At 59.1% G+C, this 68,015-nt stretch overlaps 1 protein-coding gene across 12 annotated transcripts; it reads left to right on the forward strand.

Annotated features, from left to right (window-relative positions):
* The first annotated feature begins 7,309 nt into the window (after positions 1–7,309).
* On the forward strand, positions 7,310–45,128 carry LOC135578760 (uncharacterized). 12 transcript variants are annotated; one of them, XM_065054797.1, is made up of 23 exons: positions 7,310–7,456; positions 10,466–13,602; positions 13,787–14,029; positions 14,734–15,355; positions 15,492–15,586; positions 15,715–15,806; positions 15,940–16,078; positions 16,243–16,434; positions 16,672–16,803; positions 17,006–17,083; positions 17,368–17,532; positions 17,686–17,807; positions 18,123–18,188; positions 18,299–18,437; positions 18,588–18,726; positions 19,011–20,762; positions 21,554–22,855; positions 26,422–34,312; positions 34,618–34,729; positions 35,844–36,131; positions 36,278–36,410; positions 36,552–40,912; positions 41,542–45,128. In XM_065054797.1, the coding sequence occupies exons 2-16, from the start codon at positions 13,228–13,230 to the stop codon at positions 19,133–19,135; spliced, it is 2,724 nt and encodes a 907-aa protein (XP_064910869.1). In that variant the 5' UTR covers positions 7,310–7,456; positions 10,466–13,227; the 3' UTR covers positions 19,136–20,762; positions 21,554–22,855; positions 26,422–34,312; positions 34,618–34,729; positions 35,844–36,131; positions 36,278–36,410; positions 36,552–40,912; positions 41,542–45,128. The 12 variants fall into 12 exon arrangements, with proteins under 12 accessions (XP_064910869.1, XP_064910870.1, XP_064910872.1 ...); XM_065054798.1 differs by having other exon boundaries at positions 7,383–7,399; XM_065054795.1 differs by lacking the exon at positions 7,310–7,456 and having other exon boundaries at positions 9,045–13,602; positions 26,422–30,569; positions 34,136–34,312.
* The last annotated feature ends 22,887 nt before the right edge of the window (positions 45,129–68,015 follow it).

Raw genomic sequence — 68,015 nt, forward strand, 5'->3', positions numbered from 1 at the left:
CCAATGACTTAGCATATGCAGGGGGTGCACTTTGTACAAATCTGCGCCACAGAGATCGTGTACAATTGATTCTATCTGGGTCTGTCCCCTCTTGGTTGTCTGATCCAAAATAGATGATCTCTCGCACAGCTAATTCTCTCAGGAACTGAATACCTCTCTCCATAGTATTCCATTTCCCTAACTTGGATATACAATCTTCCTTGTAGGGAAATCTTACTTTCATAGCTGCCAGGAGTCGGGTCCAGAGACTAGTGGCATTAGACTCTCTTGAAATTGCCCTATCAATGGTGGAATCTCTTGACAGAGATCCCAGCTGCCTGGCTTCACCACCTTCCAATTCAATTGTTTCTGCCCCATTGTCCCAGCATCGGAGCAGCCAGGTTAAAATATTCTCGCCTTCACGACGACTAAAGTCTTTTCTCATATCTCTCAGCTCACCTGGAGAAAAGGACCGAGTGGTGGTCACTTCATCTCCTCCCTGTCCTGATGATGCACCTTGGGTTGATGTTGGCCCTGTGCCATCATCTGCTGCACGGGTAGTCTTTCTAGTGACTTTCTTACAACCAGCAACTGATGCTGATATGGGTTTACCATCATTTGATTTATTTCCAGAGTCTGAATGACTGTCACAGTGGTTACAGCAGCAACAGTGCCCAGTGTGTGAAGAAGGGGGGGCTGCCTTGCTAGCCTTTGAGGCTGGAGAAGTTATGTTATCTGCAGCGACCTTGGCAGAGGAGCTCTGTGGAGGAGCTGTAGCTTCAGCCTGCGAAGCCGCCGTTGGGGGGCAGTGGCTGCAGCGGCAGCCTTTGCTGTTTTGCTCTTTCTCGAGCGGCTCGGAGTGCTTTTTGCTAAAGCTTCCGAAGACGCACCGCAAATCTCAGGACAACAAAGAGACGCAAACCTCCTGTTGAACGCCATTTCTCTTAACAGAAGCACAAACTGACACACATTCAGCAAACCAGATAACACCATCACAGTTCTATCAAAACTCCAAGGATATTCAAAGTTCTCTAAAACATTTGTGAACTATCCTAGCGAAAAAACGAAAGTAGTGTTAGTCAGCCTTTCTAAAGATTCGCCTGACCAATTAGCAAACACAGAGCCGTACTGCTCTTTAATCTCTCCTGGAGGCTTTTCAAGGTAAAGCAGAAGCGAGTAGAAATTCATTAGCGGCTGCAGTATAATGAAATAAACCAGTGACAAACCACACAGTATCATCATGACCATTGTCCAGTTCCTTGTTGTTATATAATGAATACTTCGATTTAAAAAGAAAGCCCAACACAGATATGGAATCAGTGAGCACAGTGTAGAAAATAACTGATACAACTTATGCCATAACATCTTTAAATCAGTGTAATTCACTTTGCCTTAATACAACTAACTAATATCCAAAGCAAACAGACGCCCGAGTATCACAACTCTATGAGTTGGCACCGTGCCAAGAAAACTGAACGGTACGTCAGAGCAGTAGAAAAGCCAAAAATCTTCAAATTTACCCCTTTCTCGTGCCCCACGTTGGGCGCCAATTTATCTGTTGAGGGTTAAGATTGTGGGGTGACAATAAAACCCTGGCAGATGTATTGCTAACCCCCTCTCCCCCCCTCCCCACACTTCCCCCTCCCTCTCCCCCCTTTTCACTAAGGAGAGGCGATTGGGAGGAAAAGAAGCACAGAGTGAAGAGAGTTGGAAAAAAATTAAAGATGTTTTACTAATGCTACTAATAAGAATAGAGAAAATAATACAAAATATACAAAACCAATCTTGAAAGTCTCAGCAACTGCAGAGCCGGCACCTGAAGTCCTGGACTGGACTCTGCAGCCAATAGGAGCTGGATTCAGTCTGTCACTGGCCTCAGTTCGCAGGGACGACTAGCAAGGTCCTCTCCTAATGTCACCATAAGCAGAAGGGAAAAGGGAAAAGCACACGAGATCCTCGTGATCTCCCACTTTTATATGAAGTATTCACATGAATGGGATGTTATACACAGTTGGTCAGTTTCTTGCTCACTTGCTTCTCGTCGCCCCTCTCATGAGATGTCCATCTGTGCTTATCAATAAGTTTGCATTCCATTGCTAGGTTTACCAAAACATGTGTCTGGTTCTCCAGGAAAATGCAGTTAATATGAAGCTTTAGCTGACAGGCAAATTCACTGAAAGAGAAATTTTTTTTTTAGCAAAACCAGAACAGTGACGAAGGGGAAAGTGGCAACTTCCTGGTTTGTCCCAAGCACTACAGTTCTTTTGCTTCTCGCCGTCGTAGGCGTCACCAGCGCTGAGGGTTTGTGACCGCGCCAGCGGCAGGACACGCCGACCGGACCGCCCTGGAGCTCAGCAGGAGGTGGGTGTCGCGGACGGACTCGGCGTTTGCCCCGCGGCGCCGTGTGCCGGCGTGGCTTAGCGAGCGCGTGCTTTCTCGTGCTCCTGCAGGCGCTGAAGAGGAACCCGGCGACGCGGGAAGACGGCCGTTGGCGCACGTGGCGTTTTCCTCTGCCGAAGATGGGTTCGGTCCCTCGGCCCTCTGAAAGCTAAGTGGAGGCGCGAGGGCTGGGAAGGGGCCGGGAATGGCAGGGACGGGGGGTTTAGCTCTGCTAAGGGCAAGGGCCGTCCAGGAACCGCGCCCTTGGCGCGGGTCAAGGGCCCGGGGACCTTTACCGTGCGATGCCAGCGTGTGCCGGGCAGGGCAGCTCCAGCCTGCGTCTGCGTTGTGGTGTAGTTCGGGAAGCCTGCCTTGCGCCTGTCAGCCGATCCTATTTTAGCTCGCGGGAAAGGGATTGGGGAACCACCTGGTGGGAATGCGAGTAGAGCAGCCCTGGCGGAATCTGATGAGCAGAGGCCATTGTATAAATTGGACAAGGAAGGAAAGGCTGCAGGCAAAGCGCGGTGCTGCACCCGGCCGCCCCAACGCGGTGCCGCGGCGCGCCTCGGTGCTGCCGCCCTGTGGCGAAACTCGGGTACTGCAGCGCACGGCAAGGGGGGGGGCAGAGACGCCGATCGAGCCGCGGGGGTTCGCGGTCGGGTCTGTGCGTGCCGGTGTCCGTCCCCCCCGACGGGGGTCAGGTCCCCATTGGTGTGCAAACGACACCCCTCCCTCGATGGCTCCTTAGGAGGGTTAATCCCAGTCCTCGTTCTTTTGGCAGCGGCGGGTCTGTGACCTCGCGGGAAGCCCAGGCTGCTGCACAGAGCTCGTCGGGAGCGGGAGCCGCGGAGGCGGGGGGCCTCGACGAGCCAGAGCTGCGGCAGACGGAGGGGGCGCGCGCGCTGCCCGGGGGACGCGTCCGGCGGAGCCGGAGTGACCTGCGGCGGCAACGAGCGGGAGCCGCTCGGAGCTGGAGCGGCCGTTGGCCGCGCCTTCCCTGGGGAGGTGAGCGCGGGGAGCCCGGCCTCTCTCTCCCTCGGGGATTAAACCCGCGCCCGTCCGCGCCCTTCCCGGGGGCGGCGGCGAGGCGGGTTCCCCCGGCTCTCCCGGGGCGGCCCCGCTGCCGGGGGGCGCGGGCGAGGCGGCGGCAGCGCCTCCTCGGTGCCGGGGGGCGGAGGGGAGAGAGACCTGCCGGCCGGAGCCGCGGGGCGCGCGGCCCCTCAGGCAGGGCGCTCCCGGTCTCTGGGCCGCAGGCCGGGGGCGGCAGACGGGTTCAGGTGCTCTGGCCTGCTTTTTAGCCAGCGCGGCCTTCTCCGCGCCGTGAAGAAAATCCCGCGCGGTCGATTCCGCTCGCCGCTCGGGAGATGCCGCGTCTCTGGGGCCGTGGACTGGGGAAGAACGTTTGCGAGTTGGAGGGCGCTACAAGATATTCCGCGGGGAAGCCGGAGAAGAGGCAAATTGGCTGCCAGTGGAGTTGCGTTCCTTCGGTTTAGGACGTTCAGCTTGTCCTTCCAGAGAAGGAGCAGTCGTGGGTAGGGCCGAGAGAGGCTTTTAGGCGCGTGATCGGAATTGGAGCCAAATGGCACTCGACGTTGCCGCCGTGGGTCTTGGCTTTCAGTGGTTTCCCCGCGGCTGCCTGGTGTTTGGGAGCTCGGAGCGGGCATTTTTTTTCCCCCAAGGAGAGGCTGTGCTTGAAACAGAACTTGCTTGAAGAAGACAGACGAGGCGGGTGAGGATGCAGAGCGGGCCAATCAGATCGCTCGGGAGGGCTGGAGGGGCGGAGCGCCGATAGGCGGGGAGCATGGCAATTGATGTGCGTAGGCAGCCAATGAGGTTGCCGGGGGGGCGGGCGTTGCGGTGTCCGTACTGCGCATGCCCAACTTGCGCAGTCCTCAGTCAGGTCCGACGCTGAGGCGGGCACCTGGGGGCGGAGCGCGGGAAGGAGCATCCAATAGGAGGACGGCGCGGCGGGGTGGAAAGCAGCCAATCAGAGCGCGCCGTCTCAATCCCCTTTGAACAGCTGCCTCCCTGGCAAACGCGTCCGTGGGGTCCCGGGGCGGGTAGCGGGAGTTAACGGGGAAACGGGGGTCGGGGCGAGGGAGGGGAGGCTGTGGAGCGCTCATTTTGGCCTCTCCGTCCCTTTTGCCTCTCTCTCCCTCTCTCTGTGTCACCTTGTCTTGCTCCCTGTCCCTGTCTTTCTGTGATAAGCTGATCTGCTCTTTGCCCTTCTTTTTTTTTGTGGAATCACAGGCTCCTTCTGCTTGGAAAAGACACGTGCAATTTTAAATTTGGGTTTGAATTCTAGGCTTTTTTTTCCCCATTAGCCTGGGGATGCAGAGCGGGCCAATCAGATGGCGCGGGAGGGCTGGAGGAGCGGAGCGCTGGTTGGCTGCCTAGGCACGTCAGTTACCATTCTGTCTGCCTATCAGATTGCCAGAGGGGCGGGCGTCGAGGGTTGGGTACTGCGCATGCCCTAAAGCTCGAGCGCTGATAGGCGGAGAGATGCTGATTGGCGTGCCGCCCGCAGCCAATGATGTTGCCGAAGAGGCGGGCGTTGCGGTGTCCCTACTGCGCATGCCCCACTGGCGAGCGCTGATAGGCGGCGAGAGAGGTGATTGACGTGTCGCAGGGAGCCAACCGGGATGCGGCAAGGGGTGGGAGCTGCGGTCTCCCTAGTGCGCATGCCCAAACCGCGAGCGCTGATAGGTCCGCGGTGTCTCGGGGCCGGGGCCGGGGTGGGGGGGACCGGGAGCGAACGGGAACGGGGGTCGGGGCGGCTGCGGAGCGCTCGCTGCGGCCGGCGCCCGGGCATCGGGAGGCGGGCGGCTCAGGGCCGCCCTTCGTGAGGTTTCCCGGAGGCGGCAGAAGGGCGGAGGGGAAGGAGGCGACAGCCGGGGACCTCCCGCCGCGGGCGTCTCCGGGGCGCGGCGGCTGTCGGTGCCCGCGGAGCCCGGCGGGACGGCGGGGGAGCGCGAGGGGAACGGAGCGGCGAAAGAGGCGGCAGGTGAGTGCGGCAGCGGCGAGGGTGACCGTGCCGTTGGAACGGGGGGAGCGGGAGGGGCCGGCGCGGCGCGGCGCGGAGGCGTTCGGTTCCGGTTCCCCCCCCCCCCAGCCCTTACGGCCGCGCTGGCGAAGCTGCTGGGAGGCGTGCGGTCCGGAGCCGCGTCTCCCTCCGGCGCAGCGCCCGTGCCCGGTGCGGCAGCCCCTCCGGGAGCGGCGCAGCCCCCGTCGGTCGCGGGGACGGTTACAAGCAGAGCTAAGGCGCGGTTGCGGGCGGGCTGGGTGGCGTGGCGAGCGGGGCGCCGCTTCGGCGGGAGCTCGGGGCGAGCCCCGGCGGGTTCCGTGTCCTGCGGGCGCGGCTCTCGCGCCGCGGCTCTCTCTGTGCGCTTTTTTGTTTGGTCGCGTTTGTTTTTTGGGTTTTTTTTGGCGGGATTCCCGCGAAACGCGGCACGAGCGCTCGCCCGGGGCTGCCGCGGCGGGTCTCAGTGGCGCCGTCCTGTGGGCAAAGCGCGGTACTGCACCCGGCCGCCCCAACGCGGTGCCGCGGCGCGCCTCGGTGCTGCCGCCCTGTGGCGAAACTCGGGTACTGCAGCGCACGGCAAGGGGGGGGGCAGAGACGCCGATCGAGCCGCGGGGGTTCGCGGTCGGGTCTGTGCGTGCCGGTGTCCGTTCTCCCCGACGGGGGTCAGGTCCCCATTGGTGTGCAAACGACACCCCTCCCTCGGTGCCTCCTTAAACGTTTAATGCCGTAAATATTGCTCCTGCTAACGTTGTCGGCGCGGCTTCTTTCCTCAGTGGATCCGTCTGGCAGTCGGTGGCCCGCGGTTGCTCGGCAACAGCAGAAGCGGATTGAAGGGACCGGCCGCTGGAGGATGCCGAAGCCTCCCGGGTCAGCGATGGGAGCAGCTTTGCGTAAAGCGAGGGGTACGTGAAGCCGGGCGTGCGGTGCCGACCGCCCAGCAGGTAAGGGAAGCTAAAGCTTTACCTCCAGGGACTTCTGCCCAGAAAGCTGAAGCAATTGCTCTCGCGTGAGCTGTAGAGTTACGCAAAGAGAAGAAGATTAGTAGCTGCACTGATTCTAAGCAGGTTTCTTGAAGGGTGCGGGCCCTTGAAGCCGTTTGAAAAGAATAAAGTGTATTAACGGCACAAGGGAGGCAGATTAAACGTGATGCTCCGGTTGCTGGAAGCTGTGCTGTTGCGAGGAGAGTTGCCGTCACGCGTTGCAATGGGCCTCAGAAGGGAAACGCTGCTCAGGAAACTGGCCATAAATTGGCAGGCGCCGCTGTAAAACCAGCCACCGAGAGGACAGAGACCGGTACGGAAGCCGCATCTGTGAGCCCAGGTGGCCGTGTCCTCCAGCCAACGTCAGGAAACTGTAACAAAGAGGATAAGCAATTAATAGGAGATTAATAGCCCGATCAGAATTAGGGTCCAAAGGAGCCGTCACCGGCGACGGGAGAGCAGCGGCGCCTCGCGGCGCGAGGAGCTGACGCGCTCTGTCGAGATCGGACGAACAGGTAAGAGCGAATTTAGAAGCCCTGTGCGAACGAGGCAATGGGAAACGTGCCTAGAAAACCGTCTTGATAGTGCACACGGGGTACAGACAAGAGCAGCCGGACGAGGGGAACGTACCAGGACGACGCTGGCAAAGGGAGTTCTCCGAGCTGCCTGGAAAAGGGGGGTGTCGATACCGGCCGGCACGAACGGCTCCCTTCTCGGGTCGGCCGGAAGCGTTGCCGTGCCAGGGGGCGGCTGCCGGCCTGCGGGCCGGGGGCTGCGGCTGTTTGGGGCGCTGCCCCCGCTTTGTTTTCCTCGGGGAGCCCCCCCACGCTCGGGGGCTTGTGGGACGTGCACGTGCGAATGACACGGTGTTCCCAGCTGCTCTGTTCTCTGCCTTGTTTTTTCAGACGCCTGTCCCTGTTTTCTCTTCCCGCTTTTGAAGAGAAGCTGCCGAGTCAGCGTACGCTGCGGTGAAGTTCTACAAGATGCGGCCCTCAGGAACCGGTTGACGTGAGGGAAATGCTTTCTGACCGCCTGCGCGGTGAGGGGACGTTTTTCACCTTTTAGCTCCTTCTGCACGACAAGAGGGAGACGGAAGGTTAAGTAACACGTTGTTTAGGAGCTGAGAGCTTAGTTTGTATTTAACTAATAATTAAGAGACGTGTTGTCAGCGGGAAACTAAAAGATTACAACTAACCTCATCAAATGAAGTAAAGACAGGCCAGCCAGGCGTGGTGGTGGAGTTGCTCTCTATGTGAGAGAGCAGCTACAGTGTACTAAATTCTGCCCAGGAGCGGATGAGGAGCGAGTTGAGAGTGTATGGGTCAGGATCAAGGGGCAGGCTGGCAGGGGTGACACTGCTGTGGGCGTCTGTTGCAGGCCACCAGATCAGGCTGAGGAAGCTGATGAGGCCTTCTATGGGCAGCTGAGAGCGGCCTCACGGTCACAGGCCCTGGTTGTTGTGGGGGATTTTAAGTTCCCTGGTGTTTGCTGGAAGGACCGTTCAGCCAGCCAGCCACAGTCCAGGAGGTTCCTGCCGTGCATCGGTGAGAACCGCCTCATGCAGGTGGTGGAGGAGCCGACTGGGAGAGGTGCACTGCTGGATCTCATCCTCGCTAGCAAGGAGGGTCTGGTCGAAGCAGGAAAGGTTGAGGGCTGCCTGGGCTGCAGTGACCACGAGAAGGTGGAGTTCAGCATCTTGGGTGGCAGGAACAGAACAGCAAGTAGAATTGCAGCCCTGGACTTTAGCAGGGGTAACTTTGGCCTTTTCAAGCAATTGCTGGGGGAAATCCCACGGGCAAGACTGCTTGAAGGAAAAGGGGCCCGAGATAGCTGGGTTGCATTCAGAGATTGCTTCTTCCACGCTCAGGATCAGAGCATCCCCACACGAAGGGAGTCAAGGAAGGGAGCCAGGAGGCCTGCGTGGTTGAACAGGGACCTGTTGGGTATGCTCAAGCAGAAGAGGAGAGTTTGCAGGTCATGGAGGCAGGGGCTGGCCACTTGGGAGGAATATAAGGCTGCTGTTAGAGGATGCAGGAAGGCAGCTAGGATAGCCGAGGCCCCCTAGAATTACAGCTGGCGAGAGGGGTCGAGGACAGCAAAAAGAACTTTTTCAAATACATAGCAGATAAAACTAACACCAGAGGCAATGTAGGCCCACTGATGAACGGGGTGGGTGCCCTGGTGGCAGAAGATACAGAGGAGGCAGAATTCCTGAATGCCTTCTTTGTCTCTGTCTACTCTGCCGGAGGCCGTCCTGGGGAGCCCTGTACCCCTGAGACCCCGGATGAAGCCAGGTCAGTGGAGGAGTTTGCTTTAGTCGATGAGGACTGGGTTAGGGAGCAATTAAATAGTCTGGACATCCATAAATCCACGGGTCCGGAGGGGATGCACCCGCGGGTGCTGAGGGAGCCGGCTGAAGTCACTGCTGGACCGCTCTCCGTCATGTTTGCCAAGTCTTGGGAAACGGGGGAGGTGCCCGAGGATTGGAGGAAAGCGAATGTCACTGCAGTCTTCAAAAAGGGCAAGAAGGAGGACCCGGGTAATTACAGACCGGTCAGCCTCACCTCTGTCCCTGGGAAAGTAATGGAACAGCTTCGTCTAGACAATGGAGCAGTGAGGTGGGTTGCAAACTGGCTTAAGGAGAGAAGCCAGAGAGCGGTAGTCAATGGTGCGGAGTCCAGCTGGAGGCCAGTATCCAGTGCAGTGCCTCAGGGGTCAGTACTGGGGCCAATGTTATTCAGTATATTCATTAACGATTTGGACGAGGGAATAGAGTGCACTATCGGCAAGTTTGCTGATGACACCAAGCTGGGAGGGGTGGCTGACACACCAGAAGGCTGTGCTGCCATCCAGAGACCTGGACAGGCTGGAGAGTTGGGCGGGGAATAACCTGATGAAATTTGACAAGGGCAAGTGTAGAGTCCTGCATCTGGGCAGGAACAACCCCAGGTTCCAGTATAGGTTGGGAAATTACGTATTAGAGAGCAGTGTAGGGGAAAGGGACCTGGGGGTCCTGGTGGACAACAGGATGACCATGAGCCAGCCCTGTGCCCTTGTGGCCAGGAAGGCCAATGGCATCCTGGGGTGTATTAGAAGGGGGGTGGCTAGTAGATGGAGAGAGGTCCTCCTTCCCCTCTGCTCCGCCCTGGTGAGACCACATCTGGAATATTGTGTCCAGTTGTGGGCCCCTCAGTTCCAGAAGGACAGGGAACTGCTGGAGAGGGTCCAGCGTAGGGCAACGAAGATGATTAAGGGAGTGGAGCACCTCCCTTATGAAGAAAGGCTGAGGGAGCTGGGGCTCTTTAGTTTGGAGAAGAGGAGACTAAGGGGGGACCTCATTAATGTTTATAAATATATAAAGGGTGAGTGCCATGAGGATGGAGCCAGGCTCTTCTCGGGGGCAAACAATGATAGGACAAAGGGTAATGGGAGCCGGAGGAGGGGATTGCTTTGGGGGCTTCATCAGGGGTCTGGGACATGCAGAGGCAGGGCGCCCAGCGGCTGTGTGCCCCCAATCCAGGGTGCCCCCATAGCCATGACCTGGGTGCCGACAGCTGCCTCTGGCCATTGATTTCTTCGTTATTTGCGTCCCCTTCGCTCTCCCGCCACGCTGCAGCGATGCTGGTGGGAGGGGGCGTTAAGAAACCCCCCCCACCCAGCACCCACCCCTGTGCTGCTGCTCCTTCTCTCTAGATTTATATATATTAAATATATATTTTTAAAAAATGAGGGGAGAAAAGACCATCTAGAGGCTCTCAAGGGCCAGTGCCCTCCCCAGCAGTGTGTGCCCCCCACCCTAGAAATAATACCTAGAAAATTGTTCCAGTGCGATTCTCAGGGGAGCCCCCGCTCCCAACACCCTGGCCCGGGACCCCCCTGACCCCCCCACCTCCGCCAACCCAGTCTGGTCTCTGGCTGTCCATGGTGGCCGTGGCTTTCTGGGGGGCAGGGGGTGGTGGAGGCCGTGGGCGGTGGGTGAGGAGGGGGCAGCCAGGCGGGCTGGGGGTTGTGGGTGAGGAAGCCCAGTAGGGACTGAAGCTCCTGGGGGCACAGGCCATGGAGGTGATGGGGCTGATGCTGCTCTGTGGCTCTCGGGGGTTCGCAGCTTGGAGAACGTGGCCAGAGCGTCGGGGAAGTTGGGCGGCGTGGCCGGTGTGTTGCTGGGGGTGCACATCTGCGGGGGTGTCAGATCGGCCATGGATGGTTTTTGGAGTCCCAACCTGCCAACTCCCCATCACTGAAGATCTGGCTGCATCCCGCACCAGGGGATGCTCGAAGCCGAGCTCTGGTGGGTATTGGGGTACCCAGCGCTGCAGGGTCTGGGTGGCACCCCCAGAACGTGGGGGCTGCCTGGGGAGGATCTCCAGCCCAGGCAGGGCCAGCTCGGGCTGCGAAGAACAGTTTGGACCATCCAGGGTGCTTAGAGCGCTGGGGTGCAGCGGGTTTGGGGAGGGGACACTGCTCTGATGCCAGCTGCCCCGGGCAGGGATGAGGTGATGCAATGAGGACCAGCACGATGGGTGGGGAGAGTTTTGGGGTCCCTCAGGACCCTCTTCACCCGGCTCCCTGTCCCCTGCTCCACTTCGCACCCCATTAGGACACAGAAAGTCAGGCAGGGCCCCCGGGACACGAGGCGCTGGCCGGGCCCCTCGCGGTTCCCGGCACGGCCCCTGCTTTCTGAGCACTGAGCTGAATTTAGTGCCCTCCCCACCTCCCCCCCGGACAGACCCGGCCCTTTTTGAGGCCAGTCTTGTCAAAAACCCCAGGAGCTCACGATGAAAATGAGAAGTTAAATGATTCCTCACAACACCATTCAACACAAGAACCGAGAGGTTTTTGACACCTGCTTCCTTGTCGGTGTCCTACTGAGCACTAGCACAAAGCCAAGAGTGTTGCTCAGCAGCACCAACCGCGTCTGCCAGGAATTAATCTTCAACATGAACCAGGGGCAGCAGAAGGCAGTCACCAGCACCACAGACAGCAAAGGAGAAGTCTGCAAGATCCCGTAAGGCTGGAATAGACTGTTGGCATCTGCTCTCCACGGCAAAAGTGGAGGAGAGCGTAGAGGGAAAAGAAATGAAAGTCATTGACAGTGAAAAATGCGTGGCGAAACACAGGAGGTTCTGACACAAGAAGACCCTCCCAGGAGCAAGCCATGACTTCTGGAGCCAGCATCTCTGGCCCGGGATGAACGCTTGCCCATTGCCGTGCGGCCACTTGGGGTGCAAAACTGGGGTTTGAGAGGGGCTGTTGCCCCCCGGTGTCTTGCTCTGCCTGGAGATGTCTGTGCAGAGGTCCCTGGACAGGACGCCTCTTCCTCAGTCAGCGCTGGCAAAAGCCATCTGGGGACACGCTCCGTCCCCTGGAACTCTTCCTTGTGTGACTCGCAGCTCACGTGTGACAGCGCTGCTCCAAACTTGGCCATCTCTAAGGACCGGCTTTCTTTGGGATGTGGGGTTCACTCTCAGAGGAATCATGGCAGCCCTGCTTTCTGTGTTGGGGTCTCCCTTTCAGCGATGGAGCAGCTTCAGTTCGCAGTGCAAAAGGATCTTGCAATGGCTGTGTAGCTAGCAGCAGCGTTTCTGAAGCATCAGAGGAGATGTCAGAGCCATGAGGCTGAGGGACGGGACTCCCAGCACAAGATTGCCCGTGTTTCAAAAGGGAGGCAGCCGTGCCAGCTGGAGAACCTCTCTCGCAGCTCCATCCCCAGCAAAGAGCTGTCTCTAGAGCAGTTTGTGCTGCTTACGGGCAAGATCAGCCTTTGCATTTGAACCACCTTCTTGCAGAGGTGACAGGAAACATCCTCTGGTTTATGTCGTTCCAGCTGCAAAGGCCAGAGCAGTGTTCTTGAGGGAGCAAGCGATGAGCACATTTCCTGGTCAGCAGCCGCTGGCTCATGCCAACGGTCAAGAGAGGCAGAAGAAATCCCTTCAGAACAGCTCCCTCTCAAAAGACACCCTTCTGCTTGATGAACCGCAGGGAAAGGCGTCCTAAACCAGGCACTTTGACCTTGTTTTCAGCCCAGGTTCCCAGTGCTGGTGCACTCGTGAGCCAGTCGCTGCACATCTGCCACCAAGGGGAATCGCCTCCGAGGCCAGCTGTGCCATGGGGAAAGGAAAGGGTGAGACGTCGGGAGAGTTTCATTTAGTGCACAACACGGATAAAGCCATTCTTTCTGCAATTAAAACTGAGGGTATTTAATTGAGTGAAATGAGATTTCATTCCCCATGACCTGTCTGATTGTACTTTGAATCTGGGCACGGGCTGCAGTGACCTGCCACAGCATTTGAGGTGTCACCAGCTGCATTGTAGGTGGTAAAGTGGGAAAGGCAGGAGGGAGCCTCAGCATCTCCCATCCCGTGGGTGACTTCATCACAAAGGACCAGGGCGGCGCCCGCTGGCTCCTGGGGCGGCTGTTGCCAGGCAACAGAGACACTATATTGTCCCCTGTCACCTGTGCCCCTCGCCCATTTGGTCACTGGCCGTGGTGGGATCACTTGCTGTGGTGGGATCACTGTGGTGGTGGACTCATTTTGGCAGTTGGATCGCTTTCGTGGTGGGATCGCTATTGGTGGTTGCACCACTTTTGGTGGTAGGATCGCTACTGGTGGTTGAACCACTTCTGGTGGTTGAACTGCTGTTGGTGGTTTTATCACTTTCGGAACTTGGATCTGTTTGGCGACTGGATCACTTTCATCACTCGGATTGCTTTTGGCACTTGGATCTGTTCGGTGACTGGATCACTTTCTGTGGCAAGAAGGAGGAGGAGAAAGGCTGCTGGCTGCCCATCCCTCCAACATCATCTCCGGACAGAAGAGCTCCCGTCTTCCCACATCCAGTTCAGTGTTTTCGGGCAGAGCAGCAGCGATGGCCACACGTGGACTGCTGGAGATGCTGAACGCCGCCATGGGGACACCCCATTTGGGGGTTGTCGACTTGGTGGCACTGCACAAATTGCTTGAGGCCATCATCGGGCAGCTGGGCCAGCAGGAGCTGTCTGTCCTGGAGCCAGGGCAGAGCCCGACCCCCGGCCTGGCAAAGGATCAGGACAGCAAGGCCCAGCCTGGCCAGGAGAAGGAGGAGGACGGAGCCCTGGGCACAGGGCAGCACCTCTGGAAACCAAAGCAGCAGCTGGATGAGAAGGACATGCTGGAGGGGACCGGGAGCAACTCCAAGGTCTCCTCCGTGGCCAAGGAGGCCATGCCAAAAACAACGGAAGAGGAGAAGAGAGATGTCCCCAAGGTAGATGCTCTTGCTGGTCCCTGGGTGCTCCCCCACGAGACGCCCCCTCCTCCGGGCTCCGCGCTGCCGTCGTGCCGCCCTCAGCCCAAGGGCTGGGTTAAGCCCGAGCTCCCGCAGCAGAGCACAGCGGGGCCCAGGTCCCCAGGGACCCTCCCCTGGGCTCACCCCCCACCCGCTCTCCCAGAAAAGGGCTTCGCTCCAGGACCTGTGGGAGGAGATCAGCAAGTTTAAGGAGGCGCAGTCCAGCCTGGAACAGGACGTGCGGGAGATGAAGGAGGCCATGCAGGAGGCGCATTCTGGCCTGGAACAGGACATCCAGGAGGTGAAGGAGGCGCATGTCGGCCTGGCAGAGGACATGCATGCCCTGCAGGAGGCGCATTCCGGCCTGGCGGAGGACATCCAGGAGATCCAGGAGACGCTTGGCCTGGTGAGCATCCCCTGGTGCCCCGGGAGGGAGCTGGGCCCTCGTCCCTCCCCGCTCCTGCTGCCCTGTCACACTGTGCCCCTGCCCCACGGCCATCGGTGTCAGCAGCGTGAAGGGCAGCAGGAGGGAAGATGGGAAGGGTGTCCCAGGAGTTGCTAAGGCACTTTTGAACTAGAGAGCCCTCAAAACAGAACTGTGGGAGGGGCAGGAGGGGAGATAAAGTTCTGCCCATGCAATTCAGCCGCGGCCCCCAGGCACAGCCCTGCCCAGTGTCCCTCTGCCTCGTGCCCCAGTTCACTCGGGGATACTCTTTAAATCCCGCTCCCACATCTGAGCGGGTGTCCCTCTCCTCGCCCAGCTCCAGGGGAAGCCCCGGGACACTGCCGGGCTGCGCAGGGACAGGAGGCGGCTGCGTCCCCCGCTCCCTCGGGGACACCAGCCCTCCTGCCTCGGGGCACAGCCTGTGGGCTGGGGTGCTGGGCAGTGATGCTGGGGGTTCCATCCCTGGGGATCCCATCCCTCTGGTTCCATGGCCGGGCTGACCCCGTGATCACTTTGCATTTGGGCTCTCGTTTTCAACACGAGTCTGGCCATGCAAGATGGTGGTTTGGGGACGGGGACTGGGGACATGGCGGGGGGTTCTGGGGTCTGTCCTCTAGGCTGCCCAGCTGCCAGTAAACCTGCTGCCTTTTGCCTCTTCTTCCCAGGAGGGTGCTGGGGGCCAGTCTGCCCCCGCTGAGCCCACCCAGGTGGCCATGGACAGCCAGGCCAGGAGGAGCTCAGCACTGGAGCCAAAGGGACGTGGGACACAGCCTGGGATGGAGACCAGCAAGGGGACTGCAGGGTCTGGCTCCCCGGGGATGCAAGCAGGGATACAGGGGCAACCAGCGACCCCTGTGAAGTTGTCAGGCGCTCCCTCCATTCACAAGAGGTCTATTGGTGCCAACGCCACCACCCCGGGGATGCAGCCAGGATCCCCGGGCACCCAGGCCAGCACCTCCCTGGGGACACAACCAGGGGCCCCTGATGCCCAGGCCAGCACCGCGGGGATGCAGGCAGGATCCCCTGGGACCCACACCACCACCCCTGGGGTGCAGCCTGGGTCCTCCAGCTCCAAAGCCACCATCCCAGGGGATGCCCAAGAGCCGGCCAAGCCCTGGGGCTCCACCAGCACCTCAAGCTACGAGTCGGAGATGCGGGAGGTGCTGTCACAGGTTGGGCAGCTCGGCCAGCTCTGCGCTGGTCTGAAGGAACAGGTGGAGCAGCTTAAATCTACAAAAGCAGAAAGCGCAGATCTTGAGGACGTGCGCCGGCTCTTCCCAAAGGGAGGTGAGAGCACGGGGGGGCTGGCGGGGTTGTTTGGTGTGGGGACACCCTGGGTCAGGGGCTCGTCATGCTCAGAGCCTGGCCCCACGGGTGAGACCCCCTCACCGACAGCACATCCCCTTGCACCATGTCCCTCTAGGCCGGCAGAGCATCACCAGCATCCTGGCCGACCTCAGGTGCCAGGTGTCCTTCCTGCAGGACATGGCCAGGGCCCTCCACGGGGAGAAGGAGAAGGTGAGCCGGCAGCAGTCCCCGAGGGGCTGTGGGGACAGCAGTTTGGGCAGGGAGGGGGCAGCTGAAGGCTCCCCGTGCCAGAATGACACAGGGGGCTGTGCCCTCACCCCCCCCACTGCCGTTCCCAGATCAGCAAGGTGGAGGATGCTCCCAGAAAGACGAGGGGGTCTGGAGCCGGTAGGAAAGCAGACGGCAGTGGCCAGATGACCCAACAGCCACGGTAAAAGGATGGGAGAGGGTTTCCTACCTGCAGGGCTGTGAGGGAGCCTGGGGTCTGGGAACATCCCAGTTTGGGGGCCGAGGGACACCCCCACGAAGGCTAAGCCTGCCCCTGCCCCTGTCTCGCTGTCCAGGCCCAAGGGACAGAAGGTCAAGGCAGAGCGCAAGGAGCTGGGGAAGCAGCAGGAGCCAACCCAGGCCGAGCTGGAGCAGTTTGCGGCCAAGTACGTGAATAAGTTGGTGATGGAGGCAGCGCAGCAGCTGCAGGCAGAGGTGAGGCCCGGGGGCAGCGCTCCCAGCCCCCGCTGGCTCGGGGGGGGTCCTGGCGGGGTCCCGGCCACGTCCCCTGGCTGGACGGGGCCATGGAGCCTCCACGGCACCTGGGCTTGTGGGCGGCATCCAGCCCGGCTCAGAGCTGATTCCTCCTCCCCTGCCAGCAGGTGGACGAGCCGAGGACGACGGCGCAGAGCGGGGGACACGAACACGCAGGGTGCCACGTCTGCAGCCCGGACACCAGGGTGCTGCTGGGGAAACTCCTCCAGCGCTGCGAGAAGCTCGAGGAGCAGGTGGAGTCCCTGGTCCAGAAGGCGGGCAGCAAGGTGGAGAGTCATCCGAAGTGGAGGAGACAGGTAAGGAGATGTGGTGTAGGGGGCTTGAGCTGCCAGGACCCCTCAGACATTTCAACATGGGGGAGCCCCTCGCTGCCCCCCTAATTGGCTTGTGAGAGTCAGCAGCACGGAAGGGAACTAAAGCCTTGGAGCAAATGTCCTGCTTGCACTGAGGGCCTGTGGCCACCAGCCAAAATACCCTGGGTCTGTCCCCGAGGGGCAGCCACCCCCTTGCTCAGCACCGCCTTGTCCTCTTAGTCCCTGCAGCAGGACGAGCAACTCAAGTGCCTCCAGGCCAGCATCATGCAGCTACAAAAGGACTATGAGAAGTTGAGCTCGGCCCTTGCAAACCTCCAGCAGGATCGTCAGCAGAAGCAGAATGACATCAAGGTGGGTGGCTGTAACCCGCAGGAGAGCCCAGGCTGGGACCCCAAGGGGTCTGTCCCCCTGCCACCCTGCTCGCAGCCCTGCACAGCTTCCCCATGCCTTTCCTGGAGGTTTCTGATGGGGTGGGGAGGCAGGGGGTGCTCGGCTGGCCGGGGGGCAGCTCCGACCCTGCCGTGGCATCACGGGCTGCTGTCTGCCTTGGAAGGCTCTGTCCCAGGCCCTGGGGAGGCTGGAGAAGAAGCAAGCAGACAAGGAGGAGATGCTGGTGCTGGGAATCGATGAGGTACGGGCTCGAGGGGCCCTGGTGCCAGCCAAGGGTGTCCCAGGCAGGGTGACAAACACCCCTTGTCCCTTGGGTGCTGGCTGGCAGAACCAGCCAGGGGGAGGGAGGATTTCCAGCCCGGCTGCGGGTCCCTTGCCAGGTCCCTCTGTGGCCCCGAGTCCCTTCGGCTGGTGGGACCAACCCCATGGGGGTGATGGGGTGAACAGGGCCACGTAGCCACTTCTCCCTCTCCCGTTGTCCCTGCATCCTGTCCCCACCGCTCTCCTGCCTTTCCCTGTTGCTAGAAAGCAGACAAAGCCTCCCTGGCTGACAAAGTCAGTCGCAGCCAGCTTGAGGCGTGCGAGGAGCGGCTGACCAAGATGATGGAGGAGGTGACGAGCCGGGTGACGGGCCAGGAGAACGGCTGGCTCCAGTTCCAGAAAGAGCTGCAGAGACAGATGGACTGCAAGGTGAGGGCTCGTCCCCTCCACGCAGAACTGGCACCTTGGGGGCCTGGCAGCCTAAGGCAGCATTCTTGCGAGGGTCCCCCCTCCCGGCTGTGCCCCAGGGGACCGCCATGTCCCATCCTGGGGTAGCTGGCTGAGGGTGTCACCCGTCCACAGCTGGACCGCCGGGAGCTGGGGGCGTTCCGGCAGCAGCAGGAGGAGCGGTGGAAGAGCCTCAGCGGGCAGCTCCAGGAGAAGGCGCTGCAGGCAGAGCGTGACGATGCCGCTGGGATTAGGAAGTGAGTGCGATGGGGACAGTGGTGGCTTTGGCAGTGCTGGCCCTGTTCCTGCTGGCTGTCCCGGCTCGTGCCGGTGTGGTACCTGGCGTGGGAGCCATGTGGGCAGCGCCCCTGGGGATGCTGAGCAAGTGGCTGTGCCTTGTGCTCCTGCCAGCTGCAGCTTCGCAGCGATAGAGGCGGCACAATGAGGGGGCACGTGCGGGAGGAGCCCTCCTGAACCAGTCTTGGGGGGTGGGTGCAGAGGCGTTTTGTGGCAGGTGTGCAGGTGGGGCTGTGCCCCCCAGGAGCTCCCCAGCCCTTTTCTCCCCCCTCCAGGCAGCTGCTGCCCGGTTTCCATTGCCTGTCCTGCGACCGGCCCCTCAACATGCTGGCACCTGGACCGTGAGTAACTGCCCCCTGAACATGGAGCACCCCCCGACCCCTCCTGGCGTCGAGTGACACACGGGGTGCCACCTGCCGGGCACTGAGCACCCCCATGTCCTGTCCCACAGGGAGCGGACGGGCGAGTGTAGATACCCCACTGTTCCGCGGAGCTGCGGAGGCCAACACACCGTCACGCCCCCGCGTTTCCAGCCCAAACCGCCCAGCACCCCACGGCCATCCCAACCCAGTGCCCGCAGCCCCAACAAGGTAGGGATGACAGAGGTGGGGAGGGGGATCTGAGCCTGTGGGGGGATCCATCTGTGCCTCAGTTTCCCCGGGGAGAGCTGGCTGGGGGAGGGTTGCTGGGGGATGCGGAACGGGGCCCCGTGTTTGGGTCACACGCTCTCCCCTTCCCAGAAGGACGCGATGCAGCTGTTGGGCCAGGACGGCACTGATGGGAACCAGCAGGACGAGCAGCTCTCCATGATGGGGGGCTCTGAGCTGCCCACAATGCCAAGGGCCACCCCAGACACCCCGACCTCCAGGAACCGGCCAAGTATGGCCCTGTCAGGGCACCGGGGGGCAGAGGACACCCCGCTGTCTGGGGGGATGGGTCTGTGCCCACAGCTGGGCGGGGTGGGAGGGGGGTCTGGGGTCTGGGCTGGGCTGTGGGGGCAGCACTGGCTGCTGGGGCAGCCGGTCCTCGTGGTGGAGCTGGAGGGAGCTGGGGGCACATGGGGGGTGGTGCTGGGCAGTGTGGGACAACAGCCTGTGTGCTTCAGGGTGGGGGCAGGACCCTGTTGGTGGGTGTCTGTGGCTGACCCTGCCCCTCGCCCCCAGGCACCCGCTCCTCGCTGAGATCAGCCGTGCTGCTGCACCTACCAGTCTCGTCTCCCAGACGCTTCACCCTGGCACCGCAGCTGCTGCCGCCCATCCCGCCCCCCCGCCGTGAACCAACCCCCTGACAGCCGGGCAGGACGGGGTCCCGGCCCCGGTCCCACCGCCCCGGGCACTGAGCAGGCAGCGGCTGCAATAAATGGCGATGGGAAACCAAGCACCGGTGTGGTCTGAGAGGAGTCCCTGGGGCAGGATGGCAGAAAGCCCCCTGTGTTTGCTTTTTCAGGAGAAAAATAAGTGCTAAAAAGGCGCTTTGGGGGTGCCCAGGTGGATCCAGTTGGTATCCAGGCCCCCCCAGAAGGAGCACGGGGAGCAAACCAGTGGGCACCAGGGCAGAGCCAGCAGAGGCCCATCCTGCCCCCGGGTGGGGCTGAGGTGTCCATGGGCTTCAGAAACACCCCTGGGACTAACTGGGGGGACGGGGTGAGGGGGGAACCAGGGGGCTGTGCAAGAAGCCGGGCTGGCTGTCGGCAGCCGGAGGAGGGGAGCGCTTTGCGCTTTGCTCTGGGTCAGGGGATCCAGAACTGGGGGGACGCAGCAGCTTCGTGCCCCGCCCCGGGGTGCCCACGGCCGCCGTGTGGCAGATGTATTGTTAACCCCGTCTCCCCCCCACTTCCCCCTTTTGCCCCTCCCTCTCCCCCCTTCCCACTCAGGACAGGCGATCCGGAGGGAAAGAAGGACAGAGAGAAGAGAGTTGGAAAAACTGGCAATGTTTTACTAATGCTATATTAAGAGTAGAGAAAATAATACAAAACCAATCCTGAAAGTCTCAGCAACTGCAGAGCCGGCACCTGAAGTCCTGGACTGGACTCTGCAGCCAACCGGAGCTGGATTCAGTCTCTCAGTAGGCCTCAGTTTGCAGGGACGACTAGCAAGGTCCTCTCCTAATGTCACCATAAGCAGAAGGGACGAAAAGGGGCAAAGAGGACAAGATCCTCATGATCTGCCACTTGTATATGAAGTATTCATGTGAAGGGGATGTTATACACGGTTGGTCAGTTTGTTGGTCACCTGTTTCTTGTTGCTCCTCTTGCAAGATGTGAATCTGTCCTTATCAACAAGTAAGCATTCCATTGCAATGTTTATCAAAACATGTATCTGGTTCTCCAGGAAAAGGCAGCTAATATGAAGCTTTAGCTGACAGGCAAATTCATGCTGTCTGCCTATCAGATTGCCGGAGGGGCGGGCGTCGAGGGCTGGGTACTGCGTGCCGCCCGCAGCCAATGATGGTGCGGAAGAGGCGGGCGTTGCGGTGTCCCTACTGCGCATGCCCCAGTTGCGAGCGCTGATAGGCGGAGAGGGAGATGATTGACGTGTCCCGGGGAGCCAACCGGGATGCGGCAAGGGGCGGGTGCTGCAGTCTCCCTAGTGCGCATGCCCAAACCGCGAGCGCTGATAGGTCCGCGGTGTCTCGGTGCCGGGGCCGGGGGGGGAGACCGGGAGCGAACGGGAACGGGGGTCGGGGCGGCTGCGGAGCGCTCGCTGCGGCCGGCGCCCGGGCATCGGGAGGCGGGCGGCTCAGGGCCGCCCTTCGTGAGGTTTCTCGGAGGCGGCAGAAGGGCGGAGGGGAAGGAGGCGACAGCCGGGGACCTCCCGCCGCGGGCGTCTCGGGGGCGCGGCGGCTGTCGGTGCCCGCGGAGCCCGGCGGGACGGCGGGGGAGCGCGAGGGGCACGGAGCGGCGAAAGAGGCGGCAGGTGAGTGCGGCAGCGGCGAGGGTGACCGTGCCGTTGGAACGGGGGGAGCGGGAGGGGCCGGCGCGGCGCGGCGCGGAGGCGTTCGGTTCCGGTTCCCCCCCCCCCAGCCCTTACGGCCGCGCTGGCGAAGCTGCTGGGAGGCGTGCGGTCCGGAGCCGCGTCTCCCTCCGGCGCAGCGCCCGTGCCCGGTGCGGCAGCCCCTCCGGGAGCGGCGCAGCCCCCGTCGGTCGCGGGGACGGTTACAAGCAGAGCTAAGGCGCGGTTGCGGGCGGGCTGGGTGGCGTGGCGAGCGGGGCGCCGCTTCGGCGGGAGCTCGGGGCGAGCCCCGGCGGGTCCCGTGTCCTGCGGCGCGGCTTTCGCGCCGCGGCTCTCTCTGTGCGCTTTTTTGTTTGGTCGCGTTTGTTTTTTGGGTTTTTTTTGGCGGGATTCCCGCGAAACGCGGCACGACCGCTCGCCCGGGGCTGCCGCGGCGGGTCTCAGTGGCGCCGTCCTGTGGGCAAAGCGCGGTACTGCACCCGGCCGCCCCAACGCGGTGCCGCGGCGCGCCTCGGTGCTGCCGCCCTGTGGCGAAACTCGGGTACTGCAGCGCACGGCAAGGGGGGGGGGGCAGAGACGCCGATCGAGCCGCGGGGGTTCGCGGTCGGGTCTGTGCGTGCCGGTGTCCGTCCCCCCCGACGGGGGTCAGGTCCCCATTTGTGTGAAAACGACATCCCTCCCTCGGTGCCTCCTTAAACGTTTAACGATGTAAATATTGCTCCTGCTAACGTTGTCGGCGCGGCTTCTTTCCTCAGTGGATCCGTCTGGCAGTCGGTGGCCCACGGTTGCTCGGCAACAGCAGAAGCGGATTGAAGGGACCGGCCGCTGGAGGATGCCGAAGCCTCCCGGGTCAGCGATGGGAGCAGCTTTGCGTAAAGCGAGGGGTACGTGAAGCCGGGCGTGCGGTGCCGACCGCCCAGCAGGTAAGGGAAGCTAAAGCTTTACCTCCAGGGACTTCTGCCCAGAAAGCTGAAGCAATTGCTCTCGCGTGAGCTGTAGAGTTACGCAAAGAGAAGAAGATTAGTAGCTGCACTGATTCTAAGCAGGTTTCTTGAAGGGTGCGGGCCCTTGAAGCCGTTTGAAAAGAATAAAGTGTATTAACGGCACAAGGGAGGCAGATTAAACGTGATGCTCCGGTTGCTGGAAGCTGTGCTCTTGCTAGGAGAGTTGCCGTCACGCGTTGCAACGGGCCTCAGAAGGGAAACGCTGCTCAGGAAACTGGCAATAAATTGGCAGGCGCCGCTGTCAAACCAGCCACCGAAAGGACAGAGACCGGTACGGAAGCCGCGTCTCTGAGCCCAGGTGGCCGTGTCCTCCAGCCAACGTCAGGAAACTGTAACAAAGAGGATAAGCAATTAATAGGAGATCTATAGCCCGATCAGAATTAGGGTCCAAAGGAGCCGTCACCGGCGACGGGAGAGCAGCGGCGCCTCGCGGCGCGAGGAGCTGACGCGCTCTGTCGAGATCGGACGAACAGGTAAGAGCGAATTTAGAAGCTCTGTGCGAACGAGGCAATGGGAAACGTGCCTAGAAAACCATCTTGATGGTGCACGCGGGGTACAGACAAGAGCAGCCGGACGAGGGAAACGTACCAGGACAACGCTGGCAAAGGGAGTTCTCCGAGCTGCCTGGAAAAGGGGGGTGTCGATACCGGCCGGCACGAACGGCTCCCTTCTCGGGTCGGCCGGAAGCGTTGCCGTGCCGGGGGGCGGCTGCCGGCCTGCGGGCCGGGGCTGCGGCTGTTTGGGGCGCTGCCCCCGCTTTGTTTTCCTCGGGGAGCCCCCCCACGTTCGGGGGCTTGTGGGACGTGCACGTGCGAATGACACGGTGTTCCCAGCTGCTCTGTTCTCTGCCTTGTTTTTTCAGGTGCCTGTCCCTGTTTTCTGTTCCCGCTTTTGAAGAGAAGCTGCCGAGTCAGCGTACGCTGCGGTGAAGTTCTACAAGATGCGGCCCTCAGGAACCGGTTGACGTGAGGGAAATGCTTTCTGACCGCCTGCGCGGTGAGGGGACGGTTTTCACCTTTTAGCTCCTTCTGCACGACAAGAGGGAGACGGAAGGTTAAGTAACACGTTGTTTAGGAGCTGAGAGCTTAGTTTGTATTTAACTAATAATTAAGAGACGTGTTGTCAGCGAGAAACTAAACGATTACAACTAACCTCATCAAATGAAGTAAAGACAGGCCAGCCAGGCGTGGTGGTGGAGTTGCTCTCTATGTGAGAGAGCAGCTACAGTGTACTAAATTCTGCCCAGGAGCGGATGAGGAGCGAGTTGAGAGTGTATGGGTCAGGATCAAGGGGCAGGCTGGCAGGGGTGACACTGCTGTGGGCGTCTGTTGCAGGCCACCAGATCAGGCTGAGGAAGCTGATGAGGCCTTCTATGGGCAGCTGAGAGCGGCCTCACGGTCACAGGCCCTGGTTGTTGTGGGGGATTTTAAGTTCCCTGCTGTTTGCTGGAAGGACCGTTCAGCCAGCCAGCCACAGTCCAGGAGGTTCCTGCCGTGCATCGGTGAGAACTGCCTCATGCAGGTGGTGGAGGAGCCGACTGGGAGAGGTGCACTGCTGGATCTCATCCTTGCTAGCAAGGAGGGTCTGGTCGAAGCAGGAAAGGTTGAGGGCTGCCTGGGCTGCAGTGACCACGAGAAGGTGGAGTTCAGCATCTTGGGTGGCAGGAACAGAACAGCAAGTAGAATTGCAGCCCTGGACTTTAGCAGGGCCAACTTTGGCCTTTTCAAGCAATTGCTGGGGGAAATCCCACGGGCAAGACTGCTTGAAGGAAAAGGGGCCCGAGATAGCTGGGTTGCATTCAGAGATTGCTTCTTCCACGCTCAGGATCAGAGCATCCCCACACGAAGGGAGTCAAGGAAGGGAGCCAGGAGGCCTGCGTGGTTGAACAGGGATCTGTTGGGTATGCTCAAGCAGAAGAGGAGAGTTTGCAGGTCATGGAGGCAGGGGCTGGCCACTTGGGAGGAATATAAGGCTGCTGTTAGAGGATGTAGGAAGGCAGCTAGGATAGCCAAGGCCCCCTAGAATTACAGCTGGCGAGAGGGGTCAAGGACAGCAAAAAGAACTTTTTCAAATACATAGCAGATAAAACTAACACCAGAGGCAATGTAGGCCCACTGATGAACGGGGTGGGTGCCCTGGTGGCAGAAGATACAGAGGAGGCAGAATTCCTGAATGCCTTCTTTGTCTCTGTCTACTCTGCCGGAGGCCGTCCTGGGGAGCCCTGTACCCCTGAGACCCCGGATGAAGCCAGGTCAGTGGAGGAGTTTGCTTTAGTCGATGAGGACTGGGTTAGGGAGCAGTTAAATAGTCTGGACATCCATAAATCCACGGGTCCGGAGGGGATGCACCCGCGGGTGCTGAGGGAGCCGGCTGAAGTCACTGCTGGACCGCTCTCCGTCATGTTTGCCAAGTCTTGGGAAACGGGGGAGGTGCCCGAGGATTGGAGGAAAGCGAATGTCACTGCAGTCTTCAAAAAGGGCAAGAAGGAGGACCCGGGTAATTAGAGACCGGTCAGCCTCACCTCTGTCCCTGGGAAAGTAATGGAACAGCTTCGTCTAGACAATAGAGCAGTGAGGTGGGTTGCAAACTGGCTTAAGGAGAGAAGCCAGAGAGCGGTAGTCAATGGTGCGGAGTCCAGCTGGAGGCCAGTATCCAGTGCAGTGCCTCAGGGGTCAGCGCTGGGGCCAATGTTATTCAGTATATTCATTAACGATTTGGACGAGGGAATAGAGTGCACTATCGGCAAGTTTGCTGATGACACCAAGCTGGGAGGGGTGGCTGACACGCCAGAAGGCTGTGCTGCCATCAGAGACCTGGACAGGCTGGAGAGTTGGGCGGGGAGTAACCTGATGAAATTTGACAAGGGCAAGTGTAGAGTCCTGCACCTGGGCAGGAACAACCCCAGGTTCCAGTATAGGTTGGGAAATTACATATTAGAGAGCAGTGGAGGGGAAAGGGACCTGGGGGTCCTGGGGACAGCAAGGTGACCATGAGCCAGCCCTGTGCCCTTGTGGCCAGGAAGGCCAATGGCATCCTGGGGTGTATTAGAAGGGGGGTGGTCAGTAGGTGGAGAGAGGTCCTCCTTCCCCTCTGCTCCGCCCTGGTGAGACCGCATCTGGAATATTGTGTCCAGTTGTGGCCCCTCAGTTCCAGCAGGACAGGGAACTGCTGGAGAGGGTCCAGCGTAGGGCAACGAAGATGATTAAGGGAGTGGAGCATCTCCCGTGTGAGGAAAGGCTGAGGGAGCTGGGGCTCTTTAGTTTGGAGAAGAGGAGACTAAGGGGGGACCTTATCAATGTTTATAAATATATAAAGGGTGAGTGCCATGAGGATGGAGCCAGGCTTTTCTCGGTGGCAAACAACGATAGGACAAGGGGTAATGGGATCAAGCTGGAACACAAGAGGTTCCGCTTAAATTTGAGAAGAAACTTCTTCTCAGTGAGGGTGGCAGAGCCTGGCCCAGGCTGCCCAGGGAGGTTGCGGAGCCTCCTTCTCTGGAGACATTCAAAACCCGCCTGGACGTGCTCCTGTGCGACCTCACCTGGGCGTTCCTGCTCCATGGGGGGATTGGACTGGATGATCTTTTGAGGTCCCTTCCCGTCCCAAACATACTGTGATACTGTGAAGAGTGCGGCTTAGCAGCGCTGCTGACTCTGCCGTCCCGTTCCCTTCCCCGTTTCAGCCGGCGAGGCGGCCGGAGGACCCGCTCTGTGCGGCCGCGGGGCCCGCGGAGTCGAGGGCTCTGTCGGCGCGCCCCGGGGGTTTCTCTGGAGAGACTCCTCGTCTCGGTCGCGTCGCGGCGGGGACGGACGAGGACCTCTGGCGAGGGGTCTTTCTGCGCTGGGAGCCGGGACCGGGCACGCGCTCGCGGGGCGTCCGTAAGTCGCGGTACGGAATTTAGGCAGGATAGCGCGCACGGGCTTGCGAGCGCCTTACAGGCGTGCGGTGGTTGCTCGTGCGGCCAGCTTTTGGTGTCGGTTGTTCCGGCGCTCCGTCGCGGTGTAGAGCCGGCCCCGTACGTAGCGGTGAGGCGTACCGCAGTTCGGTTTGATTCTCGGATAGGCCTCGGCTCTGACTGTGCACTCGAACGCCAAAACCTACAGCGGAAGCTGCGGTGGCTTTAGCGTGCAAGGGGCGCGAGCGCCGTGAAGCCGCCCGTGTGGCCGAGCGTCCCGATCGCGGCGCTGAGCGTTAGGCGGACTTGAGCCGCGTGCCGGAATGGTTTTGTTTTGGAGAGGGCGGGATAAACTTGGAGCACAACTTGTGAGTGCGGTACGTCGTGGGCAGGTTTTAGTATTGCCTGTGGAGTGCCGCTAGAAGCGTTCGTAGTTCTTGCTTGTCTCTGTTACAAGATGAGCCGTGTCGTCCTGCGTGACGCGTAACGGGAGGACGGCGCGGTAGCGGTGCTCTGCACAAGAGCCCGTTGGGGGGTATTTTAGCTCGCGGGAAAGGGATTGGGGAACCACCTGGTGGGAATGCGAGGAGAGCAGCCCTGGCGGAATCTGAGGAGCCGAGGCCGTTGTACAAATTGGACAAGGAAGGAAAGGCTGCGGGCAAAGCGCGGTGCTGCACCCGGCCGCCCCAACGCGGAACTCTAATGTGGAATTCCTGTGTTTCAGAGGGGGAGCTGTGACCGCCCCGTGCTCAGCAGACCCCCCAGCCCGGGTGGGGGGAGCAGCGCCGGAGCGGGAGACGCGGCTCCGTCCTCCGTCCCCAGCGTGCCGGGGGGCGGCTCCCGGCCTGTGGGACGTGGCTGCGGCTGTTCGGGGCGCTGCCCCCCCATGTTTGGGCGCTCTGGTATGTACATAGGTAAATGGCGTTTTAAAGTAATGTGCTGCCCGCTGGGGCTGTTTTCCTTTTCTACCTTTTTTTTTTGAGTGAATAAATGGGGGGACTCGGGGGGTGACGATGACGTTACTGGAGGAGCAGGCCGGTGAGAGATGGGGGCTTTCAGCCCCAAAATGCCTGAACAGTCATGGGTGGGGTGTTTAGTGGTACTGTGGGGAGGAGAAATTTCTCCCTGTCCGTTGCAGAGAAAACAGAACAATCCCACATCAAAGCTGTCCTAGAGAAGTACTTGCTGTTTGTCATTGCGGTTCTAGAGCAGCCCGATGTGCTGTTAAAGGTTGTGGTGGTGCGGGTCAGGGATCCCCAGGCTGTGCCGAGACCGCAGGACGGCTGCTGGTGGAACAAAGTCAAGGACAACTTCTCAGAGTAAGAACCTCTCTATTTGTTCTCCTCGGGACACATCCCTTTGCCTCTGGACCCCTCACAAGCTCACTCGCCACCTTGTTCCCTCAGAAACCCGTTTCCTCCCAGTTCCTCTGCGATTGCCCTGCCTGCCTTTGGGTCCCTGCAGGCTCGTTGGTGGCATCACGGTGCCTGTTTGACCTTTTGCCCCGTTAAATTCCCCTCTTTTCTCTCTTCCCCTCAAAACTTCCCCGGTTGCTCTTGTCACATCCCAGAGGCCCCATTTTCCCCTCTTGTCTCCTCTCAGGACCCCCCATCTGTTGGCCCCTGTCGAGGGTTTAGACTGCGGGGTGACAGTAAAACCCTGGCAGATGTATTGTTAACCCCGTCTCCCCCCCACTTCCCCCTTTTGCCCCTCCCTCTCCCCCCTTCCCACTCAGGACAGGCGATCCGGAGGGAAAGAAGGACAGAGAGAAGAGAGTTGGAAAAACTGGCAATGTTTTACTAATGCTATATTAAGAGCAGAGAAAATAATACAAAACCAATCCTGAAAGTCTCAGCAACTGCAGAGCCGGCACCTGAAGTCCTGGACTGGACTCTGCAGCCAACCGGAGCTGGATTCAGTCTCTCAGCAGGCCTCAGTTTGCAGGGACGACTAGCAAGGTCCTCTCCTAATGTCACCATAAGCAGAAGGGACGAAAAGGGACAAAGAGGACAAGATCCTCATGATCTGCCACTTCTATATGAAGTATTCATGTGAAGGGGATGTTATACACGGTTGGTCAGTTTGTTGGTCACCTGTTTCTTGTTGCTCCTCTTGCAAGATGTGAATCTGTCCTTATCAACAAGTAAGCATTCCATTGCAGTGTTTATCAAAACATGTATGTATCTGGTTCTCCAGGAAAAGGCAGCTAATATGAAGCTTTAGCTGACAGGCAAATTCATGCTGTCTGCCTATCAGATTGCCGGAGGGGCGGGCGTCGAGGGCTGGGTACTGCGTGCCGCCCGCAGCCAATGATGGTGCGGAAGAGGCGGGCGTTGCGGTGTCCCTACTGCGCATGCCCCAGTCGCGAGCCCTGATAGGCGGAGAGGGAGATGATTGACGTGTCCCGGGGAGCGAACCGGGATGCGGCAAGGGGCGGGTGCTGCAGTCTCCCTAGTGCGCATGCCCAAACCGCGAGCGCTGATAGGTCCGCGGTGTCTCGGTGCCGGGGCCGGGGGGGGAGACCGGGAGCGAACGGGAACGGGGGTCGGGGCGGCTGCGGAGCGCTCGCTGCGGCCGGCGCCCGGGCATCGGGAGGCGGGCGGCTCAGGACCGCCCTTCGTGAGGTTTCCCGGAGGCGGCAGGAGGGCGGAGGGGAAGGAGGGGACAGCCGGGGACCTCCCGCTGCGCGCGTGTCCGGGGCGCGGCGGCTGTCGGTGCCCGCGGAGCCCGGCGGGACGGCGGGGGAGCGCGAGGGGCACGGAGCGGCGAAAGAGGCGGCAGGTGAGTGCGGCAGCGGCGAGGGTGACCGTGCCGTTGGAACGGGGGGAGCGGGAGGGGCCGGCGCGGCGCGGCGCGGAGGCGTTCGGTTCCGGTTCCCCCCCCCCCGCCCTTACGGCCGCGCTGGCGAAGCTGCTGGGAGGCGTGCGGTCCGGAGCCGCGTCTCCCTCCGGCGCAGCGCCCGTGCCCGGTGCGGCAGCCCCTCCGGGAGCGGCGCAGCCCCCGTCGGTCGCGGGGACGGTTACAAGCAGAGCTAAGGCGCGGTTGCGGGCGGGCTGGGTGGCGTGGCGAGCGGGGCGCCGCTTCGGCGGGAGCTCGGGGCGAGCCCCGGCGGGTTCCGTGTCCTGCGGCGCGGCTTTCGCGCCGCGGCTCTCTCTGTGCGCTTTTTTGTTTGGTCGCGTTTGCTTTTTGGGTTTTTTTTGGCGGGATTCCCGCGAAACGCGGCACGAGCGCTCGCCCGGGGCTGCCGCGGCGGGTCTCAGTGGCGCCGTCCTGTGGGCAAAGCGCGGTACTGCACCCGGCCGCCCCAACGCGGTGCCGCGGCGCGCCTCGGTGCTGCCGCCCTGTGGCGAAACTCGGGTACTGCAGCGCACGGCAAGGGGGGGGGGCAGAGACGCCGATCGAGCCGCGGGGGTTCGCGGTCGGGTCTGTGCGTGCCGGTGTCCGTCCCCCCCGACGGGGGTCAGGTCCCCATTGGTGTGCAAACGACACCCCTCCCTCGGTGCCTCCTTAAACGTTTAATGATGTAAATACTGCTCCTGCTAACGTTGTCGGCGCGGCTTCTTTCCTCAGGGGATCCGTCCGGCAGTCGGTGGCCCACGGTTGCTCGGCAACAGCAGAAGCGGATTGAAGGGACCGGCCGCTGGAGGATGCCGAAGCCTCCCGGGTCAGCGATGGGAGCAGCTTTGCGTAAAGCGAGGGGTACGTGAAGCCGGGCGTGCGGTGCCGACCGCCCAGCAGGTAAGGGAAGCTATAGCTTTACCTCCAGGGACTTCTGCCCAGAAAGCTGAAGCAATTGCTCTCGCGTGAGCTGTAGAGTTACGCAAAGAGAAGAAGATTAGTAGCTGCACTGATTCTAAGCAGGTTTCTTGAAGGGTGCGGGCCCTTGAAGCCGTTTGAAAAGAATAAAGTGTATTAACGGCACAAGGGAGGCAGATTAAACGTGATGCTCCGGTTGCTGGAAGCTGTGCTGTTGCTAGGAGAGTTGCCGTCACGCGTTGCAACGGGCCTCAGAAGGGAAACGCTGCTCAGGAAACTGGCAATAAATTGGCAGGCGCCGCTGTAAAACCAGCCACCGAGAGGACAGAGACCGGTACGGAAGCCGCGTCTGTGAGCCCAGGTGGCCGTGTCCTCCAGCCAACGTCAGGAAACTGTAACAAAGAGCATAAGCAATTAATAGGAGATTAATAGCCCGATCAGAATTAGGGTCCAAAGGAGCCGTCACCGGCGACGGGAGAGCAGCGGCGCCTCGCGGCGCGAGGAGCTGACGCGCTCTGTCGAGATCGGACGAACAGGTAAGAGCGAATTTAGAAGCCCTGTGCGAACGAGGCAATGGGAAACGTGCCTAGAAAACCGTCTTGATGGTGCACACGGGGTACAGACAAGAGCAGCCGGACGAGGGAAACGTACCAGGACGACGCTGGCAAAGGGAGTTCTCCGAGCTGCCTGGAAAAGGGGGGTGTCGATACCGGCCGGCACGAACGGCTCCCTTCTCGGGTCGGCCGGAAGCGTTGCCGTGCCGGGGGGCGGCTGCCGGCCTGCGGGCCGGGGCTGCGGCTGTTTGGGGCGCTGCCCCCGCTTTGTTTTCCTCAGGGAGCCCCCCCACGTTCGGGGGCTTGTGGGACGTGCACGTGCGAATGACACGGTGTTCCCAGCTGCTCTGTTCTCTGCCTTGTTTTTTCAGACGCCTGTCCCTGTTTTCTCTTCCCGCTTTTGAAGAGAAGCTGCCGAGTCAGCGTACGCTGCGGTGAAGTTCTACAAGATGCGGCCCTCAGGAACCGGTTGACGTGAGGGAAATGCTTTCTGACCGCCTGCGCGGTGAGGGGACGTTTTTCACCTTTTAGCTCCTTCTGCACGACAAGAGGGAGACGGAAGGTTAAGTAACACGTTGTTTAGGAGCTGAGAGCTTAGTTTGTATTTAACTAATAATTAAGAGACGTGTTGTCAGCGAGAAACTAAACGATTACAACTAACCTCATCAAATGAAGTAAAGACAGGCCAGCCAGGCGTGGTGGTGGAGTTGCTCTCTATGTGAGAGAGCAGCTACAGTGTACTAAATTCTGCCCGGGAGCGGATGAGGAGCGAGTTGAGAGTGTATGGGTCAGGATCAAGGGGCAGGCTGGCAGGGGTGACACTGCTGTGGGCGTCTGTTGCAGGCCAGCAGATCAGGCTGAGGAAGCTGATGAGGCCTTCTATGGGCAGCTGAGAGCGGCCTCACGGTCACAGGCCCTGGTTGTTGTGGGGGATTTTAAGTTCCCTGCTGTTTGCTGGAAGGACCGTTCAGCCAGCCAGCCACAGTCCAGGAGGTTCCTGCCGTGCATCGGTGAGAACCGCCTCATGCAGGTGGTGGAGGAGCCGACTGGGAGAGGTGCACTGCTGGATCTCATCCTCGCTAGCAAGGAGGGTCTGGTCGAAGCAGGAAAGGTTGAGGGCTGCCTGGGTTGCAGTGACCACGAGAAGGTGGAGTTCAGCATCTTGGGTGGCAGGAACAGAACAGCAAGTAGAATTGCAGCCCTGGACTTTAGCAGGGCTAACTTTGGCCTTTTCAAGCAATTGCTGGGGGAAATCCCACGGGCAAGACTGCTTGAAGGAAAAGGGGCCCGAGATAGCTGGGTTGCATTCAGAGATTGCTTCTTCCACGCTCAGGATCAGAGCATCCCCACACGAAGGGAGTCAAGGAAGGGAGCCAGGAGGCCTGCGTGGTTGAACAGGGATCTGTTGGGTATGCTCAAGCAGAAGAGGAGAGTTTGCAGGTCATGGAGGCAGGGGCTGGCCACTTGGGAGGAATATAAGGCTGCTGTTAGAGGATGCAGGAAGGCAGCTAGGATAGCCAAGGCCCCCTAGAATTACAGCTGGCGAGAGGGGTCAAGGACAGCAAAAAGAGCTTTTTCAAATCCATAGCAGATAAAACTAACACCAGAGGCAATGTAGGCCCACTGATGAACGGGGTGGGTGCCCTGGTGGCAGAAGATACAGAGGAGGCAGAATTCCTGAATGCCTTCTTTGTCTCTGTCTGCTCTGCCGGAGGCCGTCCTGGGGAGCCCTGTACCCCTGAGACCCCGGATGAAGCCAGGTCAGTGGAGGAGTTTGCTTTAGTCGATGAGGACTGGGTTAGGGAGCAATTAAATAGTCTGGACATCCATAAATCCACGGGTCCGGATGGGATGCACCCGCGGGTGCTGAGGGAGCCGGCTGAAGTCACTGCTGGACCGCTCTCCGTCATCTTTGCCAAGTCTTGGGAAACGGGGGAGGTGCCCGAGGACTGGAGGAAAGCGAATGTCACTGCAGTCTTCAAAAAGGGCAAGAAGGAGGACCCGGGTAATTACAGACCGGTCAGCCTCAGCTCTGTCCCTGGGAAAGTAATGGAACAGCTTCGTCTAGACAATAGAGCAGTGAGGTGGGTTGCAAACTGGCTTAAGGAGAGAAGCCAGAGAGTGGTAGTCAATGGTGCGGAGTCCAGCTGGAGGCCAGTATCCAGTGCAGTGCCTCAGGGGTCAGCGCTGGGGCCAATGTTATTCAATATATTCATTAACGATTTGGACGAGGGAATAGAGTGCACTATCGGCGAGTTTGCTGATGACACCAAGCTGGGAGGGGTGGCTGACACGCCAGAAGGCTGTGCTGCCATCAGAGACCTGGACAGGCTGGAGAGTTGGGCGGGGAATAACCTGATGAAATTTGACAAGGGCAAGTGTAGAGTCCTGCACCTGGGCAGGAACAACCCCAGGTTCCAGTATAGGTTGGGAAATTACATGTTAGAGAGCAGTGTAGGGGAAAGGGACCTGGGGGTCCTGTTGGACAACAGGATGACCATGAGCCAGCCCTGGGCCCTTGTGGCCAGGAAGGCCAATGGCATCCTGGGGTGTATTAGAAGGGGGGTGGTTAGTAGGTTGAGAGAGGTTCTCCTTCCCCTCTGCTCCGCCCTGGTGAGACCGCATCTGGAATATTGTGTCCAGTTGTGGCCCCTCAGTTCCAGCAGGACAGGGAACTGCTGGAGAGGGTCCAGCGTAGGGCAACCAAGATGATTAAGGGAGTGGAGCATCTCCCGTGTGAGGAAAGGCTGAGGGAGCTGGGGCTCTTTAGTTTGGAGAAGAGGAGACTAAGGGGGGACCTTATCAATGTTTATAAATATATAAAGGGTGAGTGCCATGAGGACGGAGCCAGGCTCCTCTCGGTGGCAAACAACGATAGGACAAGGGGTAATGGGATCAAGCTGGAACACAAGAGGTTCCACTTAAATTTGAGAAGAAACTTCTTCTCAGTGAGGGTGGCAGAGCCTGGCCCAGGCTGCCCAGGGGGGTTGCGGAGCCTCCTTCTCTGGAGACATTCAAAACCCGCCTGGACATGCTCCTGTGCGACCTCACCTGGGCGTTCCTGCTCCATGGGGGGATTGGACTGGATGATCTTTTGAGGTCCCTTCCCGTCCCAAACATACAGTGATACTGTGAAGAATGCGGCTTAGCAGCGCTGCTGACTCTGCCGTCCCGTTCCCTTCCCCGTTTCAGCCGGCGAGGCGGCCGGAGGACCCGCTCTGTGCGGCCGCGGGGCCCGCGGAGTCGAGGGCTCTGTCGGCGCGCCCCGGGGGTTTCTCTGGAGAGACTCCTCGTCTCGGTCGCGTCGCGGCGGGGACGGACGAGGACCTCTGGCGAGGGGTCTTTCTGCGCTGGGAGCCGGGACCGGGCACGCGCTCGCGGGGCGTCCGTAAGTCGCGGTACGGAATTTAGGCAGGATAGCGCGCACGGGCTTGCGAGCGCCTTACAGGCGTGCGGTGGTTGCTCGTGCGGCCAGCTTTTGGTGTCGGTTGTTCCGGCGCTCCGTCGCGGTGTAGAGCCGGCCCCGTACGTAGCGGTGAGGCGTACCGCAGTTCGGTTTGATTCTCGGATAGGCCTCGGCTCTGACTGTGCACTCGAACGCCAAAACCTACAGCGGAAGCTGCGGTGGCTTTAGCGTGCAAGGGGCGCGAGCGCCGTGAAGCCGCCCGTGTGGCCGAGCGTCCCGATCGCGGCGCTGAGCGTTAGACGGACTTGAGCCGCGTGCCGGAATTGTTTTGTTTTGGAGAGGGCGGGATAAACTTGGAGCACAACTTGTGAGTGCGGTACGTCGTGGGCAGGTTTTAGTATTGCCTGTGGAGTGCCGCTAGAAGCGTTCGTAGTTCTTGCTTGTCTCTGTTACTAGATGAGCCGTGTCGTCCTGCGTGACGCGTAACGGGAGGACGGCGCGGTAGCGGTGCTCTGCACAAGAGCCCGTTGGGGGTATTTTAGCTCGCGGGAAAGGGATTGGGGAACCACCTGGTGGGAATGCGAGGAGAGCAGCCCTGGCGGAATCTGAGGAGCCGAGGCCGTTGTATAAATTGGACAAGGAAGGAAAGGCTGCGGGCACAGCGCGGTGCTGCACCCGGCCGCCCCAACGCGGAACTCTAATGTGGAATTCCTGTGTTTCAGAGGGGGAGCTGTGACCGCCCCGTGCTCAGCAGACCCCCCAGCCCGGGTGGGGGGAGCAGCGCCGGAGCGGGAGACGCGGCTCCGTCCTCCGTCCCCAGCGTGCCGGGGGGCGGCTGCCGGCCTGTGGGACGTGGCTGCGGCTGTTCGGGGCGCTGCCCCCCATGTTTGGGCGCTCTGGTATGTACATAGGTAAATGGCGTTTTAAAGTAATGTGCTGCCCGCTGGGGCTGTTTTCCTTTTCTACCTTTTTTTTTTGAGTGAATAAATGGGGGGACTCGGGGGGTGACGATGACGTTACTGGAGGAGCAGGCCGGTGAGAGATGGGGGCTTTCAGCCCCAAAATGCCTGAACAGTCATGGGTGGGGTGTTTAGTGGTACTGTGGGGAGGAGAAATTTCTCCCTGTCCGTTGCAGAGAAAACAGAACAATCCCACATCAAAGCTGTCCTAGAGAAGTACTTGCTGTTTGTCATTGCGGTTCTAGAGCAGCCCGATGTGCTGTTAAAGGTTGTGGTGGTGCGGGTCAGGGATCCCCAGGCTGTGCCGAGACCGCAGGACGGCTGCTGGTGGAACAAAGTCAAGGACAACTTCTCAGAGTAAGAACCTCTCTATTTGTTCTCCTCAGGACACATCCCTTTGCCTCTGGACCCCTCACAAGCTCACTCGCCACCTTGTTCCCTCAGAAACCCGTTTCCTCCCAGTTCCTCTGCGATTACCCTGCCTGCCTTTGGGTCCCTGCAGGCTCGTTGGTGGCATCACGGTGCCTGTTTGACCTTTTGCCCCGTTAAATTCCCCTCTTTTCTCTCTTCCCCTCAAAACTTCCCCGGTTGCTCTTGTCACATCCCAGAGGCCTCATTTTCCCCTCTTGTCTCCTCTCAGGACCCCCCATCTGTTGGCCCCTGTCGAGGGTTTAGATTGCGGGGTGACAGTAAAACCCTGGCAGATGTATTGTTAACCCCGTCTCCCCCCCACTTCCCCCTTTTGCCCCTCCCTCTCCCCCCTTCCCACTCAGGACAGGCGATCCGGAGGGAAAGAAGGACAGAGAGAAGAGAGTTGGAAAAACTGGCAATGTTTTACTAATGCTATATTAAGAGTAGAGAAAATAATACAAAACCAATCCTGAAAGTCTCAGCAACTGCAGAGCCGGCACCTGAAGTCCTGGACTGGACTCTGCAGCCAACCGGAGCTGGATTCAGTCTCTCAGCAGGCCTCAGTTTGCAGGGACGACTAGCAAGGTCCTCTCCTAATGTCACCATAAGCAGAAGGGACGAAAAGGGACAAAGAGGACAAGATCCTCATGATCTGCCACTTCTATATGAAGTATTCATGTGAAGGGGATGTTATACACGGTTGGTCAGTTTGTTGGTCACCTGTTTCTTGTTGCTCCTCTTGCAAGATGTGAATCTGTCCTTATCAACAAGTAAGCATTCCATTGCAATGTTTATCAAAACATGTATGTGTCTGGTTCTCCAGGAAAATGCAGCTAATATGAAGCTTTAGCTGACAGGCAAATTCACTGAAAGAGAAACTTGTTTTTTAATGAAACCAGGACAGCCCCCACCCCAATCCCCTCAGGACTCCTCTGATTCCCATCTGCTCCTCTCAGGACAGCTGAGCTTGTCTTTTGGGGCCCCTGAGAGCCCCCATTTACCTTCTTTTACCTACCTTTGTTGTTGTTCCCAGCCTATCCTGGTGTTTTCCATCCTTCAGGACTTACTTATTACTGTTGTGAGAGTCCGAGAGAAAAGGAGGAGTGTCTGTGACTTACAGCTGTCGTTGTTGATCTACAGTGTTTTAGAGACGGATTCTTGCAGGATCTATTTCTGGTTCGTCCTTCACTCCTCCCCAGACCGCAGCGCTGGTCCGAGTTCCCCAGCACACGTGTGTGTGTCCAGCCGGGTACGCTGGGGGAGCGCGTCAGGGCGGGCAGACGGCTGAATGGACGCGCTGTCAGCGACTGCGGAACGAGCTGGGGCTGCTTTGACCGTGTCCAGCCTTGTGCGTGTGGTTTGTTTTCACTTGCAGGCTGAAACAGCAGTTTCCTTAATTAAAAACACCCCAACATGTGCCCCGGCCCCCAACAAAAATAACGCCAAAAATGCCACTGAAAGAAACAGAGGGAGTTTTTAAAAAATTTCCTTTAGCTTTCTCCCCCCTCCACCCCTACCCTGCTGCGTTCAGTGCAGTGAATGACCGTGAGGAGATGGCTGTGGATCTGGCTGTTGAAGGGTGTGTGAAGGAGAAGGAGGTGTGTGTAGAGCAGGATTGGTGGTGGAGGTGAGTGCAGCCGGTTCGGGTGTGGGGCTGTAAATTCTTTTTGGAGGCTTCCTAGTTTCTGGTGTCACCTGTGGGGTGAAGTGTGACTCTGTGTGCAGGTTTGAAAGGTGCCACGTGCAGAGCTCCCTCATTTGCCACCAGATCTCCCAATCACAGAGACAGCGTCGCTGTGCAGCTGCTAAGGACAGCGCGTCTCGTGCAGAAGAGCATCCTTTGTGCTCCGTGTGCGTGTTCCTCCTTTGAAATGAAGTTGTGCCGCCCGGTGTTCCACGTTACGTGTGGTACCTGCTGGGCTGAGTCTCCTCCCCGCGCTCCGGTCGGTTCCGTCGCGCTGCCGCAGCCCCGGCAGCACCGCGGCGTTCGCTGGACGCGTTGTTGGCGGAGCCGGCACCGACAATCTTGACACGTCGAGGCGCTGCGGTGGGTTTGCCTGGAAATTCCAAGGTAATTCCAAGGCAGACAGTAATAATCCCCAATTTATGTAGTAAAATTTAAAAGAGTGGAATATAAATACTGGATCACTAATTGGAAGTAATACCTGTAGAGAAAAAAACCTCTAGTTTATATCTACAATAAAAAATAATGTGTGCTAGTAAATCCGCCTGGTAGTAATGTAATGATAAAAATGTTAAAGTGTAAATAGATGAAATTATATAGGCATGAGCAAGAAGTAAATTTAATTTCAGCTATTACTTGGTGAACTAGGCAGCAGTTGTTCCCAATCTGAATGCTAGTTTAAAAAACACATTGTTTGGAATTCCTTTTAAATGATAAAGGCAGAAAACTAATGTGGAGTCATTGGTAGCTTCATTTGAACAACCGTTATGAAATAAACCGCAGACACGAATGACTGCATAGGAAACAAAGTGAGGAAGCTTTAGATTTTAAACAGCATTGGAAAGTGATCGGGAGTGTTTAGTATTTAAATTATAACAGAGCCACGAGATGGGAGGCAACAAAGCTCAGAACCAAACAGAGTCAAAACGTTACATTTCTTTTTTTAAAGAGAAGTATAAAGGAACCACTAAGTAGTGGCTGTTTATAAACAGGGGTATTAAAAAGTTCCCAGGCAGTAATGATTCCCAACAGAACACTAAAAGATATTTAGATGTAAAATAATATTAGAAAACAGTTATGACAGTCTGAATTTAACCACAGCTTTTTTGGGGTTGTGCAAAAACATGACCGCTATTAATTACCTCTGAGTTAAAATAAAAAGACATCAAACTAGATGTGATTAACAACAGCTAATTTTAATTTTTCAGTGTGCTATCCAGTCCGGCTTCTCCCTCCAAGGGCGTGGTCTGAGAAAGCCACACCCCCAACTCCCCCCGTCCAAGCTCCGCCCCTGCCAGTCTGTGCCCTCCCCGAGGCGCGTGTCCCTTACAGACCCCTCCCAGCAGCATAATGCATCGAAGCCCCGCCCGCGGCTCCACCCCTAAACTCAGCCCCTGCTAAACCACGCCCCCTCAGAGCACGTGCTGTACAGAGCCCACCCTACTCTCGGCTCCACCCCTCCCTTCCTAAGCTACGCCCTCTTTGGGCGTGTCCTTCTCCCTACCCCAAGCGGCTCCTCCTATGGGGGTGTGACACACGGAGGCCCCACCCCCTGCCCAGTTTCCCCAGGTGGGCCTCCCAATGGGCGTGTCTTCCCAGTCCACGCCCCTCAGCACGGATCCCACCCCCGTGGGTGGGGCTACACCCAGCTGCGCGCTCGGCCCCCCCACCCATGCGTGACCCTAAGTAACCCCATGGCAGCCCTATGGCTGCCCCACAGGTATCGCTACAGCAGCCCTGCTCCTGCCCCGCAAGAGCTCCAGACACGCCTCTGCAGAGCCCCCACAGCAGCCACTTCAGTGCCCCACAGCTATCACCGCAGCCGCCCCATCCCGCCCCACGGCCGCCGCTGCGGGACCCCTGGAGCCCCCGGCCCCACACCCGCCCCGCAGCCCCACAGCGCGCGGTCTCGCGGCCGCGGTGCCGGTGAAGCCACGTGCCGGCCGCGGCCGGAGGAGCCGCCGGTTTTCCCCCCCGCACCCCCCGATCGCTGCTGCCGCGGCTGGAGGAGCCGCTGGTTTCCCGCCCACACATCCCCCGATCGCTGCTGCCGCGGCCGGAGGAGCCGCCGGTTTCCCCCCCACACCCCCCGATCGCTGCTGCCGCGGCCGGAGGAGCCGCCGGTTTTCCCCCCCCCACACCCCGATCGCTGCTGCCGCGGCCGGAGGAGCCGCCGGTTTCCCCCCCCACATCCCCCGATCGCTGCTGCCGCGGCCGGAGGAGCCGCCGGTTTCCCCCCCTCACACCCCCCGATCGCTGCTGCTGCCGCGGCCGGAGGAGCCACCGGTTTTGCCCCAACATCCCCCGATCGCTGCTGCTGCCGCGGCCCGAGGAGCCGCCCGTTTCCCCCCCACATCCCCCGATCGCTGCTGCTGTCGCGGCCGGAGGAGCCGCCGGTTTCCCCCCCCCACACCCCCCGATCGCTGCTGCTGCCGCGGCCGGAGGAGCCGCCGGTTTTCCGCCCAGCCCCGACTCTCCTCCTTCCTCCTAAATCGCCGCTGCATGCCGCCACGATGTCTTCTCTTCCGCCATCTTGTTTCCCCCTTCTGCGCTCATTCGCTATTTTATACCGAGGGAGGGAGGAGGCGCTCGCTGATTGGCTGACAGTGTCAGCCTCGGAAGTCGTCCATTGGCTCATCCCCACGAGGGGTTCTCCGAGGGGGTGGGAGAAAGGCGCTGATTGGTCACCGTGTCGCTGAGGGGAGGAAGGCACTGATTGGTCACTTTCCGCCGAAGTTCGCCCTCCCAGTAACAGGCGCTGATTCGCTAGCGCCCCTGAGGTAGAAAAGGCGCTGATTGGTCGGCGTTTTCTCGCCGACGTTAGCCCACAGCAACGAAGCGCTGATTGGGCAGCGCGGCTGACGGGGCGGCTCGGCCATTGGCAGGAGGGCGGGCGGGGGGCGGGACCGGGCGGGACAACGAGGTAATAAATGGGGCGGCGCAGAACGCGCGCAGGACCAGAAAGGCGGAGGCGGCAGCGGCAGCGCGAGCTCTTCGGCCCCCCCCTCCCCCCGCCCCCCCGCGGCGGGAAAGCCGAGAACGGCAGGAACGGCGGCCGGAATCAGTTAACGGGGCGGGTCAGGGCGGTAATTATCGTGCGGGTGTTAATTGGGGCTCGGCGGGTTAATGAGTGACCGGCGGGCTGGGGTGTATCTGGGGGTTTTGATCGGAACTGGGGTTTTAAAGCCGCGGGTTTGGGGGGGGGGGGGGGGGGCGGGGGCGATTAAGGCTCCCGGAGCCGCTTTAGCGGCTTAAATCTTTGTGTTGAACGCGGGAGGAGCCGGTTCGGGGCTTTTCTCAGCAATCGGGGCTGGTTTGGGTCCAATTCGGCTTTTAAAAGATGTTTTTACGTAATTTTTGGGTGCCGATTTGTGCCAGAAGGCGCCTTTGAAATCTGTTTATTGAGGGTTTATCAGGAGAATTAAAGTTTAAAGCTCGGGGAGATTTGGGGCTTTTCCCCGGGATTTTGAGTCCAAATCGGTTTTTTTAGAGCCCTTATTTATTTAAGTTGTTATGTTTAAAGGGTTTATTTGAGGTTTTATTTGGAACATTTTGGGCGGGTTTGAGGCTCCTAAGATTTAATTGTTGGTTTATTATTTGATTTATTATTTCACTGCGGTTCGGGGCTCCTGAAGACGCTGAGTTGTTTCAATTATTTAGCGCTGTGAGGAGCCGTTTTGGGGCCGTTGGGGTCTAAATCGGCTTTTTAAAAGGTTTATTTAACGCGTTTAAAGTTTGAGGGGCCGATTTGCGACTTTAAAGCTTTTTGAATCTACTTATTGATAAGAATTTATACAATAGATTAATATTTAAAGCCCGGGGGGTGATTTGGGGCTGTTTCCCAGGATTGCGAGTCCAAATGCGTTTTTTTCTGTTAACCGCTTATTAATTTAAATTATTATATTTAAACGGGGCTTTTTGAGGTTTTATGAGGGTTTTTTTGAGCATTTTGGGCGGTTCTGAGGCTCCTAAAGCCGCTTAATTGTTTAAATTATTAATTGTTAAAATAATGTAAGTAGTTGTTGAAATAAGTGTGTAAGTTATTGTATTTAAAGCCGGGAGGGGCATTTCGTTGCTTTTTGGGGGGTTTTAGGGCTGAATTCACTTCATTGAACGTGTCTAGAGCTGGGGGTCCCAGATCTGGTGCTGATTTGGCCCCAAAAAAAGCTTTAAAAATCTATTTATTTATATAATTTACTGAATTAATATTTAAGCGGGAACATGTTCGGCTTTTTTAACCCGCCGCCATTTTGTCTCCCCCGTCCCGCTCTCCCTCACGCTGAGGGGGCCGAGGAGACGCTCGCTGATTGGCCGGTGCCGTCTGGCGGGAAAGCCTCCCCCGGCTCAGCCCCGCTCGGCTGTCTCCGAGGGAGAGAAAGGCGCTGATTGGTCGCTGCCTCTGAGGAGAGAAAGGCGCTGATTGGTCGCCGCCTCCCTAAACCCACGTAATTGTTTACATTCCATTTTAAAATTTATTTCTATATTTTAATTTAATTTAACTTATTTTTAATTTAATTTAAATTTAAATTATTAAAGTTAATTTTAATTTAATAGTAAATATATAGACTAAATCAGTATAGCAATATGCTACTATAAACGATATAATATGATGAATAGTAGAAATATATAATATATAATCTGATATAATTAACTGATCAACTAATACTCATTGATATTATGTAATGAAATTTATAATTAATATATAATGGCATAATGATATCTATAATATACTATTGTAATGATATTCATTAAATATTAATATATATTATATATATTATGTATAATTACTATGTAATGTATCTAATCTATTTTTACATATATATCTTATTATATAAAGCTGTGAGGGACCATATTTGGGCAGGATTTTGAGATTTTTAAGGCTGTTTGGTCTCAAATTCAATTTACTTCATTTTGGGGCTGTTTTTAGGATAATTTGTGCTCAAAGAAGCTTTCAAGATCCATTTTTTTGGCAGTTAATTTGCTCACTCGGTTAATGTTGAAGCGGGGGGATTTGGGGCTGTTTCCCAGGACTGTGACACAAATAACGGCCCTTTCCTTCCCTTTCCCACTGCAGCTCCTGCGCAGAGAACAGCGAAGGCAGCCTGGCCACGCCCCCTCCGGCTGACCGCGCGTGCCCCCCCCCCCCCCCGCAACTCGGCTGACCGCGTGCCCCCCCCACTGCACTCCTGCTGACTGTGCCCCCCCGCCCCCCCCGGCTGACCGCGTGCCCCCCCCACTGCACTCCTGCTGACTGTGCGCCCCCCCCACCTCCTCCGGCTGGCCACATCTCCACTGCACACCATGGCGGGGAAGGGGCGGGGGGGGATCACAAGGGTCTATGGGGCGGTGTGGGGGTCAGGGGGGCTGTGGGGTCAATGGGGTTGTTGTGGGGTGAAACACCCCTGAAGAGGCTGAACACCCTGCAGGTGAGTGACCCACACAGTGCCCCACAGTTCCCCATAGCACCTCCATTCTGCCCTATGGATCCACAACACTGCCCCACAGCACCCTATAGCTCCTGCTTGCTATCCCACAGCACCCCATGGCTTCTCCACTCTGCCCCATATGTCTACAGCAGTGCCACAGAGTACCTCATATGTCTTCCACTCTGCCCCATGGGTGCAGAGTGCTGCCCTACAGCACCCTATAGCTCCTGTACTCTGCCCCACAGATCCACAGTGCTGTCCCACAGCACCCTATAGCTCATTTGGCCTATAGACCCACTGTACTGCCCTACAATGCCCCATGGCTCCTACACTCTGCCCCATAGACCCACAACACTGCCTCACAACACCCCATTGCTCCTGCACTCTGCCCCATGGATGCCCAGTACTGCCCCACAGCACCATATAGGTCCTGTACTCTGCCCCATATATCCACAGGAGTGCCCTGCAGCACCCCATGGCTCCTGCACTCTGCCCCATGGATGCCCAGTACTGCCCAACAGCACCATATAGGTCCTGTACTCTGCCCCATACATCCACAGGAGTGCCCCCCAGCACCCTATGGCTCCTGCATTCTGACCCATGGATGCCCAGTACTGCCCCACAGCACCATATAGGTCCTGTACTCTGCCCCATACATCCACAGGAGTGCCCCCCAGCACCCCATGGCTCCTGCACTCTGCCCCATGGATGCCCAGTACTGCCCCACAGCACCGTATAGCTCCTCTACTCTGCCCCATACATCCACAGGAGTGCCCCCCAGCACCCCATAGTGACTCTACTCTTCCCCATAGACCCACAGTGCTGCCGCACAGGACTCTACTCTGCCCCTTAGACCCAGAGAGCTGCCCCACAGCAGCCTGTAGGTGCTGCGTTCTGCCCCATTGGTGCAAAGTGCTGCCCCACAGCGCCCCACACCTCTGTCCACCTGACCACCCTTCCCTCCTGACTGCGCCTGCGCTGCCCACTATGGGTGGGTCACAAGGGTCTATGGGGCGGTGTGGGGGTCAGGGGGGCTGTGGGGTCAATGGGGTTGTTGTGGGGTGAAACACCCCTGAAGAGGCTGAACCCCCTACAGGTGAGTGACCCACACAGTGCCCCACAGTGCCCCATAGCACCTCCATTCTGCCCTACGGATCCACAACACTGCCCCACAGCACCCTATAGCTCCTGCTTGCTATCCCACAGCACCCCATGGCTTCTCCACTCTGCCCCATATGTCTACAGCAGTACCACAGAGTACCTCATATGTCTTCCACTCTGCCCCATGGGTGCAGAGTGCTGCCCTACAGCACCCTATAGCTCCTGTACTCTGCCCCACAGATCCACAGTGCTGTCCCATAGCACCCTATAGCTCATCTGGCCTATAGACCCACTGTACTGTCCTACAATGCCCCATGGCTCCTACACTCTGCCCCATAGACCCACAACACTGCCTCACAACACCCCATTGCTCCTGCACTCTGCCCCATGGATGCCCAGTACTGCCCCACAGCACCATATAGGTCCTGTACTCTGCCCCATATATCCACAGGAGTGCCCTGCAGCACCCCATGGCTCCTGCACTCTGCCCCATGGATGCCCAGTACTGCCCAACAGCACCATATAGGTCCTGTACTCTGCCCCATACATCCACAGGAGTGCCCCCCAGCACCCTATGGCTCCTGCATTCTGACCCATGGATGCCCAGTACTGCCCCACAGCACCATATAGGTCCTGTACTCTGCCCCATACATCCACAGGAGTGCCCCCCAGCACCCCATGGCTCCTGCACTCTGCCCCATGGATGCCCAGTACTGCCCCACAGCACCGTATAGCTCCTCTACTCTGCCCCATACATCCACAGGAGTGCCCCCCAGCACCCCATAGTGACTCTACTCTTCCCCATAGACCCACAGTGCTGCCGCACAGGACTCTACTCTGCCCCTTAGACCCAGAGAGCTGCCCCACAGCAGCCTGTAGGTGCTGCGTTCTGCCCCATTGGTGCAAAGTGCTGCCTCACAGCGCCCCACACCTCTGTCCACCTGACCACCCTTCCCTCCTGACTGCGCCTGCACTGCCCACTATGGGTGGGTCACAAGGGTCTATGGGGCGGTGTGGGGGTCAGGGGGGCTGTGGGGTCAATGGGGTTGTTGTGGTGTGAAACACCCCTGAAGAGGCTGAACCCCCTACAGGTGAGTGACCCACACAGTGACCCACAGCAGCCCATAGTCCCTCTGCCCTATAGAGTCACTGCACCCCATAGCTGCTTTTACTCTGCCCCATAAATGGACAGCAGTGCTCCACAGCACCCTATATCTCCACTGTGCCCCATAGACACACAGTGCTGTCCCACAGCACCCCATATCTTGTTCACTCTGCCCTATAGACCCACAGTGTAACCCTACAGCACCCCATAGTTCCTCTGCCCTATAGATCAACAGCACTGTCCCAGAAAACACCATAGCTTCTTCCCACTAGCCCATAGGCCAGCAATTCTGCCCTACAGCGCACTAGCTCCTGCACCCTATCCCATAGACCCACAGCAGTGCCCCACAGATCCAGTCTGCCCTATACAGCCACAGCACTGCTCTGCAGCACCATATACTTCCAGCACTCTGGCCCATTGATATGTAGCACCCCACAGCTGCTGCATTCTGCCCATAGATCGACGTTCCTGGGTCCCCTCACCCCACCAGCTGTCCTGGGTTGCGATGCTGCACGGGGCCCTGTGCACAACAAAATGAGGACAGCATGGCTGCTGGGCGCCACCCTGCTTGGAATCCAAGATGGCTGGGGGGAGGGCTGGCAGCCATGCTGGCACTGCCGGAGGGGCTGTTGGTCTGCGCCGTGCTCAGGCGGCAGCTCCCGGCTGTATCGGCTGCTCCTGTAGCCCTGCACCCTGCCCATGGGAACAAGGTGGCTGCCCTGATGGGCGTGGCCATCTCGGCTGCTGTGTCCCTGCTGGTGGGCGGGGCCATGGCTGTCATGGCTGCCAAGCCTGTGCTGGAAGGGTGGGGCTGAGGTGGGCGGTGCCTGCCTAGGGTGGCCATTTTGGGGTGGGGCCCAAGGTGGGTGGTGGGGCCTGTGACTCTGTTTGCCCCTGACGGCCATCTTGGAAAAGGGCAGCACTGTGCCGCTGCCATCCTGACGTTGCTCCCCCAGGGCCATGTTGGGGGATTTTTAACCTGGTTTTGGGGCCAATTCTCACCCAATAAAATTAAATAATGTAAAAAAACCTTAAGCATTTGGTTTCTTCCATTTCCAGTGAAGGATTTGGGGGTGGGGTTTAGGGTTGAGGGTGGGACTGAAGGTGTGGGCAGGGCCACTGCCAACCCCACCTCCCTCCCAAGCTCTCCCCAATGTGCCTTCCCAAAGGGGTGTACCCTAATCAGGCCCCACCCCCTTTCCAAGCACCTCACCCTCCCAGCTGGGCTCCTCCCCCTTGACCCACACTTCCACCCCCATTGGTGGGCTCCCTGCAGGGGCTGTGGCCTACAGACCTACAACTCCTTCCCCTCCCCTGCTGAGCCATGTACCCGACAGGGCATGACAGGGGCAGACAAAGCTCAAGAAAGACCAACAGAGCCAGGCAGGGCCTGAGAGAGCTTGAGAAAGTCCAACAGAGCCCGACAGGGCCCGAGAGAGCTTGACGGATCCTCACAGAGCCTGACAAAGCTTGGCAGAGCCCAACAGGACCCGTCAGGGCCTGACAAATCTTGTCAGCTCCTGATAGAGCCCCAATGTGTATGACAGAGCCCTGGGGGTCTCAACAGAGCCTGAGAAATCTTGACAGGGCTCAGCAGACCCCAAGAGGTCTCGACAGAGCCCTACAGAGCCCATCAAAGCCTGACAGAGCCTGACAGACCCAAGAGGTCTCACAGGGCTTCACAAAAACCAACAGTGTCTGACAGAGCCCGACAGGAGTGCAGGTGCTGTCACTTCCAGTGAGGGTCCAGGTGATTTGATAAGGGTGGTGTGTGGGGCCCGGGGTGATTGACCCCTCCCCTTTCCCAGGGGATTGTGGGAAGGGGTGGGCGGGGCTCAGGGTATTTGAGCCCCAGTCCCCAGGTGGGGAGCTCATTCTGCTGCTGGGCTGCTTGGGTGCTGGTTCTCTGCTGCTCCTTTAGCAGTCGGCAGCTTTTGAGCTGTTTAAGCTACACGGGCAGATGTGTTTGGAGAAGTAGAGATGTCTGCTTGAGGTAGGACCTTCAGGAGCAGAGAAGTTTCAATAGCAGCTGTAGTTGAAAGTATGTTTCTAACTTTTTTTCTTCTATTGAATCAATTCCTGGTACTTTGCGTTTTCCCTAAATTCCTGATTGCAATGAAGATGGGGTGTTAATTCTTGGTTTGTATTGGTGTGTAACAAGTTGCTGATACAATCTCTCCTCCTAGGATGCTCAGGTTATCTACCAGGGGTTAGGATGAGCATCTCGTATCTGTAGGTGGAGTTTTAGCATTTCTGAAGGAAGCAGCAGGACCATAAGGCAGAGTGTCTTTCAAGCTACGGGGTGGCTCATGGCCTCCCTGATCACCCACAGAACAGTGTGTTGTCCACAGACCCTTTGCAGTGTGCGGTGGACCCTGGTAGATCATTCAAATGTAACTCCCAGAACTCCGTCAAGGCGAGGAATAGCGAGGGAACTAGTACGGACAACCATGATCTGAGTGCTCATTATTGTGTATGTGTTTTTGTATTGTGGGTGATAAAGGGGAAAGTGGCAACTTTCTGGTATGTCCCAAGCAATACAGTTTTTTGCTTCTCGCCGTCGTAGGCGTCACCAGCGCTGAGGGTTTGTGACCGCGCCAGCGGCAGGACATGCCGACCGGACCGCCCTGGAGCTCAGCAGGAGGTGGGTGTCGCGGACGGACTCGGCGTTTGCCCCGCGGCGCCGTGTGCCGGCGTGGCTTAGCGAGCGCGTGCTTTCTTGTGCTCCTGCAGGCGCTGAAGAGGAACCCGGCGACGCGGGAAGACGGCCGTTGGCGCACGTGGCGTTTTCCTCTGCCGAAGATGGGTTCGGTCCCTCGGCCCTCTGAAAGCTAAGTGGAGGCGCGAGGGCTGGGAAGGGGCCGGGAATGGCAGGGCCGGGGGGTTTAGCTCTGCTAAGGGCAAGGGCCGTCCAGGAACCGCGCCCTTGGCGCGGGTCAAGGGCCCGGGGACCTTTACCGTGCGATGCCAGCGTGTGCCGGGCAGGGCAGCTCCAGCCTGCGTCTGCGTTGTGGTGTAGTTCGGGAAGCCTGCCTTGCGCCTGTCAGCCGATCCTGGGGTCTCGTTGCGTTCGAGGGGCACGGAAGGCCTCTCGGGTGCCACCCCGGGATCTGGAACGCCGGTGCCGATCGGCGTAGCGCCGATCGGGCGCTGGTTTTCTGGTGTCGGCAGCCGAAAGCGTGGCGGGTTCTTGCCTTTGGGCCGTTTCTGGTCAGGGCTGATTGTGGCGTTGTCCTGGGCTGTGCCGGCAGCTCTAGCCATCCAGTCTCAGGGACTGGAACTTCAAGATGCTGGGAAGAAGTTCTTAGGTTTTTCATCAGCTTCTCGTTTGGTTGCGACGTCTCTGCTCGGTTGTGGCGCTGCCGCCGTCTCGTCAGGAGCCGTGACGTCGGGCTCCTTTTCCGTTTGAGGATGCAGGAGAGGCTCCTCTCCTCCCCGTAGATTATTGGGATCGATGCCCTTCTGGTCTCGGAGCGTCGTGTTCGTCGTGGAGCGTTTTTGGCGCTGTGGCCGTCGCGTGGTCTATAAGTGCCGCGATTGAGAGACGGGGACGCAGCTTGATGCAAGCAAGGTGTCCGCTTTATTGTTTGGCAAACATACATTTATATAGTCTAAGGCACACATGTTTCATGCTGATTGGCTAATCACTTTAACAGACATTAAGCTAGCTAAGGCGGGAATGTTGGTCAGGCAGTGTTCGCATGGTAACAAGATCGTTATCTCGTAGTCAAAAGCTGTCCCCCCGCTCCAGGGCGCAGGCACCCCCACCGACCACAAGCTCCCCGCCTCCAAGTTGCCTCACAACTAGCGCAACACTTAACTTTATTCATACAGCAAACTAGCCTATTAACTCCAAATACAGAAAAATAACTCATCAACTCTAAATTCAGACAACCCACATCTCCCCCTTTTTGTTTTAATTAACTGACCCTCCCAAGGTCGGCGAACGACCAACTCGAGGACATCTTATTTCACTAACAGCTCCGTACTGGGGGTTTTCGTAATTTCGTTCTGATCTTGGTCCGCTCCTTGCTGCACAAGGAGAATCTTGTTCATTGAAGCAGTTATTGATTTTTGCAAGCATTGTAACACACATGGGATTACTATTAATAATGCACAAATCATTAAAAGAACAGAAACTCATTTGAATGTCTTTGGCGTATTCAATCTTAGAATATAAAATGTCTCCAGACCTTTGTGCTACAATTTTCCCCCAATCGTTAGAATAATAATCATACCGGGGAGAATATTCTGTCTCTCTACCTGTTATCAATAACACCTGAACTGTATTCCACTCAATTGTTAGGCAGTTATCACACCAGCGTCCTACTGTATGGCGATTTAGCCACTGTGATTTTCCACAATTAGCACAAATTCTACAAATCCACGGATTACATTTTTCACATTGGGGACATTTAAGCTCCCATTCGTTAACCTCTGGAACAGAGTTCATTCAATTATTGATCGGTGGTGTCTTCTATATCAGTCGCAGGATCAGGACCAGGAATGTCTTCAGGCGGCTGCTGCAGTGTCTCTCGAAAAGGTCTCACGTTTTTAGCTGGGATCCAGCGGGGGCCTCTTTCTGTGGAAACACAAGCATAGCCTCTTCCCCACGTGACAAGGGGATAGGGTCCCATTATCTTACCTGTTTCGGGGTCCCGGATCAATACTGGCGGTTTAATCTTGGGTTCAAAAAGGGTGTTTGTGCTAAAATGGCGAACTACTGGAGGATTGCTGTCTAATAGGGAACAATTCAAAAAGTTAAAAACATACAAGGCTTTCTGTATTCGCTCCTCTGGCGTAGCGGCTCTTATTCCCCCTTTCTGTTTTAATAACAGGTGTTTTAAGGTTTGGTGGGAACGTTCTATTAAAGCTTGTCCTGTAGGAGAGTGAGGGATACCTGTAACGTGTGATATACCTCAAGAGGCAAAAAAGGTAGTTAAGGTTTTAGATACATATGCGGGGCCATTGTCAGTTTTAATTTGAGAGGGTACCCCTGAAGTAGCAAAAGCGCGCATTAGATGTTTTTGCACATCACGTGCTTTTTCTCCTATATGACAGGAGGCAAATAACATTCCTGAAAATGTATCAATAGAGCAATGAACAAACTTTAAACGACCAAATTCAGCGAAATGAGTGACATCTGTTTGCCAGAGTTGAAGGCTTTGTAGCCCTCTGGGGTTGACTCCTTCTGCTATAGAAGGGAAAGAGTGCCTTTGACAATCAGGACACACCGCAATGATATTATGGGCTTGTTGTATAGCGAGGTCAAATTGACGCTTAAGGCCTGCAGCGTTTTGATGAAAAAAGGAGTGGCTGAGTTTAGCTTGCGCTAATCGATGTGGTAACACCTGCACCGGTAGCGTAAGCAAATCCGCTTGTCGGTTCCCTTCTGCAATAAAACCAGGTAGAGAAGTGTGAGATCGAACGTGCATAATAAAATAAGGGTGAAGACGGGAATTTAACAGAAAGATGAGTTCTTGTAACAAATTAAACAGTGCCGTATGAGAAACATCTCGTAGCACAGAAGCCTCTGCTCGGCTAACAATTCCTGCAACATAAGCAGAATCAGTGATTATATTGAGAGGAATAGACCATTTTCGAAACACTCGAACAACTGCAGACAATTCTACTATTTGAGGAGAACCCTGTACAGTCTCTACATCTGAGTTCCACTGTTCTCGATGATCATCCCACCAAAGGATGACAGACTTGTGAGATTTGCCAGACCCATCTGTGAATACAGTGAGGGCTTGTAAAGGCTGGTCACTCCGCTTTGTAATAGGTAAAAGGTGAAAATCAACGCTTAACAGTTTGTGAGAAGGCGGATGAGAAGTGAGTTGGCCTGCATAGCCAGTTAGAGCTATGCCTAGTGTATCTGATTGTTGTTGTAACCATTGCAGGTAAACACTTGTTACCGGCATACATATAAGGATGAAGTCCGTGCCCGCCAGGGTAAGTAATCGCTGTCTGGCCCTGATGATTAAAGATGCAAACATCACATGTTGGGTAGAAATCGTCTTTGTGGCTTGGTTAGGCAGAAAAATCCATTCAATGATCAGTAAAGGGTCCGTTTTCTGTCAGTCCCATTGGAAAATAAGTGCATGAGGCTGTCGAACAGGGTTAAGGATGATTAATTGAAAAGGCAATTCTGGTTCCCATCGATGCGCTTGTCTGGAGGTAATCGCTGCCGCAGCTTTATGCAAGGAAGTTATGGCTTCAGGACTGAGAGTTCGCGGAGCGTTTAAGTCCGAGCTTCCTTTAAGCATTTCGAATAAGGGACGAAGATCCGCATTAGTGATTCCTAACAATGGTCTGACCCAATTGATTGTTCCTAACAGTTTCTGCACATCATGTAAATTTTTTACATTTGCCTGTATTTGTAAAGGTTGCGGAGCAATAGTCTGAGCCCTTATACGCCATCCTAAGTATTTCCAAGGTGGCACTTTTTGAGTTTTTTCTGGTGCAATACAGAGGTCTGCTGATTTTACAGCAGCCACGACAAGGGCTACAGCTTCCTCCATGACTTCATGGTGCTGTGCTGCCACTAGGATGTCATCCATATAATGATATAACAATGCAGCAGGTACTACAGTTCTGACAGGACTAAGTATTTTTGCTACATACCATTGGCATATTGTAGGGCTATTTTTCATTCCCTGCGGTAGCACAACCCACTGGTATCTTTGCAGAGGGGCTTGCATGTTGACGCTAGGAACCAAAAAGGCAAATTTAGGAGCATCATCTGGATGCAATGGAATGTTGAAAAAACAATCTTTGAGGTCTGTGATGGTTAAATGCCAATCTCTAGGGATCATGGCGGGTGACGGAAGCCCAGGTTGCAGGGCCCCCATGTCTTCCATAGCGTCATTAATTTTTCTGAGGTCATGGAGCAAGCGCCACTTGCCAGTCAGTTTTTTAATAACAAAAACGGGCGAGTTCCAAGGACTTGTAGAGGGTACAATATGTCCCATAGATAGTTGTTCATTAACTATTTCTTGGAGGGTGTGAAGTTTTTCCAGCGGCAGGGACCATTGATCAATCCAAATAGGAGTATCTGTTTTCCAAGTTAACTTTAGGGTTTCACGCCCCTCAATGGCCCCACCTAAAAATGTGTCTGGATAGACATCCCCCACTGAGACAACACATCACACCCCCACAAGACCATAGGTACTGGTAAGATAAACGGTTTGACTGAGGCAACTTGTCCTTCTGAATTTTGAACTTGTATTATTTCTGCGCTTTGGCGGCTAGCTCCACACCCCCCGATTCCTGCTAATGTCTGAGAGACATCAGCTAAAGGCCACCTAGAAGGCCACTTTGCTTGAGAAATAACGGTAACATCTGCACCTGTATCAATAATTCCACTTAACATAACTTGCTGACCTCTGCGAATGAGGGTGCATTGACATATAGGACGTTTTTGTGAGATGGCTTGAACCCATAAAATTAGTGGTTCTCCCGTAGATCCAAAACTTCCCTGTCTCTGTGGGAGCAATTGGTCAGGGATTGGGACATAGTCTTCCTTAGGGATCAGTATCAGTTGAGCGATACGACTTCCCTCTGGCACTGTACAAGGAGGAAACGGGGTCCAGGCCATAATTTTAATTTCTGAATTACTGTCAGGATCGATTACTCCGGGCAATACAAAAAGTACAGAGTGGTGGACGATCTTCCTAATAATAATGCTTGCGTTTGAGGGGGCAAAGGACCTGCAATTTTGGTAGGCAGTAAGTGAACAGAGGAATCAAGTAGCGTTACTGTGTAGGCGGTTGCCAGGTCCAGGCAGGCGCTCCCTGCTGTTGCTGGGCGGAGACTGGAAACACTCCTGTTTCCCCCCCCGGCGTTTGTGGGGGTGCTGGTCGTGGAACTTGTGTCTGTGCGCGCCGCAGTCCCGCGCTCTGCAATCGGTTTCCCTGTATGGGGCGCCCTTGAGAGTCGTATTTAGATCGACATTGATTAGCATAGCGGCACCCTTTTTGGCACTTGGGACAAACCCCAGGTGTTTGGGGTCGTTTCCCAGCATTGGCACTAAAGCAATCTTTTTTAAGGTGTCCCGGTTTTCCACACCCATAGCAGTTTCGCTGTGGGTCGGCGCCCATCGGGCCGTGCATGGCCGCAAAAGCAGCAGCCATGGCCTCATATTTATGATCCATAGTGCCAATTCTATTACAGGCTTCCACCATTTCAATTAAGGTGGGGTTTTGATTTGGGAGAGACTTCAAGAGCTTTTTACAATCGGCGTTAGCGTTTTCCACAGCCAGTTTAAGGAGTAAAATCTCCCGAGCTTGTCCGTTATCAACTTGCCGCTCTAAGGCTTGTTTTAATCCATCTATAAACTGCATATACGGCTCACGGGGTTTCTGAGTGATACTAGTGAATGCTTTTTGGGGTCTGCCAGAGTCAGGAACTCTCAACAAGGCCCTTTTCGCTTCTTCTCTGCCTGCTTCCAAAGCCTCCCGAGGAATGTCCCTAGCTTGGGCTGCCGGGTCCGAAAACTGCCCTGTTCCTGTGAGGTGCTCTATAGTCACTGCAGCTAAGGCGGCATTAGCATGTCCTGCATAACCCAGCAAAACTGTCTGCAATCCCGTTCTCCATTGAGACTCCCACATTGTATATTGTGTTGGGATTAATAACAATCGCGCGAGAGATTTTAAATCATGTGGGGTCATGACATATGTATCGAATACAGAAGATAAAAGGCTTGCAAAATAAGGGGAAGACAACCCATGCTCGGTAACTGTACGGCGCAACTCCTTAATGACTGAAAAAGAAAGAGCTTCCCACTGAGCCTGAGCCCCCCCCCGTCCTTGGTATATAACGGGGGCTACTATAGTTCTGGCTATTTCCAACTCCCGCTCGTTTATCGCTTGGTGCTTAATCTTTCCCCAAACCTCATGAGGATCAGGGGGAAAAAGATCAGGTTCCTTTTCAGGGTCAATCGGACCCGGGTCAAAGGGATCATTCTCTGGGGGATATCCAGCAGCACAAGCTAATGGTGGCGCAGAGGGTTCCGCCCCACCAGCGATTTTAGAAGGGCAGGGGGGAGGTGACTGAGCTCCCTCCTCAGAGCCTCGCTGATTTTGCTCTTGTGCCTTTATGGTTTCAAAGATTTTTCTCCAACTGGGGAGCATATACTGCGCTTCCTCATCTCCTGAGGTGGCTGCGTCCCATAACTTTACCCCCACATTGTCCCAAAGTTCACGCGTAAAAATAGAAGAAGCAGTCACCGCGGGGATCTTAACCTGCACCCATTTAAGGATTAACTTAAGATCTTGTTCCGAAAGAGTCTTTTTCCCATGCTTCTTAAGTAGAGCTTTCATAAGCTCATAAGCATCTCTCTCAGGGAAAGACTCTTGATTCCCCATTTTGCTAGTTTCCCGCAGCTCACCTCTCGTTCCAGACAGAGGGATTGTTTGGCCGGCCGGCTTATCCTGCTTCCTTTCAGCAGGTCATTCCACGTTCTGCGGGACTCGCGACATGCCACCAGGTAGGTGGTTTTTCAATCCTCGGCGGTTTCGTCGCTGACGATCACGTCGGGGTCACCAATTTGCCGCGATTGAGAGACGGGGACGCAGCTTGATGCAAGCAAGGTGTCCGCTTTATTGTTTGGCAAACATACATTTATATAGTCTAAGGCACACATGTTTCATGCTGATTGGCTAATCACTTTAACAGACGTTAAGCTAGCTAAGGCGGGAATGTTGGTCAGGCAGTGTTCGCATGGTAACAAGATCGTTATCTCGTAGTCAAAAGCTGTCCCCCCGCTCCAGGGCGCAGGCACCCCCACCGACCACAAGCTCCCCGCCTCCAAGTCGCCTCACAACTAGCGCAACACTTAACTTTATTCATACAGCAAACTAGCCTATTAACTCCAAATACAGAAAACTAACTCATCAACTCTAAATTCAGACAACCCACAAGAAGGTTGCAGGAGAGGCTCCTCTCCTCCCCGTAGATTATTGGGATCGATGCCCTTCTGGTCTCGGAGCGTCGTGTTCGTCGTGGAGCGTTTTTGGCGCTGTGGCCGTCGCGTGGTCTATAAGGTTCTGCGGAGCGTCTGTCGGCCCGGGTGCGCGTTTGGCTCGGAGCTGCTCTGCCCGGACGCGTAGAGGCAGGGGAGGGTGGACGGAGCTCTGGCGGTCCCCGGTTAACCTGCTGACGCGTTGAATTGCGTGGGCAGAGGCGGCGCGGTCATCTGGGATGGAGTAGCCGTGGGCAGGGGAGCGGAGGGTCCCCGCGCAGGCGTTTGAGAGCCTCCACGAGAGCTTGGGACGTTCTTGCGCCACAGAAAGCAGACCTGTGGGCTGGTCAGGCTGTGGATGGGCTGCTGGGTGACTTGCAGAATCACCTGATTTCAGGAGCAGAGGGACAACTTGGCCCGGAAGAGCGACGGAGGAGGCGAGCTGTGCGCCGTAAGCAGGTGGGTCGGTGGGTGGTGCCAGAGGGGAGCTGTGCCGTGTGGCTCTAGCTAAGCTCGGTCGTTTCTCTGTTTCCTAGGTGCGAAGCGAAGAGGAAAGCGGGCTGTCGGCAGCTCAGCTCCTCGGGCCAGGTGAGCACGGAGTGCTGGGCCGAAGCGGCAGCTCGTTTCAGGTCCCGTGTTGCTGGCGCGGGTCCGAGCGTCCTTTGGTGGTGTTTTACAGGCGGCAGCTGAGCGTCTCGGCGGTCCGCGGCGTGGCAGTCAAAAGCAAGGGCGGCCGGGTGGGCGAGCGGCCCAGGTAAGGGAGGGCGAGCTGGGACCGTCTGCGGGCAGGCTGTGTTTTCGGGCGGCGTCCGAGCGCGTGCCTCTGGTTTTGCGGGTGCCGCAGACGAGCCGGCAGGGGCGAAGCCGCACGCCGGCCGGCAGCCGAGAAGGTGAGGCGGCGGTGGGCGTTGCGGAGCCCGGTATTGCCCGGTCTCTCGCTTCATCTTTTCCTTCTCGCTTTGCAGGCGCTTTGTGGGCCCTCTGGACCGGGAGGAGCATTTGCGGTGAGCCGGGCTAGGGGCGAGGAGGAGCGTGGGGCCGGGGACTCGTTCCCGGCGCCACGGTTTTTTTTTGCTTCTCGCCGTCGTAGGCGTCACCAGCGCTGAGGGTTTGTGACCGCGCCAGCGGCAGGACACGCCGACCGGACCGCCCTGGAGCTCAGCAGGAGGTGGGTGTCGCGGACGGACTCGGCGTTTGCCCCGCGGCGCCGTGTGCCGGCGTGGCTTAGCGAGCGCGTGCTTTCTCGTGCTCCTGCAGGCGCTGAAGAGGAACCCGGCGACGCGGGAAGACGGCCGTTGGCGCACGTGGCGTTTTCCTCTGCCGAAGATGGGTTCGGTCCCTCGGCCCTCTGAAAGCTAAGTGGAGGCGTGAGGGCTGGGAAGGGGCCGGGAATGGCAGGGCCGGGGGGTTTAGCTCTGCTAAGGGCAAGGGCCGTCCAGGAACCGCGCCCTTGGCGCGGGTCAAGGGCCCGGGGACCTTTACCGTGCGATGCCAGCGTGTGCCGGGCAGGGCAGCTCCAGCCTGCGTCTGCGTTGTGGTGTAGTTCGGGAAGCCTGCCTTGCGCCTGTCAGCCGATCCTGGGGTCTCGTTGCGTTCGAGGGGCACGGAAGGCCTCTCGGGTGCCACCCCGGGATCTGGAACGCCGGTGCCGATCGGCGTAGCGCCGATCGGGCGCTGGTTTTCTGGTGTCGGCAGCCGAAAGCGTGGCGGGTTCTTGCCTTTGGGCCGTTTCTGGTCAGGGCTGATTGTGGCGTTGTCCTGGGCTGTGCCGGCAGCTCTAGCCATCCAGTCTCAGGGACTGGAACTTCAAGATGCTGGGAAGAAGTTCTTAGGTTTTTCATCAGCTTCTCGTTTGGTTGCGCCGTCTCTGCTCGGTTGTGGCGCTGCCGCCGTCTCGTCAGGAGCCGTGACGTCGGGCTCCTTTTCCGTTTGAGGATGCAGGAGAGGCTCCTCTCCTCCCCGTAGATTATTGGGATCGATGCCCTTCTGGTCTCAGAGCGTCGTGTTCGTCGTGGAGCGTTTTTGGCGCTGTGGCCGTCGCGTGGTCTATAAGGTTCTGCGGAGCGTCTGTCGGCCCGGGTGCGCGTTTGGCTCGGAGCTGCTCTGCCCGGACGCGTAGAGGCAGGGGAGGGTGGACGGAGCTCTGGCGGTCCCCGGTTAACCTGCTGACGCGTTGAATTGCGTGGGCAGAGGCGGTGCGGTCATCTGGGATGGAGTAGCCGTGGGCAGGGGAGCGGAGGGTCCCCGCGCAGGCGTTTGAGAGCCTCCACGAGAGCTTGGGACGTTCTTGCGCCACAGAAAGCAGACCTGTGGGCTGGTCAGGCTGTGGATGGGCTGCTGGGTGACTTGCAGAATCACCTGATTTCAGGAGCAGAGGGACAACTTGGCCCGGAAGAGCGACGGAGGAGGCGAGCTGTGCGCCGTAAGCAGGTGGGTCGGTGGGTGGTGCCAGAGGGGAGCTGTGCCGTGTGGCTCTAGCTAAGCTCGGTCGTTTCTCTGTTTCCTAGGTGCGAAGCGAAGAGGAAAGCGGGCTGTCGGCAGCTCAGCTCCTCGGGCCAGGTGAGCACGGAGTGCTGGGCCGAAGCGGCAGCTCGTTTCAGGTCCCGTGTTGCTGGCGCGGGTCCGAGCATCCTTTGGTAGTGTTTTACAGGCGGCAGCTGAGCGTCTCGGCGGTCCGCGGCGTGGCAGTCAAAAGCAAGGGCGGCCGGGTGGGCGAGCGGCCCAGGTAAGGGAGGGCGAGCTGGGACCGTCTGCGGGCAGGCTGTGTTTTCGGGCGGCGTCCGAGCGCGTGCCTCTGGTTTTGCGGGTGCCGCAGACGAGCCGGCAGGGGCGAAGCCGCACGCCGGCCGGCAGCCGAGAAGGTGAGGCGGCGGTGGGCGTTGCGGAGCCCGGTATTGCCCGGTGTCTCGCTTCATCTTTTCCTTCTCGCTTTGCAGGCGCTTTGTGGGCCCTCTGGACCGGGAGGAGCATTTGCGGTGAGCCGGGCTAGGGGCGAGGAGGAGCGTGGGGCCGGGGACTCGTTCCCGGCGCCACGGTTTTTTTTGCTTCTCGCCGTCGTAGGCGTCACCAGCGCTGAGGGTTTGTGACCGCGCCAGCGGCAGGACACGCTGACCGGACCGCCCTGGAGCTCAGCAGGAGGTGGGTGTCGCGGACGGACTCGGCGTTTGCCCCGCGGCGCCGTGTGCCGGCGTGGCTTAGCGAGCGCGTGCTTTCTCGTGCTCCTGCAGGCGCTGAAGAGGAACCCGGCGACGCGGGAAGACGGCCGTTGGCGCACGTGGCGTTTTCCTCTGCCGAAGATGGGTTCGGTCCCTCGGCCCTCTGAAAGCTAAGTGGAGGCGCGAGGGTTGGGAAGGGGCCGGGAATGGCAGGGCCGGGGGGTTTAGCTCTGCTAAGGGCAAGGGCCGTCCAGGAACCGCGCCCTTGGCGCGGGTCAAGGGCCCGGGGACCTTTGCCGTGCGATGCCAGCGTGTGCCGGGCAGAGCAGCTCCAGCCTGCGTCTGCGTTGTGGTGTAGTTCGGGAAGCCTGCCTTGCGCCTGTCAGCCGATCCTGGGGTCTCGTTGCGTTCGAGGGGCACGGAAGGCCTCTCGGGTGCCACCCCGGGATCTGGAACGCCGGTGCCGATCGGCGTAGCGCCGATCGGGCGCTGGTTTTCTGGTGTCGGCAGCCGAAAGCGTGGCGCGTTCTTGCCTTTGGGCCGTTTCTGGTCAGGGCTGATTGTGGCGTTGTCCTGGGCTGTGCCGGCAGCTCTAGCCATCCAGTCTCAGGGACTGGAACTTCAAGATGCTGGGAAGAAGTTCTTAGGTTTTTTATCAGCTTCTCGTTTGGTTGCGACGTCTCTGCTCGGTTGTGGCGCTGCCGCCGTCTCGTCAGGAGCCGTGACGTCGGGCTCCTTTTCCGTTTGAGGATGCAGGAGAGGCTCCTCTCCTCCCCGTAGATTATTGGGATCGATGCCCTTCTGGTCTCGGAGCGTCGTGTTCGTCGTGGAGCGTTTTTGGCGCTGTGGCCGTCGCGTGGTCTATAAGGTTCTGCGGAGCGTCTGTCGGCCCGGGTGCGCGTTTGGCTCGGAGCTGCTCTGCCCGGACGCGTAGAGGCAGGGGAGGGTGGACGGAGCTCTGGCGGTCCCCGGTTAACCTGCTGACGCGTTGAATTGCGTGGGCAGAGGCGGCGCGGTCATCTGGGATGGAGTAGCCGTGGGCAGGGGAGCGGAGGGTCCCCGCGCAGGCGTTTGAGAGCCTCCACGAGAGCTTGGGACGTTATTGCGCCACAGAAAGCAGACCTGTGGGCTGGTCAGGCTGTGGATGGGCTGCTGGGTGACTTACAGAATCACCTGATTTCAGGAGCAGAGGGACAACTTGGCCCGGAAGAGCGACGGAGGAGGCGAGCTGTGCGCCGTAAGCAGGTGGGTCGGTGGGTGGTGCCAGAGGGGAGCTGTGCCGTGTGGCTCTAGCTAAGCTCGGTCGTTTCTCTGTTTCCTAGGTGCGAAGCGAAGAGGAAAGCGGGCTGTCGGCAGCTCAGCTCCTCGGGCCAGGTGAGCACGGAGTGCTGGGCCGAAGCGGCAGCTTGTTTCAGGTCCCGTGTTGCTGGCGCGGGTCCGAGCGTCCTTTGGTGGTGTTTTACAGGCGGCAGCTGAGCGTCTCGGCGGTCCGCGGCGTGGCAGTCAAAAGCAAGGGCGGCCGGGTGGGCGAGCGGCCCAGGTAAGGGAGGGCGAGCTGGGACCGTCTGCGGGCAGGCTGTGTTTTCGGGCGGCGTCCGAGCGCGTGCCTCTTGTTTTGCGGGTGCCGCAGACGAGCCGGCAGGGGCGAAGCCGCACGCCGGCCGGCAGCCGAGAAGGTGAGGCGGCGGTGGGCGTTGAGGAGCCCGGTATTGCCCGGTCTCTCGCTTCATCTTTTCCTTCTCGCTTTGCAGGCGCTTTGTGGGCCCTCTGGACCGGGAGGAGCATTTGCGGTGAGCCGGGCTAGGGGCGAGGAGGAGCGTGGGGCCGGGGACTCGTTCCCGGCGCCACGGTTTTTTTTGCTTCTCGCCGTCGTAGGCGTCACCAGCGCTGAGGGTTTGTGACCGCGCCAGCGGCAGGACACGCCGACCGGACCGCCCTGGAGCTCAGCAGGAGGTGGGTGTCGCGGACGGACTCGGCGTTTGCCCCGCGGCGCCGTGTGCCGGCGTGGCTTAGCGAGCGCGTGCTTTCTCGTGCTCCTGCAGGCGCTGAAGAGGAACCCGGCGACGCGGGAAGACGGCCGTTGGCGCACGTGGCGTTTTCCTCTGCCGAAGATGGGTTCGGTCCCTCGGCCCTCTGAAAGCTAAGTGGAGGCGCGAGGGCTGGGAAGGGGCCGGGAATGGCAGGGACGGGGGGTTTAGCTCTGCTAAGGGCAAGGGCCGTCCAGGAACCGCGCCCTTGGCGCGGGTCAAAGGGCCCGGGGACCTTTGCCGTGCGATGCCAGCGTGTGCCGGGCAGGGCAGCTCCAGCCTGCGTCTGCGTTGTGGTGTAGTTCGGGAAGCCTGCCTTGCGCCTGTCAGCCGATCCTGGGGTCTCGTTGCGTTCGAGGGGCACGGAAGGCCTCTCGGGTGCCACCCCGGGATCTGGAACGCCGGTGCCGATCGGCGTAGCGCCGATCGGGCGCTGGTTTTCTGGTGTCGGCAGCCGAAAGCGTGGCGGGTTCTTGCCTTTGGGCCGTTTCTGGTCAGGGCTGATTGTGGCGTTGTCCTGGGCTGTGCCGGCAGCTCTAGCCATCCAGTCTCAGGGACTGGAACTTCAAGATGCTGGGAAGAAGTTCTTAGGTTTTTCATCAGCTTCTCGTTTGGTTGCGACGTCTCTGCTCGGTTGTGGCGCTGCCGCCGTCTCGTCAGGAGCCGTGACGTCGGGCTCCTTTTCCGTTTGAGGATGCAGGAGAGGCTCCTCTCCTCCCCGTAGATCATTGGGATCGATGCCCTTCTGGTCTCGGAGCGTCGTGTTCGTCGTGGAGCGTTTTTGGCGCTGTGGCCGTCGCGTGGTCTATAAGGTTCTGCGGAGCGTCTGTCGGCCCGGGTGCGCGATTGGCTCGGAGCTGCTCTGCCCGGACGCGTAGAGGCAGGGGAGGGTGGACGGAGCTCTGGCGGTCCCCGGTTAACCTGCTGACGCGTTGAATTGCGTGGGCAGAGGCGGCGCGGTCATCTGGGATGGAGTAGCCGTGGGCAGGGGAGCGGAGGGTCCCCGCGCAGGCGTTTGAGAGCCTCCACGAGAGCTTGGGACGTTATTGCGCCACAGAAAGCAGACCTGTGGGCTGGTCAGGCTGTGGATGGGCTGCTGGGTGACTTGCAGAATCACCTGATTTCAGGAGCAGAGGGACAACTTGGCCCGGAAGAGCGACGGAGGAGGCGAGCTGTGCGCCGTAAGCAGGTGGGTCGGTGGGTGGTGCCAGAGGGGAGCTGTGCCGTGTGGCTCTAGCTAAGCTCGGTCGTTTCTCTGTTTCCTAGGTGCGAAGCGAAGAGGAAAGCGGGCTGTCGGCAGCTCAGCTCCTCGGGCCAGGTGAGCACGGAGTGCTGGGCCGAAGCGGCAGCTCGTTTCAGGTCCCGTGTTGCTGGCGCGGGTCCGAGCGTCCTTTGGTGGTGTTTTACAGGCGGCAGCTGAGCGTCTCGGCGGTCCGCGGCGTGGCAGTCCAAAGCAAGGGCGGCCGGGTGGGCGAGCGGCCCAGGTAAGGGAGGGCGAGCTGGGACCGTCTGCGGGCAGGCTGTGTTTTCGGGCGGCGTCCGAGCGCGTGCCTCTGGTTTTGCGGGTGCCGCAGACGAGCCGGCAGGGGCGAAGCCGCACGCCGGCCGGCAGCCGAGAAGGTGAGGCGGCGGTGGGCGTTGCGGAGCCCGGTATTGCCCGGTCTCTCGCTTCATCTTTTCCTTCTCGCTTTGCAGGCGCTTTGTGGGCCCTCTGGACCGGGAGGAGCATTTGCGGTGAGCCGGGCTAGGGGCGAGGAGGAGCGTGGGGCCGGGGACTCGTTCCCGGCGCCACGGTTTTTTTTTGCTTCTCGCCGTCGTAGGCGTCACCAGCGCTGAGGGTTTGTGACCGCGCCAGCGGCAGGACACGCCGACCGGACCGCCCTGGAGCTCAGCAGGAGGTGGGTGTCGCGGACGGACTCGGCGTTTGCCCCGCGGCGCCGTGTGCCGGCGTGGCTTAGCGAGCGCGTGCTTTCTCGTGCTCCTGCAGGCGCTGAAGAGGAACCCGGCGACGCGGGAAGACGGCCGTTGGCGCACGTGGCGTTTTCCTCTGCCGAAGATGGGTTCGGTCCCTCGGCCCTCTGAAAGCTAAGTGGAGGCGCGAGGGCTGGGAAGGGGCCGGGAATGGCAGGGACGGGGGGTTTAGCTCTGCTAAGGGCAAGGGCCGTCCAGGAACCGCGCCCTTGGCGCGGGTCAAAGGGCCCGGGGACCTTTGCCGTGCGATGCCAGCGTGTGCCGGGCAGGGCAGCTCCAGCCTGCGTCTGCGTTGTGGTGTAGTTCGGGAAGCCTGCCTTGCGCCTGTCAGCCGATCCTGGGGTCTCGTTGCGTTCGAGGGGCACGGAAGGCCTCTCGGGTGCCACCCCGGGATCTGGAACGCCGGTGCCGATCGGCGTAGCGCCGATCGGGCGCTGGTTTTCTGGTGTCGGCAGCCGAAAGCGTGGCGGGTTCTTGCCTTTGGGCCGTTTCTGGTCAGGGCCTATTGTGGCGTTGTCCTGGGCTGTGCCGGCAGCTCTAGCCATCCAGTCTCAGGGACTGGAACTTCAAGATGCTGGGAAGAAGTTCTTAGGTTTTTCATCAGCTTCTCGTTTGGTTGCGACGTCTCTGCTCGGTTGTGGCGCTGCCGCCGTCTCGTCAGGAGCCGTGACGTCGGGCTCCTTTTCCGTTTGAGGATGCAGGAGAGGCTCCTCTCCTCCCCGTAGATTATTGGGATCGATGCCCTTCTGGTCTCGGAGCGTCGTGTTCGTCGTGGAGCGTTTTTGGCGCTGTGGCCGTCGCGTGGTCTATAAGGTTCTGCGGAGCGTCTGTCGGCCCGGGTGCGCGATTGGCTCGGAGCTGCTCTGCCCGGACGCGTAGAGGCAGGGGAGGGTGGACGGAGCTCTGGCGGTCCCCGGTTAACCTGCTGACGCGTTGAATTGCGTGGGCAGAGGCGGCGCGGTCATCTGGGATGGAGTAGCCGTGGGCAGGGGAGCGGAGGGTCCCCGCGCAGGCGTTTGAGAGCCTCCACGAGAGCTTGGGACGTTATTGCGCCACAGAAAGCAGACCTGTGGGCTGGTCAGGCTGTGGATGGGCTGCTGGGTGACTTGCAGAATCACCTGATTTCAGGAGCAGAGGGACAACTTGGCCCGGAAGAGCGACGGAGGAGGCGAGCTGTGCGCCGTAAGCAGGTGGGTCGGTGGGTGGTGCCAGAGGGGAGCTGTGCCGTGTGGCTCTAGCTAAGGTCGGTCGTTTCTCTGTTTCCTAGGTGCGAAGCGAAGAGGAAAGCGGGCTGTCGGCAGCTCAGCTCCTCGGGCCAGGTGAGCACGGAGTGCTGGGCCGAAGCGGCAGCTCGTTTCAGGTCCCGTGTTGCTGGCGCGGGTCCGAGCGTCCTTTGGTGGTGTTTTACAGGCGGCAGCTGAGCGTCTCGGCGGTCCGCGGCGTGGCAGTCAAAAGCAAGGGCGGCCGGGTGGGCGAGCGGCCCAGGTAAGGGAGGGCGAGCTGGGACCGTCTGCGGGCAGGCTGTGTTTTCGGGCGGCGTCCGAGCGCGTGCCTCTGGTTTTGCGGGTGCCGCAGACGAGCCGGCAGGGGCGAAGCCGCACGCCGGCCGGCAGCCGAGAAGGTGAGGCGGCGGTGGGCGTTGCGGAGCCCGGTATTGCCCGGTCTCTCGCTTCATCTTTTCCTTCTCGCTTTGCAGGCGCTTTGTGGGCCCTCTGGACCGGGAGGAGCATTTGCGGTGAGCCGGGCTAGGGGCGAGGAGGAGCGTGGGGCCGGGGACTCGTTCCCGGCGCCACGGTTTTTTTTTGCTTCTCGCCGTCGTAGGCGTCACCAGCGCTGAGGGTTTGTGACCGCGCCAGCGGCAGGACACGCCGACCGGACCGCCCTGGAGCTCAGCAGGAGGTGGGTGTCGCGGACGGACTCGGCGTTTGCCCCGCGGCGCCGTGTGCCGGCGTGGCTTAGCGAGCGCGTGCTTTCTCGTGCTCCTGCAGGCGCTGAAGAGGAACCCGGCGACGCGGGAAGACGGCCGTTGGCGCACGTGGCGTTTTCCTCTGCCGAAGATGGGTTCGGTCCCTCGGCCCTCTGAAAGCTAAGTGGAGGCGCGAGGGCTGGGAAGGGGCCGGGAATGGCAGGGACGGGGGGTTTAGCTCTGCTAAGGGCAAGGGCCGTCCAGGAACCGCGCCCTTGGCGCGGGTCAAAGGGCCCGGGGACCTTTGCCGTGCGATGCCAGCGTGTGCCGGGCAGGGCAGCTCCAGCCTGCGTCTGCGTTGTGGTGTAGTTCGGGAAGCCTGCCTTGCGCCTGTCAGCCGATCCTGGGGTCTCGTTGCGTTCGAGGGGCACGGAAGGCCTCTCGGGTGCCACCCCGGGATCTGGAACGCCGGTGCCGATCGGCGTAGCGCCGATCGGGCGCTGGTTTTCTGGTGTCGGCAGCCGAAAGCGTGGCGGGTTCTTGCCTTTGGGCCGTTTCTGGTCAGGGCTGATTGTGGCGTTGTCCTGGGCTGTGCCGGCAGCTCTAGCCATCCAGTCTCAGGGACTGGAACTTCAAGATGCTGGGAAGAAGTTCTTAGGTTTTTCATCAGCTTCTCGTTTGGTTGCGACGTCTCTGCTCGGTTGTGGCGCTGCCGCCGTCTCGTCAGGAGCCGTGACGTCGGGCTCCTTTTCGGTTTGAGGATGCAGGAGAGGCTCCTCTCCTCCCCGTAGATTATTGGGATCGATGCCCTTCTGGTCTCGGAGCGTCGTGTTCGTCGTGGAGCGTTTTTGGCGCTGTGGCCGTCGCGTGGTCTATAAGGTTCTGCGGAGCGTCTGTCGGCCCGGGTGCGCGATTGGCTCGGAGCTGCTCTGCCCGGACGCGTAGAGGCAGGGGAGGGTGGACGGAGCTCTGGCGGTCCCCGGTTAACCTGCTGACGCGTTGAATTGCGTGGGCAGAGGCGGCGCGGTCATCTGGGATGGAGTAGCCGTGGGCAGGGGAGCGGAGGGTCCCCGCGCAGGCGTTTGAGAGCCTCCACGAGAGCTTGGGACGTTATTGCGCCACAGAAAGCAGACCTGTGGGCTGGTCAGGCTGTGGATGGGCTGCTGGGTGACTTGCAGAATCACCTGATTTCAGGAGCAGAGGGACAACTTGGCCCGGAAGAGCGACGGAGGAGGCGAGCTGTGCGCCGTAAGCAGGTGGGTCGGTGGGTGGTGCCAGAGGGGAGCTGTGCCGTGTGGCTCTAGCTAAGCTCGGTCGTTTCTCTGTTTCCTAGGTGCGAAGCGAAGAGGAAAGCGGGCTGTCGGCAGCTCAGCTCCTCGGGCCAGGTGAGCACGGAGTGCTAGGCCGAAGCGGCAGCTCGTTTCAGGTCCCGTGTTGCTGGCGCGGGTCCGAGCGTCCTTTGGTGGTGTTTTACAGGCGGCAGCTGAGCGTCTCGGCGGTCCGCGGCGTGGCAGTCAAAAGCAAGGGCGGCCGGGTGGGCGAGCGGCCCAGGTAAGGGAGGGCGAGCTGGGACCGTCTGCGGGCAGGCTGTGTTTTCGGGCGGCGTCCGAGCGCGTGCCTCTGGTTTTGCGGGTGCCGCAGACGAGCCGGCAGGGGCGAAGCCGCACGCCGGCCGGCAGCCGAGAAGGTGAGGCGGCGGTGGGCGTTGCGGAGCCCGCTATTGCCCGGTGTCTCGCTTCATCTTTTCCTTCTCGCTTTGCAGGCGCTTTGTGGGCCCTCTGGACCGGGAGGAGCATTTGCGGTGAGCCGGGCTAGGGGCGAGGAGGAGCGTGGGGCCGGGGACTCGTTCCCGGCGCCACGGTTTTTTTTTGCTTCTCGCCGTCGTAGGCGTCACCAGCGCTGAGGGTTTGTGACCGCACCAGCGGCAGGACACGCCGACCGGACCGCCCTGGAGCTCAGCAGGAGGTGGGTGTCACGGACGGACTCGGCGTTTGCCCCGCGGCGCCGTGTGCCGGCGTGGCTTAGCGAGCGCGTGCTTTCTCGTGCTCCTGCAGGCGCTGAAGAGGAACCCGGCGACGCGGGAAGACGGCCGTTGGCGCACGTGGCGTTTTCCTCTGCCGAAGATGGGTTCGGTCCCTCGGCCCTCTGAAAGCTAAGTGGAGGCGCGAGGGCTGGGAAGGGGCCGGGAATGGCAGGGACGGGGGGTTTAGCTCTGCTAAGGGCAAGGGCCGTCCAGGAACCGCGCCCTTGGCGCGGGTCAAAGGGCCCGGGGACCTTTGCCGTGCGATGCCAGCGTGTGCCGGGCAGGGCAGCTCCAGCCTGCGTCTGCGTTGTGGTGTAGTTCGGGAAGCCTGCCTTGCGCCTGTCAGCCGATCCTGGGGTCTCGTTGCGTTCGAGGGGCACGGAAGGCCTCTCGGGTGCCACCCCGGGATCTGGAACGCCGGTGCCGATCGGCGTAGCGCCGATCGGGCGCTGGTTTTCTGGTGTCGGCAGCCGAAAGCGTGGCGGGTTCTTGCCTTTGGGCCGTTTCTGGTCAGGGCTGATTGTGGCGTTGTCCTGGGCTGTGCCGGCAGCTCTAGCCATCCAGTCTCAGGGACTGGAACTTCAAGATGCTGGGAAGAAGTTCTTAGGTTTTTCATCAGCTTCTCGTTTGGTTGCGACGTCTCTGCTCGGTTGTGGCGCTGCCGCCGTCTCGTCAGGAGCCGTGACGTCGGGCTCCTTTTCCGTTTGAGGATGCAGGAGAGGCTCCTCTCCTCCCCGTAGATTATTTGGATCGATGCCCTTCTGGTCTCGGAGCGTCGTGTTCGTCGTGGAGCGTTTTTGGCGCTGTGGCCGTCGCGTGGTCTATAAGGTTCTGCGGAGCGTCTGTCGGCCCGGGTGCGCGTTTGGCTCGGAGCTGCTCTGCCCGGACGCGTAGAGGCAGGGGAGGGTGGACGGAGCTCTGGCGGTCCCCGGTTAACCTGCTGACGCGTTGAATTGCGTGGGCAGAGGCGGCGCGGTCATCTGGGATGGAGTAGCCGTGGGCAGGGGAGCGGAGGGTCCCCGCGCAGGCGTTTGAGAGCCTCCACGAGAGCTTGGGACGTTATTGCGCCACAGAAAGCAGACCTGTGGGCTGGTCAGGCTGTGGATGGGCTGCTGGGTGACTTGCAGAATCACCTGATTTCAGGAGCAGAGGGACAACTTGGCCCGGAAGAGCGACGGAGGAGGCGAGCTGTGCGCCGTAAGCAGGTGGGTCGGTGGGTGGTGCCAGAGGGGAGCTGTGCCGTGTGGCTCTAGCTAAGCTCGGTCGTTTCTCTGTTTCCTAGGTGCGAAGCGAAGAGGAAAGCGGGCTGTCGGCAGCTCAGCTCCTCGGGCCAGGTGAGCACGGAGTGCTAGGCCGAAGCGGCAGCTCGTTTCAGGTCCCGTGTTGCTGGCGCGGGTCCGAGCGTCCTTTGGTGGTGTTTTACAGGCGGCAGCTGAGCGTCTCGGCGGTCCGCGGCGTGGCAGTCAAAAGCAAGGGCGGCCGGGTGGGCGAGCGGCCCAGGTAAGGGAGGGCGAGCTGGGACCGTCTGCGGGCAGGCTGTGTTTTCGGGCGGCGTCCGAGCGCGTGCCTCTGGTTTTGCGGGTGCCGCAGACGAGCCGGCAGGGGCGAAGCCGCACGCCGGCCGGCAGCCGAGAAGGTGAGGCGGCGGTGGGCGTTGCGGAGCCCGCTATTGCCCGGTGTCTCGCTTCATCTTTTCCTTCTCGCTTTGCAGGCGCTTTGTGGGCCCTCTGGACCGGGAGGAGCATTTGCGGTGAGCCGGGCTAGGGGCGAGGAGGAGCGTGGGGCCGGGGACTCGTTCCCGGCGCCACGGTTTTTTTTGCTTCTCGCCGTCGTAGGCGTCACCAGCGCTGAGGGTTTGTGACCGCACCAGCGGCAGGACACGCCGACCGGACCGCCCTGGAGCTCAGCAGGAGGTGGGTGTCACGGACGGACTCGGCGTTTGCCCCGCGGCGCCGTGTGCCGGCGTGGCTTAGCGAGCGCGTGCTTTCTCGTGCTCCTGCAGGCGCTGAAGAGGAACCCGGCGACGCGGGAAGACGGCCGTTGGCGCACGTGGCGTTTTCCTCTGCCGAAGATGGGTTCGGTCCCTCGGCCCTCTGAAAGCTAAGTGGAGGCGCGAGGGCTGGGAAGGGGCCGGGAATGGCAGGGCCGGGGGGTTTAGCTCTGCTAAGGGCAAGGGCCGTCCAGGAACCGCGCCCTTGGCGCGGGTCAAGGGCCCGGGGACCTTTACCGTGCGATGCCAGCGTGTGCCGGGCAGGGCAGCTCCAGCCTGCGTCTGCGTTGTGGTGTAGTTCGGGAAGCCTGCCTTGCGCCTGTCAGCCGATCCTGGGGTCTCGTTGCGTTCGAGGGGCACGGAAGGCCTCTCGGGTGCCACCCCGGGATCTGGAACGCCGGTGCCGATCGGCGTAGCGCCGATCGGGCGCTGGTTTTCTGGTGTCGGCAGCCGAAAGCATGTCGGGTTCTTGCCTTTGGGCCGTTTCTGGTCAGGGCTGATTGTGGCGTTGTCCTGGGCTGTGCCGGCAGCTCTAGCCATCCAGTCTCAGGGACTGGAACTTCAAGATGCTGGGAAGAAGTTCTTAGGTTTTTCATCAGCTTCTCGTTTGGTTGCGACGTCTCTGCTCGGTTGTGGCGCTGCCGCCGTCTCGTCAGGAGCCGTGACGTCGGGCTCCTTTTCCGTTTGAGGATGCAGGAGAGGCTCCTCTCCTCCCCGTAGATTATTGGGATCGATGCCCTTCTGGTCTCGGAGCGTCGTGTTCGTCGTGGAGCGTTTTTGGCGCTGTGGCCGTCGCGTGGTCTATAAGGTTCTGCGGAGCGTCTGTCGGCCCGGGTGCGCGTTTGGCTCGGAGCTGCTCTGCCCGGACGCGTAGAGGCAG

Source organism: Columba livia, chromosome 2 (assembly GCF_036013475.1).
Source record: "Columba livia isolate bColLiv1 breed racing homer chromosome 2, bColLiv1.pat.W.v2, whole genome shotgun sequence".
Classification (NCBI taxonomy): Eukaryota; Metazoa; Chordata; class Aves; order Columbiformes; family Columbidae; genus Columba; species Columba livia.

What these genes read in the sequence shown, in the direction of transcription:
- LOC135578760 (XM_065054797.1), top strand. Translation starts at nt 13,228, where the DNA reads ATGGCCACACGTGGACTGCTGGAGATGCTGAACGCCGCCATGGGGACA. An exon ending in TCCAGGAGACGCTTGGCCTG is followed by an intron (nt 14,030 to 14,733) that starts GTGAGCATCCCC and finishes TCTTCTTCCCAG; the next exon opens with GAGGGTGCTGGGGGCCAGTC. An exon ending in CCGGCTCTTCCCAAAGGGAG is followed by an intron (nt 15,356 to 15,491) that starts GTGAGAGCACGG and finishes ATGTCCCTCTAG; the next exon opens with GCCGGCAGAGCATCACCAGC.